This window comes from Lithobates pipiens, unplaced genomic scaffold (assembly GCF_037356315.1).
Source record: "Lithobates pipiens isolate NorthernLeopardFrog02 unplaced genomic scaffold, aLitPip1_a1.2 Scaffold_18, whole genome shotgun sequence".
Lineage (NCBI taxonomy): Eukaryota > Metazoa > Chordata > Amphibia > Anura > Ranidae > Lithobates > Lithobates pipiens.
The window spans coordinates 571,946,291-572,018,379 of record NW_027507758.1 but is presented as its reverse complement, the minus strand read 5'-3'; the positions used below and the strand labels follow the sequence as shown (position 1 = coordinate 572,018,379).

The window sequence follows — 72,089 nt, the reverse complement described above, 5'->3', positions numbered from 1 at the left end:
TGGTCATCCTTGAGGCTGGGTTCACACTATCACTGCATGTAGCACCCAGCAGGGGTCCGGTGCATCCTGGTTCACTGTTTTGGGTCTGATTTCAGCCCCGAATTTTTGGCTGAATTCGGACCTGAAATGGACCTAAAGACGCACAGGGCTCCTGTGCAAATTCGCACCAGAGCTGCATTAGGAAATATGTGAACCGGCTCCATAGAGAGTCGGTCGAAATCTCCTGCTATTGCCAATTTTGATGCGGAACCCACATCCAATTCGCAATGGTGTGAATCCAGCCTCAGATATTTCTACAACTTGATTGGATTCCACCTGTGGTAAATTCAATTGATTGGACATGATTTGGAAAGGCACACACCTGTCTATATAAATCCCACAGTTAACAGTACATGTTAGAGCACAAACCAAGCCATAAGGTCCAAGGAATTGACCTCCAAGACAGGACAAGATGAAATTTCTTTACCTCTAGGCATAAAGAGCGCTCTCTTGTCCTCTGTGTTGACTGTAAAATGAATAACTCAACAACAAGTACACTATATGGACCCCTTATACATTTGTACATGTTGATCATATCCCCCCTTACTCTCCTCTTCTCAAGAGAGAATAAATTCAGTTCCTCTAATCTATCCTCATAGCTGAGTTCCTCCATGTCTTTGTTTAGTTTGGTTGCCCTTCTCTGCACTTTCTCCAGTTCCCTGATATCCTTTCTGTGGACTGGTGTCCAAAACTGAACTGCATATTCCAGATAAGGTCTTACTAATGCTTTGTACATGGGCAAAATAATATCTCTCTCCCTGGAGTCCCATACCTCTCTTAATACAAGAAAGGACTTTGCTCTCTTTGGAAACCACAGCTTGACATTGCATGTTAATATTGAGCTTATGATCTACCAAAACCCCCAGATCCTTCTCCACTATGGATTCCCCCCCAGTTGTACTCCCCCTAGTATGTATCATGCATGCATATTCTTAGCCCCCCAAGTGCATAACTTTAAATTTATCAACATTTAAACCTCATCTGCCACATAGTCGCCCAATTAGACAGTGCATTACATAGTAAGGTTGAATAAAGACACCAGTCCATCCTGAGTGTCTACAATTGTCTCTATGCCTCTACATTGCTCCCTACCCTCAAGGAGCCCACAATCCAAGGTCCCCATTCTTATACTAGGGGCAATTTTGGACAGAAGCAAATAAACCTACTTGCATGTCTTTGGAGTGTGAGAAGAAACTGGAGTACCCGGAGGAAACCAACGCAGGCACAGGGAGAACATGCAAACTCCAGGCAGGTAGTGTTGTGGTGTGGTTGGGATTTGAACCAGTGACCCTTTGTACTGCTGGGTGAGAGTGCTACCCACTACACCACTATGCTGCCCAAAGGTGGGCTTGTAAGTTGGAGACATCCTGTAAGGACGTTATTCCACTGCATAGCTTGGTGTCATCTGCAAAGACAGAAATGGTACTTTGAATCCCAGACCCTGTATAATTTTTAAAGATATTAAAAAGTAAGGGTCCCAACACTGAACCTTGGGGTACACCACTGATAACCTTAGACCATTTGGGGTAAGAGTCATTAACCACTACTCTCTGAATTCTGTCTATTAGCAAGGTTTCTATCCATTTACAAATTGATCTTTCCAAGCCTGTAGACTTTACCTTACCCATGAGCCGTGTGTGTGTAACTGTATCGAAAGCTTTTGCAAAATCCAAGTATACCATGTCCACCGCCACCCCTCTGTCCAATGTTTTATTTACCTCCTCATAAAAAGAAATCAGATTTGTTTGACAACTTCTGTCTTTCATGAACCCATGCTGTTTGTTGCCTAACCTCCCTGGCGGTATGATTCAGTCTGGATTTAGGTGCTGAAAGTGGTACAATTATTTTGCATGGAAATTTGTCATTTTATATTTTAGTCCTGTAATTCTTAGGAATAACTCACTTAAATCTGTTCAAACCAGAGTCTAGCAGACATAACGGGTATGATAAAGTTTATAATATAATAAAGAATAATAAAAATGATTCAATAATGTAATCAAATCCTAAAACGCTGAAAAATTGACACTTTTTGGTTGCTATGGACAATCTCCAAATTCCAGGCAGAAAAAACAGTATTTATAATATAAAAGTGCATGCAGGGCACTGCACAGACCACTAGGGACAAAGGGGGTGTGTAATTTTTAATACAGTACTGTAATCTGTAAGATTACAGTGCTGTGTGTCTTTTGTGTGTTTTTACTTTTTTTTAATTTGCCGCCGATCTCCGCTCCCGTGCGCCGTAACGTCGCAGGGAACGGAGCTCGGCGGCATTCGGCACTGTGAATCGAGTGGAGGACAACTCGATCACACAGCGCGGAGGACATCGCTGGATCCAGGGGACAAGGTAAGTAACTCCCCCTGTGTCCTCCCCTGAATCCAGCGATGCGATCCCGAGTCTGGCTCGGGGTTACCGCTCCTGTCAGTAAAATCCCAACCCGAGCCAGACTCTGGATTACCACTAGGGGGGTTAAAATATTTTTTTCAAACAAGAACTCATCTATATGTGGTCTTTTATTAAACTCTCCAGTAGCTTCCCAACTATAGATGTTAAACTAAAAGGTCTATAGTTACTTGGTAAAGACTTTGTTCCCTTTTTAAATATAGGCACCACATTGGCCCTGCGTCAATCCAGTGGTACCATTCTAGTCATTAACGAGTCCCTAAAAATTTGATCCAATGGCTTTAAAATGACAGAGTTAAATTCTTTTAGGATCCATGATTGGATGCCATCTGGTCCAGGTGCTTTATCCACCTTTATTCTGTCTAAATATTTCTGGACCATTTCACTTTTGAGCCATTGTGGATCATTTGGGGCTGTGTTACTACCACCCCCAAAGCTCCCCATGCTCCTTTGTATACACAGAACTGAAGAAAGTATTTAATACATTTGCCTTCTCTTTGTCCCCCGTCACCCACTCCTAATTATTTTGTAAAGGGCCTACATGCTCAGACCTGACCTTTTTACTATTAATATACAGTATTTGGAGAATTTTTGGGGGTTTGTCCTACTATCTTTTGTACTGTGTTGTACATTTAGAATTTTGGCATCCTTGATTTCCTTTATACATATTCTGTTATATTCTTTGAAAAATTTAAACGCTGATAGTGTTCCTTAATTTTTATATTTTTTAAAAGCTCTTTTCTTATTATTTATATTCTTTTTAAATTTGGCCATGAGCCACATAGGTTTTATTTTTAGTCTTTTAAACGTATTGCCCATGGGAATATACTTTGCAGTGAGTTCATGTAGATGCATACTCCACTTTTAAGTACGCAATGGGGTTTATTTACCAAAGCTGGAAAGTTCAAAATCAGGCTGACTTCTGCATAGAAACCAATGAGCTTCCAGGTTTTATTACCAAAGCTTAATTGAATAAGCCGAGGTTAGAAGCTCATTGGTTTCTATGCAGAATTGCGCTTGATTTTGCACTTTACAGCTTTAGTAAATAGACCCCATTGTGTACTTAAAAGTGGGGTATGCCTGTACAACCTTTTTTTTTTTTTGTGAAGAATTCCCATTTCTGTTCTGTGTCCAACAATGCCAATAATCCCTTCCAGTCTAAGTCCTGGAGAGCAGCCCTCATCCTTGGAAAATCTGCTCTCTTAAAGTTAAGTGTTTTTATCTTTCCCCCTTTTTTTTTCTCTTTGCTTACAGCTAACATTAAATGAAATAATGTTATGGTCACTGCTACCCAGATGTTCCTTTAGCCCTGGTTCACACTGACTGTGGGGATAAAATCATTCAGCTGAACTCACACGATTTCATTCCCGCACGTCAGTTCTGATTTTGGGGGTGACTTCAGAGACATCTTTGTGGGTTTCTGCACAGATGTCAAGGGAAATTTCACCCTGAAATTGGCAAAAGTAGTACAGAAACTACAATTGGGAATCGGTGCGGCACCGCACCGATTCAGACGCTGCCATTGCTGGCAATTGCCGCCGATTTGTCATGCGATTTTTAAATGCCAAATTACATGTCAAATCACATCAATGTGAACCAGGACTTGTATGAACATTAGTAATAAGCTCTGCATTGTTTGAGATTACCAGTTCCAACAGAGCATCAGTCCTAGTTGGGGCCTCAATAAACTGGACAATAAAATTATCCTGTGATAGGTTTATAAATTTTTGCACTTTTAACTGTCCCAGCAGTGCCATTACTCCAGTCAATTTCTGGGTAGTTAAAACCCCCCATTATTATCACTGTCCCAGCTCTTGCAGCCCTTTCCATCTTTGCAAGGTGCTGAGTCTCCTCCCCCTCATTAACATTGGGTGATTTATAACAAACTCCAATGATTAACTTTGAACTAGGCACATCTATATGCAGTTCCACCCATAATGCTTCAGCAACATCACACTCTCCATCAATTTGGTCCTCATTCACATTTGCTTTTAGATCACTTCTCACATAGAGGCAGAAACTGTCACTTTTCCTTTTTACCCTGTCTCTCCAAAAGAGTGCATAGCCAGGAATATTAATAGACCAGTCATGTGAGGAATGAAGCCAAGATTCAGCAATACCGATTACATCATATTTTTCCTCATGCACCAGAGCTTCCGACTCACCTATTTTGCTTGGCAGACTTCTGGCATTGGTAAACAAACACTTTAATGCATTATTACATTTTGCATATCTTTTTTAGTAGTCCAAATAGCACTATAATTTCCAAAGGTTGTTTGCAACATGGGAACCTTCTTGTCACAACCCACCCCCAATCTATCCCCATTCCACCCTCCATTAATGTCTGACCTCCAAACTGACCTGTCCGTCCAATTGAATTCTCCCCCCTCAATCCTAATTTAAATACTCCTCCAACCTTCCCATAAACCTCTCCCCCTGCACAGCAGACCCCCTTCCATTCAGGTGCAAACCATCTTTAGCATATAGGTTGTATCCCAATAAAAAGCCAGCCCGGGGCTCTAGAGACCCAAACCCTTCCTTCTTACACCAAATATTAAGCCACGCACTCAGGTCTCTAATTTCCCCCTACCTTTCCTGTGTTGCGCATAACACAGACAATATTTCAAAGAATATCACTCCGGAGGTCCTTCCCTTCAACGTGCAGCCTAGTTATTTCAATTGATTCTTAAGGAACCTCCAACTTCCTTGTATTCTGTAATTGGACCAAGACAGCTGGGTCATGCCCAGCCCCTCCCCAGTAATTTATCATCCCGGTCCACCAAATACCGAACCCTAGCACCAGGGAGGCAAACAATTTGGTTGAGGTGATCCTGGTGACAAATTATTGTATCAGTCCTTCTGATTATAGAATCCCCTATTACCACCAACTGTTTAGGCCTACCTGCACTACCCTCGCCACCCCTACTAGATGGGCTGCTCTCCCGGCTGTTAGGGGTAGCAGTGACATCCAGGGCTGCCACCTCTGTGTTTGCCACTTCCACATCTTCACTCAACTTGGCAAATTTGTTTTGGTCCACAAACACAGGACTGACCTTCCTTTTCTGTGAGCCCCTACCACTCCCTCTAACTACATCAACCCATCTTCCTACCTGATAATCCTGACTTGCCCCTCCACCCTCCACATCAACCCTACTGACCACCTGCTCAGCGAGCAGGGGACCCCTTTCAAAGTTGCCAGACAGAAGCCATTCAGTAAAAGGCACATGACACCCCATCTGGAATTTGCCAAAAGGCACCTGAAGGTCTCTCAGACCACGAGAAAAACACAGAAAAGTTTCCCCAGGGGTTTTTTAGCAGCAGAGAGTTCGTATGAAAATAGTTGATGTAAAAAAATAATTTATTTGACAGACAATAGTAATTCCAAATGAACAATAATACATCATCCATATAGGTAATGCGACAAATACAAACATGGAACATCACTCATAGCAAAAGACTCTATGTACAAGCATGGTTTGCCAATTGTATTCGTAACATATGTATCCACATGAAAAACCCCGATGCATTTCGACCCTTGCGATTTCCGGTCTCTTCAGGGGGATTTATATTCTAGGGGAATGTCAAAATATCTAATTAAAGACTTTGGACAATATAAAAATATATATAAGTATAATATTTCAAATTAAGCAAAAATATGTCTCCATGCATATAGAGATATAGTTACCAATGGGTGTATGAGGACATGAGGACGTGTCGCATGAACCGGCATTGCAGGATTATAGCCATCCAGTGATCCCATCGCTGCCACATGTTCCCCTCGCGCCCTCTGGGTGGGTGCATAGTCCACTGAGCTTACAGGGGGCCATGTTATGGGACCCAGAGAGGATGGGGGGTAAAACACCTGCAGATGGACATGCAAAAAACTTTTTATAGGTCATCATTGAATGTTATAGGGAGTATATAGAAGTGCTAGGCAGTTATAGGCTAATTACTTGGTAATTAATGAATTCATATTGTAAAGGAATTAAACTAGTTATATATAACATGGCGTAGTTTCTTCATTAGTTATATTAATTGTAAGAGGGATTGGCTGACAGTGAGAAAAGGTGGGTGAGGGATAGGGTGTGGAGATGTGGTGGGTGAGGTGAAAAATGCATGATGTGAGGTGCACTGAGGATAGGGCAAAAGGGGTGTTAAAGTGAAAACAAAACCAAACAACTGAAAAAGAAAAACTGAAACACCAAATTTAAAAGTGTGAAAAGAATGATGCATGCGTGTATGTGTGTGTGAGAAAATAAAGAAATAGAAGACTGATGGAGTGCTTGGTAAGTGTAGCTTTTGGAATGATTATGACTGGGTAATCCTTGTACTTATGCAATACCCGTTCATTTAGTAACATTACTATTTAACCTACACAATATTGTTTCTTAGTAACATAATCCCAATCTTATTCCCTCACTTTATGCAGTTAGCATTCAGTGTCATATCTCTCATGCCTGGCACCTTGATCCTTCTCACTTTCACTATTCAATTGTCCACCTCTTTCTTTATTTTCTCACACACACATACACGCATGCATCATTCTTTTCACACTTTTAATTTTGTTGTTTCAGTTTTTCTTTTTCAGTTGTTTGGTTTTGTTTTCACTTTAACACCCCTTTTGCCCTATCCTCAGTGCACCTCACATCATGCATTTTTCACCTCACCCACCACATCTCCACACCCTATCCCTCACTCACCTTTTCTCACTGTCAGCCAATCCCTCTTACAATTAATATAACTAATGAAGAAACTCCGCCATGTTATATATAACTAGTTTAATTCCTTTACAATATGAATTAATTAATTACCAAGTAATTAGCCTATAACTGCCTAGCACTTCTATATACTCCCTCTAACATTCAATGATGACCTATAAAAAGTTTTTTGCATGTCCATCTGCAGGTGTTTTACCCCCCATCCTCTCTGGGTCCCATAACATGACCCCCTGTAAGCTCAGTGGACTATGCACCCACCCAGAGGGCGCGAGGGGAACATGTGGCAGCGATGGGATCACTGGATGGCTATAATCCTGCAATGCCGGTTCATGCGACACATCCTCATGTCCTCATACACCCATTGGTAACTATATCTCTATATGCATGGAGACATATTTTTGCTTAATTTGAAATATTATACTTATATATATTTTTATATTGTCCAAAGTCTTTAATTAGATATTTTGACATTCCCCTAGAATATAAATCCCCCTGAAGAGACCGGAAATCGCAAGGGTCGAAATGCATTGGGGTTTTTCATGTGGATACATATGTTACGAATACAATTGGCAAACCATGCTTGTACATAGAGTCTTTTGCTATGAGTGATGTTCCATGTTTGTATTTGTCGCACTACCTATATGGATGATGTATTATTGTTCATTTGGAATTACTATTGTCTGTCAAATAAATTATTTTTTTACATCAACTATTTTCATACCAACTCTCTGCTGCTAAAAAACCCCTGGGGAAACTTTTCTGTGTTTTTGTTGTATACTTATGGGTTATGCAGCTTTGGGGGGCTCCCTCATTGTGTTATTTTTCCTTTCTCAGACCACGAGAAACAAAATTATCTTGTCTGGTGAAACAAAGATTGAACTCTGTGGCCTGAATGGCAAGCATCATGTCTGAGGGAAACCAAGCACTGCTCATCACCTGGCCAATAGCATCTCCACAGTGAAGCATGGTGGTGGCTGCATGATGCTGTGGGGATGTTTTTCAGTGGCAGGAACTGGGAGACTTGTCTGAATCGAGGGAAAAATGAATGCAGCAAAATACAGAGACATTGTTGATAAAAAACTGCTCCAGATCACTCTGGACCTCATATATGGTGGCAAAGGTTCAGCTTCCAACAAGGCAACGACCCTAAGCACACAGCCAAGATAACAAAGGAGTGGTCCCCTGTGAATGTCCTTGAGTGGCCCAGCCAGAGTCCAGACTTGAACCCAATTAAACATCTCTGAAGAGATCTGAAAATGGCTGTGCACCAACGCTCCCCATCCAACCTGATGGGGCTTGAGAGGTCCTGCAAAGAAGAATGGGAGAAACTGCAAAAAATAGGTGTGCCAAGCTTGTAGCATCAAATTCCAAAAAGACTTGAGACTATAATTGGTGCCAAAGGTGCTTCAACAAAGTATTGCGCAAAGGCTGTGAATACTTATGTACATGGGATCTTTTTCCTTTTTATTTTTAATAAATTTGCAAGATTTTAAACAAACTTCTTTCATGTTGTCATTATGGGGTATTGTTTGTAGAATTTTGAAGAAAATAATGAATTTAATCCATTTTTGGATAAGGTTGTAACAGAACAAAATGTGGAAAAAATTAATCGCTGTGAATACTTTCCGGATGCATTGTAGAGAGGCCCAAAATCCAATGATTCATGGCTGGGACCTGCTGATTGGCTATGTCCAAACACAGGCCAGAATCCTGTGTTGACAAGAGATATCTTTAGTAAAAAGCAGCACACTGTACACAAATTAACACTGGTTAGGCACACTGTTAACCCCTTGATTGCCCTAGATGTTAACCCCTTCCCAGCCAGTGTCATTAGTACAGTGAAAGTGTGTAGTATTAGCACCGATCACTGTATTAGTGTTACTGGTGATGTTAGTGTGGCTGCCAATCTGACACTAACTATCGTAGTCCCATTACTACCTAGGCAAAAACAGGCATCAGTGAAAAGTTCGCCTCTGTATGGCTCCATACAGCAGCGAACTCGGATGTTTTTCACTGATGTCCATTTTTGCCAAATATCCTGTAAGTTGTGCTTTTAATGCACTTGATAACTCATATTAGCGGTATTTCACTATGAGCTTTTTCTCTATTTCCCCATCTATGGAGTGTGGCGCATTCTTTCTACTGTAAAGTACCCTCTTGGAAGAGTTTTTTGAGGAACCATCCTACATATCCTAAGATCAATAGATCACTGCTTTTTTGACCCCATTGTTTCTGGTGAGTGGGATCACCGAAGGGGGAGTCACCTCACATTTTGCAAAGTTTGGAGCACCATCGCACTTTTTTTCATATAAGCACTATGCACCTAATAGATTTGTGCATGTTATATTATATATAATTTTGTTTTATTTTGATTCTGTTTGACACAAACTCATTGATGTATATGGCACTAATCACCAAGACGTGTATTGAATAATACAGTATCTCACAAAAGTGAGTACACCCCTCACATGTTTGTAAATATTTTATTATATCTTTTCATGTGACAACACTGAAGAAATGACACTTTGCTACAATGTAAAGTAGTGAGTGTACAGCTTGTATAACAGTGTAAATTTGCTGCCCCCTCACAATAACTCAACACACAGCCATTAATGTCTAAACTGCTGGCAACAAAAGTGAGTACACCCCTAAGTGAAAATGTCCAAATTGGGACCAATTAGCCATGAGCTCTCACTCTCTCATACTGGTCACTGGAAGTTCAACATAACACCTCATGGCAAGGAACTCTCTGAGGATCTGAAAAAGAGAATTGTTGCTCTACATTAAGATGGCCTAGGCTATAAGATGATTGTCAAGACCCTAAAACGGAGCGGCAGCACGAAGGCCAAGACCATACAGCAGTTAAACAGGACAGGTTCCACTCAGAACAGACCGCGCCATGGTTGACCAAAGAAGTTGAATGCACATGCTCAGCGTCATATCCAGAGGTTGTATGAGTGCTGCCGTTATTGTTGCAGAGGGGCGGGGGGTCAGCCTGTCAGTATTCAGACCATACGCCGCAGACTGCATCAAATTGGTCTGTATGGCTGTCATCCCAGAAGGAAGCCTCTTCTAAAGATGATGTACAAGAAAGCCAACAAACAGTATATTGAAGACAAACAGACTAAGGACATGGATTACTGGAACCATATCCTGTGGTCTAATGAGACCAAGATAAACTTATTTGGTTCGGAGGGTGTCAAGTGTGTATTGTGGCAACCAGGTGAGGAGCACAAAGATAATTGTGTTTTGCCTACAGTAAAGCATGGTGGTGGAAGTGTCATGGTCTGGGGCTGCATGAGAGCTGCCGGCTACTGGGGAGCTACAGTTCATTGAGGGAACCATGAATGCCAACATGTACTGTGACATACTAAAGCAGAGCATGATCCCCTCCCTTCAGAGACTGGGCCGCAGGGCAGTATTCCAATATGATAATGACCCCAAAACACACCTCCAAGATGACCACTGCCTTACTAAAGAAGCTGAGGGTAAAGGCAATGGACTGGCCAAGAATGTCTCCAGACCTAAACCCTATTGCTCATCTGTGGGGCCTCCTCAAATGGAAGGTGGAAGAACGCAAGGTCTCTAACATCTACCAGCTCCGTGATGTCCTCATGGAGGAGTGGAAGAGAACTCCAGTGGTAACCTGTGGAGCTCTGGTGAACTCCATGCCCATGAGGGGTAAGGTAGCGCTGGAAAAGATAGAATAAAATATTTACAAAAATGGGAGGGGTGTACTCACTTTTGTGAGATACTGTATATGTTGCCAGCGTTGTTTCATATCTTGTATCACTATTAAGGTTATAGCACCTTTGCACAGCGGCTGCAGTATTGTGTACATTTCTATTTATTTAGTACTTTAGCGTTAGTTTTATTAACTGAAACTTTAGTCAGAAAATTAAGTCCTGCTAGATCACACATTATGCTGGCCCCTTTTGCAGGTATAGCTATGTAAAACATTACAAAAATGTGCCTATACGGTTTAAAATCCAGTAATACACTCTCACCCTGCTGTGCACATGCTCAATTGCTCTCCATTTTTAGGTACTGCTGAGTTTGTAGAGGCCAATCTTCTGACAGCCTTAATGTGGAATTAAACCCTCCTATCCTCTACAACCAAAGAGCTGCTTCTGTTTGATCTGCAACTGTCTGGAACACCCAAAGCCCCTAAAAGGAGAGCTCTTCAGATGTGTCTCCAAATAACCTTCATATATAGGGTGAAAGGGAGGGCATAAGAATATACCTGTCTGATCACACATGTGCCTCAATCCCATAAGACAAAGGAGGCCAAGATCATTGGCCAACTTTGGTCCCTGGCATTCTCCTTTCATTGTGCATGCGCCAAACGTATATGTGCACTGTGTGCTGATGTCACTCCTTCGCTCTGTACACCCAGAAGTGATGTCACCTCCGGACACACACCTGGAAGTGTACTTCACATTTCTCTGTGCAAAGAGCAATAGGCAAACCATAAAGACAGCGATCACATGGTACAGTGTATCTGAGAGACACAGTGTTCACAAGGTACAGCGCATCTGAGAGACACATCGATCACATGGTACAGGGAATCTAAGAGACACAGTGATCACAAGGTACAGGGGATCCGAGAGACACAGAGATCACAAGGTACAGGGGGTCTGAGAGACACAGCGATCACATGGTACAGGTGATCTGACACGGTGATCACAAGGTCATGGGGTCTGAGGGACACAGTGATCACATGGTACAGGGGATCTAAGAGACATAGTGGACACATGGTATAGGGGTCTTAGAGACACAGCGAACATATGGTACAGGGGATCTGAGAGACACAGTGATCACAAGGTACAGGGCATCTGAGAGACACAGCGATCACATGGTACAGGGCATCTGAGAGACACAGCGATCACATGGTACAGCGGATCTGAGAGACACAGCGATCACAAGGTACAAGGGGTCTGAGAGACACAGTGATCACAAGGTACAGGGGATCCAAGAGACACAGCGATCACAAGGTACAGGGGTTACGAGAGACACAGCGATCACATGGTACAGGGAATCCGAGAGACACATCGATCACAAAAGCTGAACATGAGCAGCTGGCGTTGGGGAGGGGGGGGCATGAGGGTACATCCCAGTTGAGAAGCAAAGCATCATGGCCACTGCATGTCTACACCCCCAGCCGCTGACTCTGCAGCTAAACGTGTGTAGCAAGGTCCCAGGCCTCCTTTGGTCTACTGAGAACCTCCAGGGCCAGGGATAGCTGCCATCCTTCTGTATATGGTGGGTTGTGAGATATAGTGGGTGCAAAGCAATTCGATTTATGGGCGCCAGACACTTCTTGAATGCAAAAGAGATTTTTATTTCTCTCAACTGAACTTTGGCAGAGAGGGTTAGGGCCAGGACACCCTTAGGTAGTTGCAAGATTAATTGGCAGGCTCCAAGACTTCAACAGGAGGACAGCCATGCAGGGAAAGACACCACATCTGCATGTGTAGGAATGGTGTCTCCTATGGCATCAGTCTTTAACAGTTCCTAACACAAAGGTAACAGTACCTTTACTTTCACTACAATCACTTCTTGTAGTTCTTCAGCCCACTGAGCTCCCAGTCTCTCTCACTAGACTAAATGATTCACTGTCAATGAATCCCTTGAGCTTGTGGTATCTTCCTCAAGTGTCACCCCTTCTTCTCTGCTAGGTCCCTAGCTTGGCACTCAAGATACATCTTAAGCTTCACCTCACTGGCCTGCTCAGTCCCTGATTTGACACACAAGGCTGCTCTGCAAGCGTCACCTCCGCTGGCTGGGTCCCTGGCTTGATATCCACTGAAGTTTCCAGATTCTTTACCATCCCCGGTTGGTGAGAATACTGCTCCGGTACTTGCTTCAGCTACTCACTGTGGTCCCCGGTACAAGGTGGATGGTCTCTTAGTGGCAACAGCTTCCCCTCTACCTCCAACCATGACAGGTTCTCCGGATGGCAGAACCGTCACTTCTGGTTGGACTGCAAGTCACAATCCCAACCCTGCGCTGCTCTCTTGCTTCTGGATAGGTCCCCAGACAGCCTAGCAGCACGATGTGCCCGGGATAGGCCCAAACTCCAGCCTAGCAGCCCAGGCAATACAACACACGTCCACCCAGACAGCCATCCAGGTGGCACAGCACCCCGATGACTTGACTCCACTCAAATATATAGTTTCTTCCAGCAGGCCAAGGGATTTAAGAAAATCCCTGCCTGTTGACTGGGATACCCCATATACCCATAATCTGACCTTGCGATGTCTTTCTCATATCTAATGCTTCCAGGTACCCGGCCACCTAGCAGGAAAAGAGAGAAGTGCAGCAATTACAAACTTAGAGTGAAATCAATTGATCCTCAACAATTAACCAAGACAGCTATACCTAGCAGGTAAATTTAGGAGCAACCCTGCCTAAACACCAGGGTACTACATGTGGACAGCAGTTGGGTGGCAATAAAAGCACAGGTCAGCCATTGCATTTTATCACCCCCCGACCTCACATGGAAGCAAGTCCTGAGAACTCTACTCTGGCCGTGTGAATGAGCAGTTTGTTCATGTGGCTGAAGCCGCCTGCTGAACTCACACGATTTCAAAAGTGCATTTCATTGCGACTTCGGGGGCGATTTGAAAGACATCTGTGTGGGTTCATGCACAAATGTCCATTGAAATCTCCCCCGAAGTCACCAAAGTAGTGCAGGAATTACTTTTGGAAATCGGTGCGGCGCTGCAAAGTTGGCGTTGCATTGATTCGGACAGTACAGTTTCCGGCAATAGGCTGTGATTTGACATATCATGTCAAATTGCCCTGATGTGAGCGGGGGTTAAGAGGACGCAGCGCCTGTACAAACACAGCTGAAGGTCCTAATTTGACCAGTGTGTGTGAGTGGCCCCGAATGCACACTGTTTGTGTTTAGAGCTGTCCAATTGCACCCAGGCGCCTGTCATGTTACAACCTGCGGCTGTGTTTGCGCAGCTGCTCTGCTTCATATCATAATTAGAATGACTGCACACAGCCCCAGGCAGCTCCAACAACATAAACAGACTGCTGTTAACACTGTACAGGCCACAGCTACCATGTGAATTAGTCCCCGAGACATTCACACACACAGCTTTATTTATTACCTCAATTCAGTTTTATCTTTTAGATTTTTAGCAGGCATGTTGTAATGCAATTTCTCCTTTTGGCCAAAAGATGGAGACAGAGAGATGCTGACTTGTCCTTCCAGAAAACTCAGAGACACAAAGCACACTGGGAAAAAGGGGAGTTTCAGGAAGTGATGAGGTAAATGAGCAGATGGAAGTGCTGAGGTGAGAGAAAAGAGAGAGACAGGTTTTCCACACAGCACTACAGAGAGAGTACTGACAGAAGATCTGAGGAGGGCCGTCTGAGGGGAGCGGTCTGATGTACCAGCATCTGAACTCCACCTAAGAGAGAGAGAGAGAGCCACACTGTCTACCAGCATCTGAGAGAGAGAGAGACGCTTCTCCTGAGACTGCTGCCAAGAGACTGAGGATAAAGGAGCCGGGAACAGTTTCACCCACACGGTCCTCCACCATTCAGCCCAGGTACCCTGCTCAGCAACTCAGCACCATCGAGCCCAACGAAAATAACCCACACAGCACTTTGGGGATCACAAGACCTATCCAGGTGTCCTGTTGGCCGTTGTCCCATCACCCTGCCAGTTCAGCTACCAGCCATCCTGATCAGCCGATGGGAGGTGATCCAGTGCCTTCCAACATTGCCAGAAACCTGAACCACCATTTGGGACTTCCGTTGTGTCATCACCCAGAGGATTGGTAAACGGGTGTAAACCCAACATCTTTCTTAGCACAGTACAGACACTGCATGCAGACACCTATTCCCCTTTCTACTGTCAGAGGATGCTTGTTTGGAGCTGCCACTTCTAGCCATTCTGATCTTACAAACCACTACCTAACGGGATTTCCTAAAAGATTACTGCCTCAGATTTTATTGATTAAATCTACTCTCTTTACAAAGGGCCCCAACGTTTGCTAGCAGAAGACGCTAGTGCCATTCAACTCAGGACCTGTAACGTTACAGAACTGTGCTTACTGTACATGTTAACCCATTTCTTATTTTTGTATTGTTACTTTCAGTGGCGATTGTGTCCCAGAAGGAGCTGAGAAGTTGATAGATCTTCTCTCCTCCCTCTCAGCGTCTGTGCTATGGGCATATAGATTACTGCCCTTTTCTAAATTTACAGTTGCTAAGTATTGAAGGTTGTCTTTTCTAATGTATTCATTCTTTACAGAAAGGTTTAACAGTGTTGTAAGCTTCAATATGCTTTAAAGCGTGATAATAGATTCAATTTGTTTATCACTACCAGGTGCGTGTCTGTTTTTGGTGATAATCCACAGCCAGGATAACAATATTTTCCACATGTGTCTTTAAATGTGTTTGCAGTAATCTAATTTAACCAGGTGTGTCAGAGGGGCTGAGGTCATTCTTGTGGTTAAGGTGGAGATCAGAGAACCCGAATTTACCAAGCAGCTCCTTCATAGGTGGCGCTACACGTGGGGGCTAGTCTGGGATTTCCTGTTTTGCTAGCAAACAAAGACAACACTCTTGAAAGCATCAAGATGGATCCTGTCAATATGAGCCCAGAAAGTTCAGGCCAAGCAGCCTTGTGGGAAGAAGCTACCTTACCAACACCTGTAGCCATGATTGGGCCGGAATTCATTACCGCCTTGGAAGAGTTTGTGGCAAAGTGTCAGAAGAGTAGTCCACTATACACTGGGTCCTAAAACCAAAAGCTGGGAACCTTTTCTGGAAAACAGCCAGTACCTGTCAAAGAAGAGAGTTTAGAGGAATGGCTGCCGTTAGCCATGCAAGCCTTAGATGAGTGGGACATCCCTAAGGCTCAGAAAAAGCAGAGAATCACAGAGAGTTTGAGGGGTCCATCCTCAGAAGCTATTCGCAACCTGAAACTTAGCAAACAGGACTGTACTGCTCATGACTACTTATATATCTTGCAGGACATGTTTGGGAGAACAGAAAAGGCCTTTGACATTGTGTACCAGTTTGAGCATACCTACCAAGATGAGGGGGAGAAACTGTCTGAATACATGAGGCCTCTTGACAAGATAATGCACCAGATACTGCTAAAGAAAGGTATAGATCCCAGGTCAGTTGACATAGTCCAGGCACAACAGGTTTGAAGGGGGGCTCAGCCCTTAGATCTTATTATGATCCAGTTGAAAACTCAAAGAGATGGTGACATTTTGAAGTACCCTGAATTAATCCGGATGGTGTGAGAAGAAGGAGCTCTGTTGGAGAGAAAAAAAAGAAACTTGAAGCCAGAATCTGTCACTGAGGTCAGAGTGATTAATGCAACTAGTGAAGAAACAGAGATAGAGCTCTTTAAATCCCAGGTGTCGCAAATGATGGAGATAATGATGCTGCTAGCAGCCAGGATCATCCACCAGCTAACAAGAATGCCTCAGAGCCCAAGCAGACTTCGAACCCTACAGTTGTTTCTGCAGAGAAGCCTATGAGTCAAGTAGTCTGTCTTAAATGCGGAGGAGTGGGTCATTACCATCACAACTGCACAAGTCCGCTAAAAGATGTCAGTTGGTTCCGAGAAGCCAGCAGGAAACCTCAGAGGGCCCTGGTGAAGAAGCCAAACGGGTGCTCACTTACAGGACTTAGCTCAAAAGGCAAAGACCCAGGGGGAAGTCACAGCGGAAGTCTAAACTGCCACAGTGAGGGCTGTCACTGCTGTTTCTGAACGACCAGACAATCTGCTCCCAACGACCTTAAGGGCCAGTCTCGGAGAGTCGGTGCATACCAGCCCTCTGAAGCCCAACAAAGTTGCCAGCAAAACCCAAAGCCCATTAAGAAGGGAGGCATGAATATGGACAAACTAACTACTCTACTTCGGGTAGATTTCCTGACAAACTAGTGGGACCTTCTCCCATTGTGTCAATTCAAGTAGAAGGCATCTATACAAAGGCCCTTCTGGACACGGGGGTGCCAGTTACGCTACTATATAGAGACTTTTACGACTAGCAATTCAAACACTTACCCCTGCAGAAATTGGAGGAACTGGAGATATGGGGTATTGGAACCCAAAAATTTCCCATATGATGGATACTTACCACTCAAGTTGACCTTTGACCCCTCTGTGACGGATCCAACAGAAACGTTTGATACCTTAGCCGTTGTATGCCCTCGCCCATCAGGAGCCAACAAGAGTTCTCTGATTATAGGAACGAACACTGACCTTGTCAGAAGGCTGCTCACTCCACTTGTATTGAAGTCTGATACCCCAACCAAAGGCATACACCCTATGCTGAGACAAGTGTATCAGCACCTAGTCGAAGAAAAGAGAGCCCCAGTTGAAGGAGTGGAGAAGATTTGGCGATAGGTCAGAAGTGAGAAGATACCACAACCTGGAGAGGTGATGTGTCTACAAGTGCCAGTCAAGCACAATTGGGAACAACCGGGCCCCTTTGTTGTCCGTGAAGCTGACTGTCAGGGAGAGGACACGGGAGTGGAGGTAATCCCAGAAGTCATATCTGAAAGGGAGTTGGGGAAAGGATAGAAGGACGGAATCTCCATAGAACAGTTTTACCCACAAAACACCACACCATCATATGAGTGGAAAGAAAAGGTTAAAGCCCAGCTCCTGAGATGGCAGAATATGTTCTCAAAAGATGACTTTGATGTGGGGTGTGTGAAAAGTGCCCTGCACGGAATTCGCCTTCAGGAAGACAAGCCATTCAGAGAAAGAGTCAGACGGATCCCTTTGGGGGACCAAGAAGATTTTCATGAGCAGCTGGCAGAATTGAAGAGATCAGGCATCATCAGGGAGTCTAGGAGCTCTTATGCCTCCCCCCATAGTGGTGAAGAAAAATTAGTCCCTCAGGCTGTGCATCCAAAATCGGACGCTCAACAGGAGGACCATTCCTGATCAGTACACCACTCCAAGGATAGAAGATGCCCTGCAGAGCTTATCGGGGGTAAAGGGTTCAGCGTGCTAGACCTGAAGGGTGGGTACTATCAAATCCCCATGCACCCTGGGGACACCCTGAGGACAGGGAAAAAACAGCTTTCATCAACCCAGTAGGGTTATTCGAGTTTGATAGGATGCCTCAAGGTCTGTCCGGTTCTCCAGCAATGTTCTAGAGACTGATGGAGAAGACAGTAGGGGACATGAACCTAATCAAAGTGTGGGTATATCTGGATGATATCATCGTCTTCGGCAAAACTCTTGAAGAAGAGCATCCGGAGAAGGTTCTGAGGAGACTCTATGAAGAGGGATTGAAGCTGTCCCATGTAAAATGTCAGTTTTACCAGCCTTCAGTTAATTACCTCAGCAATGTTGTCTTCACTGAAGAAATAGCTACTGACCCCCAGAAGCTGGAAGCTGTCACCTCTTAGCCAACGCCTGCCAATGCAACTGAGCTTAAGTCATTCCTGGGATTTTGCTCATACTACAGGAGATTCGTTGAGGGATTAGCGAGAATAGCCCTCGCCCTTACTGAGTTACTGAAGAACGAGGATGAGAATGACGACCCAGACCTAATGAAGTCGGTCAAACAACATGAAGGGCCCAGGAAGCCTTGGGAGTCAAGCCAAAAACAGTGGACTGACCTGTGTGAGCAAGCCTTTCGGCAGCTGAAGTGAAGTCTAACAACTGCTACTGTTCTGGCCTATGCCAATCCAGCCAAGCCATATGAGCTGCATATTGATGCCAGTCGAGATGGGCAGGGCGGGGTACTGTATCAGGAGCACGATGGACACCTGCGACCTGTTGCTTATGTGAGCCGAATTGTTGCACCTGCTGAGAAAAACTACCCTACTCACAAGTTGGAACTCTTGGCTCTGAAGTGGGCAGTGGTGGACAAGTTGAAAGACTACTTATATGGTGCAAACTTCATGTTCAGAACTGACAACAACCCACTCATGTACATACTCACCACAGTAAAACTGGATGCCACCGGGCAAGGGTGGTTGGCTGCCCTATCAGGTTTCGGCTTCAGCCAAAAATACCACCCAGGATGTGGGAACAGAGATGCTGATGCCCTGTCCAGGAGACCCTATGACTTTGGAATTTGCTCTGAAGAGTGGACTCAACTGACTCCAGAAGGGATACAAGCCTTGTGTGAGGGGGCAGAACATCAGGCCAGAGGAACAATTGGGGCAAAAGCCATCAGAGTCTCAGTGGCAGGTATCCCCAAATACTACTGTGATTTGTCCCAGGTCAGGAATAACAGCCTACCTAAGATTTCAGATAGAGACTTAAGAAAGGACCAGATAGCAGATCCCCTCTGTAGTTTAACACTGAAAGCTCTGGAGGGCCATAACTAGTACACAAGGAATGGGATCGACTGCAGTTATGCAATGGGGTGCTCTACCGAAGGGGCCCCTCAGTTGATCCTGAAGATAAGTGGCAGCTTATCTTGCCGAGAATGAATAGAGAGACAGTGCTGACTGCCTTACATGACAATCATGGCCACTTAGGACCTGAGAGGATATTCAAACTGGTGCGAGACCGGTTCTATTGGCCTGTATGCGGGCTGAAGTTGAGGGATATTGTCACTCCTGCATACGGTGTATACAGAGAAAGACTTTACCCCAGAGAGCTGCCCCAATGGACCATGTTCAAAGTCAAGGACCACTGGAATTGTTGTGTATTGAGTTTCTGTGTTTGGAGACTGACTCGAGTGGACAAGGAAATGTTCTGGTGGTAACCGACCACTTTACCTGGCATGCCCAGGCATTCCCAACTAAGGACAAGCAAGCATCTACTGTGGCCAAAATTCTGGTAGAGAAGTTCTTTGTCCACTACGGCCTACCTCAGCATATTCACTCTGACCAGGGGGGAGACTTTGAGAGTAGACTCATTAAAAGACTGTTAGACCTGTTAGGTGTTCAGAAGTCAAGAACCACCGCCTGCGACCCTCAAGGAGATCCCCAGCTAAAACGCTTTAATTGCACCTTCCTGGATATGCTTGGGACTCTTACGGGGAAAAAATAAAACAGCATTGGAGCAGGCACATTGCAGCTATTGTACACGCCTATAATAGCACTGAAAACGATGCCATGGTCTATTCACGCTATAGGCTGGTGTTTGGTAGGGAAGTTCGACTGCCGGGGGACTTAGCATTTGGCACCTCTTTAGATCACACCTCGATGGTGTCACACAGAGGATATGTGGACCACCTGAGGAAGAGTCCGAAGACAGCATATGAGAAAGCCCAGGCTGCCTCAGAAACCCAGGGCCAGCGAAACAAGTGAAACTTTGACCTAAAGATGAGAGTACATGATTTTCAGCCTGGTGACAGAGTGTTACTGAGGAACTTGGGCGTCCCTGGGAAACACAAACTGGCTGATCGGTGGAAGTCGCAGCCCTACATCATCTGCAAGCAGTTGCCAGAACTGTCAGTATATCAGATTTGCCCAGAAGGAAGTGCAGACCCACTAAAGATCTTACACCGGCATCATCTGCTACCTTTATCAGACTTTCTTATACCTCATCAACCAAATCAACAGCCTACTCAAACTATCCCTCAGGAATCACCTCCAGTAACCAGGTCCCTACCCTTGCAACCAAACATGAATGCAGTAGACAGAGAGGATGAAGAAATTGGCATGGATTGGCTGTGGCAGTCTACGCTGGCAGAGACTGGCACTCCTCTTTCTCCCAGAGAAGCAGATGTTGGAACCCTCAGACCTACAAAGACAACCCTTGGCAAGCCAAGGAGGCTTTCTGAGTTCCCCAACTGTAGAGGACAAAGAAGCTCCTCAACCTTCTGCAGCATCAGAGGAATAGGCTACTATACCCGGAAACACCTGAGCCCAAAGAGCAGAGAGGAAAGCGAACAATTCGCTCACCAAAAAGGCTGACATACGAAACTTTAGGCCAGGGATATGCAATTAGCGGACCTTCAGCTGTTGCAGAACTACAATTCCCATGAGGCATAGCAAGACTCCAGAGGCAGGGGCATGATGGGACTTGTAGTTTTGCAACAGCTGGAGGTCCGCTAATTGCATATCCCTGCTTTAGGCGAAAGTTCTAAAGAAGCGATCCTCACATCTCAGAGAATCCACAGCCTGCCAATCCTTCCCACTACAGGTTTAGTGGAGGGCGACTCCAACTCAACTCCTGGGCACATCTAGGTGGGCCACCCCAATATCGGTCGCTTGTGGGCAAGAAAACCTCACCTCTTATGACAAATGGTGGGAGGTTCCCTTGCCAGGTTCAAACGTGCATGCCAATTGCTTGTTTTCTTATGTGTACTAACCTGTTTTTGCCTCCCGTTGTATTTTTGAAAGCATGTAGCTGGTTGTGGATAGTGTATGATAGACTCTGTCCTTCCTTTGGGGACCAAAGGTTCTTTGGTGGGGGGGAGTATGTAGCAGGCATGTTGTGATGCAATTTCTTCTTTTGGCCACAAGATAGAGACCAGGAAACTCAAGAGACACAAAGCACACTGGGAAAAAAGAGAAGTTTAATGAAATGCTCAGGTAAATGAGGAGGGAAGTGCTGAGATGAGAGAAAAGAGACAGGTTTTCCACACAGCACTACAGAGAGACTTCTGACAGAAGATCTGAGGAGGGCTGAGGAGAGTGAGGCGCTGGATTTGTGATCAGGACCGGTATGAGGACGGGGCTCTGACCGCCCATCAGAATGTCAGAATAGCCCATACCAAATATTGAAAGAAAAAAAAAATATATATAAAAAAGTAAAGAATGAAGCGCCTAAAGGGAACGTTCATGATGTTTTTCTACAACAAAGGCTTGTCCTTTATTTGTGAATTCCAGGTGAAGGTCCCTTCAAGGGAAACTGCTCCAGAGACAACCATTGTTTTTCCTGGAAATACCAATTGCCTGGCTGTCATGTTGATCCTCAGGTGTTCAGACATGTCACACCGTCACTGAGTTTGCAAACCAGAGCCTCTCATTTCCTTGATTTGTATAATAGTTCCAGTTGTGGATGACAGCCAGGCAACCAGCATTTCCAGAAGGAACAATGACCAGTCCTTATTCCCATAGGATAATCACGTACTCGCTGGTGTTCATTTGTCGTCACTAAGCTGTTTCCCATAGCAACAACATTAACCAGCTTTGTATGGGGGATCCTAGTTGCTATGCAAGAACACTTGCCGTACACGAACACGTGGGACTACAGGGCCCATCATTCCCTCTACGTCCCATAACATAACAGGGAACGCCCCCTGAGCCTGTTCCCATGGTAAAAGCCTTCGGCACGGCCCATCTCATTTCACTACCGGCGTCATCGTTTTCTCTGCGCCAATCCCTGCTTAGCGCGAGGCGTCACCCCAGCAACAGATCACCGCTCATTGGTTGGAAGCTGCTGGTCCGACGGGCGTCTGTCCTATGGCAGCCGTCAGTCCACTATGGAGCTGAAAAGCCATTGGCCAGAACTGACAGATGGGGCGGGGCTAGAGACCGGCAGCTAGCGACTATAGCGGGACGTGTGTGGATGCTGTGACCGAGCAGAGCGCATCTATCTTTGGCCATGGATTTCTTGAGGTCACTCAGCCATCCGGAGGAGATCTACAACCTCATCAGGTTCAAAATGGGGGGCTGCCAGGTGGTGATGACCAAGATGGAGCAGGTAAGTGAACGCTGTATATATCATATATCCCCCTCTGATCTGCTCTGTGCTATCCTGTATACCTGTCATGTATATAGCCTCCTCTGATCTGTTCTGTGCTATCCTATATACCCGTCATGTGTATATCCCCATCTGATCTGCTCTGTTCTTTCCTGTAAATATGTCATGTATATATCCCCCTCTGATCTGCTCTGTGCTATCCTGTATACCTGTGATCTGTCCTGTGATATATACATGACAGGTATACAGGATATCCCCCTCTGATCTGACCTGTGCTATGCTGTATACCTACCATGGATATACCCCCCTCTGATCTGCTCTGTGCTATGCTGTATACCTACCATGGATATACCCCCCTCTGATCTGCTCTGTGCTATGCTGTATACCTACCATGGATATACACCCCTCTGATCTGCTCTGTGCTATGCTGTATACCTACCATGGATATACACCCCTCTGATCTGCTCTGTGCTATGCTGTATACCTACCATGGATATACACCCCTCTGATCTGCTCTGTGCTATGCTGTATACCTACCATGGATATACCCCCCTCTGATCTGCTCTGTGCTATGCTGTATACCTACCATGGATATACCCCCCTCTGATCTGCTCTGTGCTATGCTGTATACCTACTATATATTTACCCCCCTCTGATCTGCTCTGTGCTATGCTGTATACCTACCATGGATATACACCCCTCTGATCTGCTCTGTGCTATGCTGTATACCTACCATGGATATACCCCCCTCTGATCTGCTCTGTGCTATGCTGTATACCTACTATATATTTACCCCCCTCTGATCTGCTCTGTGCTATGCTGTATACCTACCATGGATATACCCCCCTCTGATCTGCTCTGTGCTATGCTGTATACCTACCATATATTTACCCCCCTCTGATCTGCTCTGTGCTATGCTGTATACCTACCATGGATATACCCCCCTCTGATCTGCTCTGTGCTATGCTGTATACCTACCATGGATATACCCCCCTCTGATCTGCTCTGTGCTATCCTGTATACCTGTCATGTATATAGCCTCCTCTGATCTGTCCTGTGCTATCCTATATACCCGTCATGTGTATATCCCCATCTGATCTGCTCTGCGCTATCATGTAAACATGTCATGTGTATATATCCCCCTCTGATCTGTCCTGTGCTATCCTGTATACCTGTCATGTACACCCCCCTCTGGTCTGTCCTGTGATATATACATGGCAGGTATACAGGATATCCCCCTCTGATCTGTCCCATGTTATGCTGTATACCTACCATGGATATATCCCCCTCTGATCTGCTCTGTGCTATCCTCTATACCTGTCATGTATCCCCCCCGATCTGCTTTGTGCCAACCTGTATACCTGTCATGTGTGTGTGTGTGTGTGTGTGTGTGTGTGTGTGTGTAATATGTTATATATATATATATATATCCCCCTCTGATCTGTCCTGTGATATCCTGTATACATCCCCCTCTGATCTGTCCTGTGATATATACATGACAGGTATATAGGATATCCTCCTCTGATTTGCTCTGTGCTATCCTGTATACCTGTCATGTATATCTCCCTCTGATCTGCGCTATCCTGTCATGTATTCCCCTCTTTGCTCTGCGCTATCCTGTAAACATGTCATGTGTATATATCCCCCTCTGATCTGTCCTGTGCTATCCTGTATACTTGTCATGTACATCCCCCTCTGGTCTGTCCTGTGATATATACATGACAGGTATGCAGGATATCCCCCTCTGATCTGTCCCGTGCTATGCTGTATACCTACCATGGATATATCCCCCTCTGATCTGCTCTGTGCTATCCTGTATACCTGTCATGTATCCCCCCCCCCCCCCGATCTGCTTTGTGCTATCCTGTATACCTGCCATGTATCTCCCCCCCCCCCCCCCCCGATCTGCTTTGTGCTATCCTGTATACCTGTCGTGTGTGTATATGTGTATGTATATGTGTATATGTATATGTATGTGTGTGTATATATATATATATATATATATATATATATATATATATATATATATATATATAATCTCCCCCTCTGATCTGTCCTGTGCTATCCTGTATACATCCCCCTCTGATCTGTCCTGTGATATATACATGACAGGTATATAGGATATCCCCCTCTGATTTGCTCTGTGCTATCCTGTATACCTGTCATGTATATCTCCCTCTGCTCTGTGCTATCCTGTATACCTGTCACGTATTCCCCTCTCTGCTCTGCGCTATACTGTATACCTGTTATGTATTCCCCTCTCTGCTCTGTGCTATCCTGTAAACATGTCATGTATATATCCCCCTCTGATCTGTCCTGTGCTATCCTGTATACCTGTCATGTATATCCCCCTCTGGTCTTCTCTGTGATATATACATGGCAGGTATACAGGATATCCCCCTTCTGATCTGTCCTGTGCTATACTGTATACCTACCATGGATATATTCCCCTCTGATCTGCTCTATGCTATCCTGTATACCTGTCATGTATCCCCCCCCCTCCTGATCTGCTTTGTGCTATCCTGTATACCTGTCATGTGTGTATATATATCCCCCTCTGATCTGTCCTGTGCTATCCTGTATACCTGTCATGTATTTATCCCCCTCTGATCTGATCTGTCCTGTAATATCCTGTATATATCCTCCTCTGATCTGTCCTGTAATATCCTGTATATATCCTCCTCTGATCTGTCCTGTGATATATACAGGATATCCCCCTCTGATCTGTTCTGTGCTATCCTGTATACCTGTCATGTATTCCCCTCTCTGCTCTGCGCTATCCTGTAAACATGTCATGTATATATCCCCCTCTGGTCTGTCCTGTGCTATCCTGTATACCCGCCATGTATATATCCCCCTCTGATCCGCTCTGTGCTATCTTGTATACCCGCCATGTATATATCCCCCTCTGATCCGCTCTGTGCTATCCTGTATACCCGCCATGTATATATCCCCCTCTGATCCGCTCTGTGCTATCCTGTATACCTGTCATGTATATATCCCCCTCTGATCCGCTCTGTGCTATCCTGTATACCTGTCATGTATATATCCCCCTCTGATCTGCCCTTTGCTATCCTGTATATCTGTCATGTATATATCCCCCTCTGATCCGCTCTGTGCTATCCTGTATATCTGTCATGTATATATCCCCCTCTGATCTGCCCTTTGCTATCCTGTATATCTGTCATGTATATATATCTCCCTCTGATCTGTCCTGTGATATATACATGACAGGTATACAGGATATCCTCCTCTGATCTGTCCTGTGATATCCTGTATACCTGCCATGTTGGTGTCAATGCCCCCAGCTAAGCCCCTCCCCTGATGTCAGCATTGAGCTCTGGTGATTGGTCGCTGGGCACTATGTAGCAGGCAGAGCTGGGAAGGTTATATGGAAGTAGTGGGGGAGGGGTGACACATTTAACCTTGTTATGGGCAATGCTGGTTCCAGGGTGGTGACTCCTCACCATCCAATCACGGACTCCCATGGGCTGCCCTACAGGTGACAGATGCCGCCAAGTAGCTCTTTGATGGGCTCTGCCCTAAAGCAGAATTCTCAGAGAGGTGTTTGAGCGGATCTGTCACATTTGATCAGTGAAGAGTGGTGCCCCCTTTTATGTGCGACACAAAATCGCAGCGCGATTTCACACAGGATCACCAAACGCTGAATGCAAAAACTGGAGCCGCAAATCGGACGCAGAATCCAAAACCACGGGACGGCAATCAATCACCAATTTTCAGGGTCTTCTTTGAAATGCGTAGACGCAGGACGCTCTTATTTTCAATGGCACTCCAAACACGGCGCAGTTTTGCCAGGATTGTTGTCCAGCAAATTGCGGCAAAATCGCATAAATAAAATTGCAGGACGCGTGCCACACCCAACAGAAATTGTTCTTTTGGGCGATTTTGTTTAGCCTGGGTTTCCACGATTGTGACCTGAAAGTCCTGCGATTTTGATGCAACTTGAAGCAATGCCTGTGTATTCTTGAGATCTATGGACCTCGAGTCGCATCAAAGTCAGACCAAAGTAGTGCAGGAACTACTTTGAAGTCGCTGAGACTTGAAGTTGCACAGATCTGAACGGTACGCATTGGAAATCATGGGGATTGACTTGTCATGCGACTTTGCAGTCCGAAGTTGCATGGCGCATCACACTAGTGGAGAAGTTGCCTTACGCAACTTTGCCGCCATTTGTCCTTTGGGTGACAGGCGTCCTGCGATTTGGGTTGCACGATTTTGAGCCGATTTGTCTTTTGGGCGCCCTGCGATTTTTGTTTGCGCAATTGCCTCCGTTTCCACTAGTGCAACTGTAATGCGACTTTGGACAGAAAGTCGCATGACAAGTCACAGCCCATCGATTTCAATGGCACCCGTTTCAAACTATGCAACTTAAAGTTGCAGCGATTTTGAAAAAGGTTCCTGCTCTACTTTGATGCAACTTTCATCCAGAGACTAAAGTAGGATCAAAGCTGCACTCAAAGTCGCATCAAAGTCACACGCTAAATCGCACAACTTGAGGGTTGCAATAGCGGAAATGTAGCCTTATGCCGTGATTTGTCTTTTGGGCGACAGGCGTCCCGCCATTTTTGTTTGCGGGATTTTACTGCGATTCGTCTTTTGGTTGACAGGCTATTTTGTTTGCGCGATTTTTTCTTTTGGCGACAGGCGTCCCGCTATTTTGTTTGCGCACTTTTGCGCAGATTTGTCTTTTGGCAAAATGCATCCTGCGATTTTGTTTGCATGATTTTGCGGCGATTTGTCTTTTGGGCGACAGGCATTCCTGGGATTTTTATTTGCGCGATTTTACCGCAATTTGTCTTTTGGGTGACAGGTGATATTTGCGCGATTTTGTGGTGATTTGTCTTTTGGGCGACAGGTGACCCCCGCCATTTTGTTTGCGCAATTTTGCCTCAATTTGTCTTTTGGGTGACAGGCGACCCCCGCCATTTTGTTTGCGTGATTTTGCAGCGATTGGTCTTTTGGGCGACAGGCGTCCTGCGATTTTTGTTTGCGCGATTTTACCGCAATTTGTCTTTTTGGTGACAGGCTTTTTTGTTTGCGCGATTTTTCTTTTGGCGACATGCATCCTGCGATTTTGTTTGCGTGCTTTTGTGGCGATTTGTCTTTTGGGCGACAGGCGTCCCGTTATTTTTATTTGTGCGATTTTACTGCGATTTTGTCTTTTGGGTGACTGCCGATTTTGTTTGCGCGATTTCTCTTTCGGCAACATGCATCCTGCAATTTTGTTTGCCAGATTTTGCAGCGATTTTGTTTTTTGGGCGGCAGTTTTAACGCCCCCCCCCCCCCCCCCGAACGGTGACGTACTGCTTTTTATGGTTGTAAACAACGCATGTCACTTTCGGCGAGCGTTGCCTCCACCAAACGCAGCTAATGCATGTCTATGGGGCTAACCAGCAATTGCATGCAAAGCACATGTTGTGGCTTTGAATGGGTTAAATCAGGTGGCAACCTAGCGCCTCTGAAAAGCGATCCAGGCATGGGTCGCTTTTCAGAGGCGGCAACATTCCTCGCCACAGATCTGTCAAGCTGTCAAGCAGGTTTTCAGACTTTCTGTAGGAACGCTCAAAACAAACTTCTACTGGTGTCTGTAGAACAAGGACTCTTCAAACCACGGCTCTACAGCTGTTGTGGAACTACACATCCCATGAGGCATTGCAAAACTCTGACATTCTCTGACATGACTCGGCATGATGGGAATTGTAGTTCCTGAACAAGTTTGAAGACTCCTGCATAGAACAAAGCAGCTGTTGTGTGTGGTGTGTGTGTGTGTAAGAAAAGGGTTAATATGGGGAGATGTGTGACTCCGCCCACAGAACATGAAAACATTGTGAAGGGGGTGGGGCCCTGTGGGTGTGTTGTGAAGCCCCCCCCCCTCTTCTCATGCACACTCACCTTCCCCTGTCGGGGGGCGCCACTCCTGACTCTGTCTCCGGAGGAGACCGTCCTCCACCACGGTTGGCCCATGGCCAGCGTCAACTGCAAGGTGGCCGCCTCTCTGTTCAAGAGGACGCTGTGCCTGTCCCCGGCTCAGAAGCCCGGGGGGCAGAGGTCTCTACTGACTGTCAGCAGGCTGCAGGAGAGGGGGCTGAGGGAAGGCCGCACCGTCCACAAATGCTTTGCCCCCCACAATGCCCCCCTCTGCAGGTTTCATGCCGTCTCTTTGCCCCAACAGGACAACATGAGCCCCAGTCTGAAGACCTGCTACAAGTACCTGAACGAGACCAGCCGCAGCTTCGCAGCCGTCATCCAGGCCCTGGACGGGGAGCTCCGGTGAGTGCCACTAGAACCCCCTCCACCCGTTTGTCCTGGGACACCCTCCGTATTGGAAAGTGCGAAAAAAAACACCCAGGTGGGTGGGGCAACCCTGCACTGGAAGGGGTTAAATGCTTGTTTTTATCCAGAGGAACATTTAGGAGGCACACACCCCTCCCCCTCCCATCAAAGCTGGAACCGTCTAGTGTTACTAGGACCAAAGGCTGGATAAAGTAATATGACCCCCCTGTCAGTTTATTTATCTTTATTTATTTTATTGTTTTGCTATAGTTATCCCATCGGGGAGATTTCCCTTCACTTCCTGTCTCAAAGCCACAACAGGATGTGAGAGGAAATCCCTCCAGAGTGAGGAAATGCCCTGCTTGTCCCCGGAATTGGTGTCTCAGGTCGAAGGAAATCCCTCCAAAGTGAGGGAACCCCGTGCTTGTCGTCTGATCTAGTGTCCCCATTCGGGAGATTTCCCTTCACTTCCTGTCCCATAGCTGGAAAAGGATGTGTGAGGAAATCCCTGCTTGTCACCAGAATGTGTCTCAAGTTATAGGAAATCCTTGCTTGTCATCTGAGCTAGTGACCCCCATTAGGTAGATTTCTCTTCACTTCCTGTCCCATAGCGACACCAGGATGTGAGAGGAAATCTCTCCAAAGTGACGGGATCTTTGGTCGTCACTAAAATTAGTGTCTCTATTTGGGAGACTTCCCTTCCCATAGCTTAAACAGGATAGGAGAGGAAGTCCCTCCAGAGTGAGGAAATCCCTGCTTGGCACCAGAATTAGTGTCTCAGGTCATAGGAAATCCCCAGGTTGTCACCTGAACTAGTGCCCCCTTTAGGGAGATTTCCCTTCACTTCCTGTCTCGAAGCCACAGCAGGATATGAACGGAAGCCCCTGCTTGTCACCAGAATTAGTGTCTCAGGTCGAAGGAAATCCCTCCGTGGGGGGACCCCGTGCTTGTCATCTGAACTAGTGTCCCCATTGGGGAGATTTGCCTTTACTTCCTGTCCCATAGCTAGAAAAGCGAGAGGAAATCCCTCCAAAGTGAGGAAATCCCTGCTTGTCACCAGAATTAGTGTCTCAAGTCATAGGTACTAGTGTCCCCATTGGGGAGATTTCCCTTCACTTCCTGTCCCATAGCGATAACAGGATGTGAGAGGAAGTCCCTCCAGAGTGAGGAAATCCCTGCTTGTCACCAGAATTAGTGTCTCAAGTCATAGGAAACCCCCAGATTCTAACCTGAACTAGTTTCCCCATCGGGGAGATTTCCCTTCACTTCCCGTTTCAAAGCCACAACAGGATGTGAGAGGAAATCCCTGCTTGTCACCAGAATTGGTGTCTCAAGTCGAAGGAAATCCCTCCAAAGTAAGGGAACCCCTTGCTTGCCTGAACTAGTGTCCCCATTGGAGAGATTTCTCTTCACTTCCTGTCCAATAACGACAACAGGGTGTTAAGATCCCTCCAAAGTGAGGAAATCCCTGCTTGTCACCAGGTTTAGTGTCTCATGCCATAGGAAATCCTTGCTTGTCATCTGAACTAGTGTCCCCATTAGGGAGATTTCCTCTCACTTCCTGTCCCATAGCGACACCAGGATGTGAGAGGAAATCTCTCCAAAGTGACGGGATCTTTGGTCGTCACCAAAATTAGTGTCTCCATTTGGGAGACTTCCCTTCCCATAGCTTAAACAGGATGTGAGTGGAAGTCCCTCCAGAGTGAGGAATTTTCTGCTTGTCACCAGAATTGGTTTCCCTAGTCATATGAAACCCCCAGGTTGTCACCTGAACTAATGTCTCCAGCAGGGAGATTTCCCTTCACTTCCTGTCTCAAAGCCACAACAGGATGTGAGAGGAAATCCCTGCTTGTCACCAGAATTGGTGTCTCATGTGGAAGGAAATCCCTCCAAAGTGAGGGAACCCCTTGCTTGTCTATTGGGGAGATTTCCCTTCACTTCCTGTCCTATAGCTAGAAAAGGACGTCAGAGGAAATCCCTGCTTGTCACCAGAATTGGTGTCTCATGTGGAAGGAAATCCCTCCAAAGTGAGGGAACCCCTTGCTTGTCTATTGGGGAGATTTCCCTTCACTTCCTGTCCTATAGCTAGAAAAGGACGTCAGAGGAAATCCCTGCTTGTCACCAGAATTGGTGTCCCCCTTAGGGATGTTCCCCTTTCATTTCCTGTGCCATAGCCACAACATGAGGGAAGAAGAAATCCCTTCAAGGTGAGGGAATGCCTGGTTGTCACCAGAATTGGTGTCCCCATTGGGGAGATTTCCCTTCACTTCCTGTCCCAAAGCCACAATAGGACATGGGAGGCAATTGCATTAAAGTGGTGGAATCTTTGGTTGTCACCAGAATTAGTGTCTCCATTGGGGATATTCCAATTCGACTTCCTGTCCCAAAACCAAAACAGGAAGTAAGAGGAGATCTCTCCAAAAAGTGAAGGAATCTTTGGTTGTCACCAGAACTGGTGAAATGGAGTTGAAGGGGAAAAGATCAGCTTACAGAGACTTGAATTCCATACTTTAGAGGTACACAGCCCCGCCCCCTCTCTCCTATTGAAGTTGGAACCATATAGCTTACATTACAACTAAAAGCAAAACTTTTTCCTTATTTTAGGTAAGTGGTGGTTATAACCAGGGTGGATTTGATTTAAATCATTAGTAAAAAGACTTGGTTTAAAGCAACTCAATTTAAATCATAGTTTTTAAAGAGCAACTGTCTTCTCTGTCCCCCCGTGGCTCCTCCTCTGACCCGCTATTGACTCACCGACAATCCCATTCACTTTAATGGGACGGCTGGTGATGTGGCAGTGACACAACAAGGTGAGGGACGTGGTGGCAGCAGGTGAGTGGATGCCTGCTAACGGGCGCTGCCATGATGGATCTGAAATGACAGGTGCTCTTTAAAAGTAAGGACTTATTCTTGCTGGTAGTTGGAATCTTTAATATTTGTGTACAAAATGAAGGTTTCCTATTAAGAATAATAAGCTGTCAGGTTATTAAAACAGCAATATCAGAAGGGATTCAATCATACAGTTTGTAGTGTACATAGATTTGCAAAACAATGGGATGAAGGAATATTCCTGAACTTTGTTTTATCTCATGCTTGCTGTATAAAATGTGTGAATGCATCAATGCAGCGCATGGTATCTCAGCCTGCAGAGCTTGGATTAATTAAATGAGTTTACCAAAAAAAATGTAAATATTGCAGAATATACAGCCTCATGCTATATAACCAAGTTATATATATAAAAAAAAAAAATTATATATTATATTATATTATATTATATTATATTATATTTATTTATTTATTTTTTTGGATTATATTCAACTCTTTAATTGATATGAGTTCATTGTTGCCCATTATTGGCACCTTTTAGCACAAGAAAAGCTGAATAAGAATGCATCCCTTCTCTATGTATGTCTCCACACTGGTCCGTTGCTCTTCTGTTGTGGGGTAAAAATCCTGCTTGCTGCATTTTTTGGTCAATTAAAAAAAAAAAAAAAAAAAAAAAAAAAAACCTTACCTCCCTCACTGAAATGCATTGAAAACATAGCGAGAGCGCATTAATAACTCACCCGCGTTTGTTTTTGATGCATTTTTTCAGTCGCATGAAACGCACTATTTTTGCCTACCAAAATTTCTATGCATCTCTTCCAAATACCACATAACTGGAGGTCACACCTAAACAACACTTTCACTCTGTAGCCAATCAGGCAGGTTCTTGCAGTATATAGATTGTACAAGAAAATTGTATAATGTGTGCTCAGTGTGCATGGGACCTCTATCATCAAGTATTTTCCTTGCTGTGTGGTAACCCCTTCATGCTGACCCTACGCAAATTTTCATTCATGGCTTGAAGGGGTTATACCGGGATAATTCCTGAGCGAAACGTCCCCTACCCCCCTCCCGCCTCTCTTCCCGGGACTCCTATCCCACTGGGAGACCCCTGCCACCAGCTGGCGCGTCTGCCGTCTAGGCGGGTCTGGCTCTTTACGGGTGTCCGATGTATAATCCCAGAAGCGACGTGACTTCCGAGACTTCTGGTTTACTCGGCTGCCAATGGCGCAGATTAAAAAATAAATAAATAAATAATTAAAGTATTCAGGATCGTTAATTTTGGTGATCTGAATACTTTTAAGTGCAAAGGAGGGATTTAGGGCCTTTTAGACCCCCGATCCCTCCATAAAGAGAACCTGTCACCTCCTATTACTGTCACAAGGGATGTTTACATTTCTTCTTAAGTGATCAGAATTTTTTTTTTTTTTTTTTTTAAAGGGACCCTGTAAAAATAAGGGATTTTTTTTTTTAAAGCACCCCCGATTCCGTATACTCGTGCAGCAAAGAAAATGCATACGCAAGTTGCACCTGCAAATGTAAATGGTGTTCAAATCACACATTTGAGGTATCGCCGCGATCATTAGAGTGACAGCAACAATTTTAGCAAAAGATCTTCTCTGTAACTCTAACCTTTTTTTTTTTTTTTTTTTTTTTTTTTTTTTTTTTTTTTTAAAGCGTTGCCTATGGAGATTGTTAGGTACTGTAGTTTGTCGCCATTCCACGAGTGTGCGCAATTTCAAAGCATAACATGTTTGGTATCTATTTACTCGGCGTAACATCATCTTTCACATTATACAAAAAAATTGGGCTAACTTTACTGATATATATATATATATATATATATATATATATATATATATATATATATATATATATATATATATATATATATATATATATATATATAATATATTTATTTATTTTTTCCGCAAGAAATTTTATTTGAACGATTGCTGCGCAAATACCGTGTGACAAAAAATATTGCGACAATTGCCATTTTCTTCTCTAGGGTCTAAAAAAAATATATAAAAAAAAAAAAGGAAAAAATAAATAAATAAATAAAATAAGTGTGTGTGTATGTATATAATAAAAATAAACACATACAAATGTCAGAAATAGGCTTAGGCATGAAAGGTTAACTGAAAAAGGTTAACTCTAAGGATGGAGTAGATGACCGTCATCTGTGATCACCCAGACTTGGAGACCCCCCTGCCAGAACGCACAATCAGGTCATTGATTTTACAGTTCCCTGCTGTAGATACAAAAATCTGCCTGCCCAGAAGTGATATTTCAATGTTTGGCAGGTGTTAAAGGGTTAAACCTTCTGTATTATATACACAGTAGTAAGAGATGATTACGGTATTTGGCTGTCAATGTTGCAATGATGAGGATGTCTCTGAGTCACTAACCACAATTGTATTTTTGTTCTTTTCCAACCCCTGTGCACACAATGATCAGTAGCAGTTGGTGTGTAGTAAAGTGACATATCTGGGGAGGGGTGATATTTTGGTGTGTCATTTTACATCATATCTCGCCTGTGCTGGGCTGATGATTTGTGTGCGGCTCCTCCCATAGCACGCCGCATGTTTACTCTCTGCACGCCGATGGTGACATTGGGATCAGAGTCGTTGTGATCCTCCGGTCATTGGATGTGTGATATCCTGACCCTTGGATGGGGTGCAGGCTGACAGTGACATGGGGGGGGGGGGGGGATTTTGGTGCAGCTGTGCATACAAACCAATCGGCTTCCAGATTTAAGCCCTGGTTCACGTTGATGCTACTTTGACATCGTGCGACTTCACTTGATTTCAGTCGCTACTTGGCTGACATCTGTGCCACTTCATGCACAGATGTCTATGCAATACGCACCTGAAATTGCAAAAAATAGTGCAGGAACCTTTTTATCAAATTGATGTGGCACTGCAAAGTCAGAGTCGCACCGATTTGAATGGTTCTATTGCCAACGATAGGGTGTGACTTGTCATGCGCTTTTGGAACTGTCAAATTGAATGATGAGTCACACCGGTGTGAACGGGGCTTATTGTCAAAGTTTAATTGAAGCTGAAGTTAGAGGCTGAGTTAGGGCTCCTTCACATGGACGTGTCTGTGGACGGAGCCCGCTCTGCTCAGCGGGTGAACGCTCCGTCGATCCCCACTGAGCAGGCAGATGACAGGTCCATCTCTGCACACTGTGGACCTGTCAGAGCGCCGCTCTCCCCTATGGGGGATCAGATGAGGACGGACCGCAGAGTCCGTGGTCACCCGATCCGATCCACAGATGGATGGAAAAGTAGTTTTTTTCCTCCGTCACACTTTTTCGAATTGGAGCGGGTTGGATGTCAGCGGACATGTCACCGCTCACATCTGACGCTCCATAGACCTCTATGGAGCGTCCGTTCAGGTCCGCCTAAAAAACTGATATGCAGACCTGAACGGACAGTCCGTGTGAAAGACGCCTAACTGTTTTCCTCCAGTCATTAGATATGATCACCTGATCCCTGTATAAATCTCCTTAGATGGGGTGCACAGCGGAATGAAGGCAGTCACATGGCTGAGGCTCGCTTCACACTATTGCAAATTGGATGCTTTTTTTCTCCACATCCAATTCGCATGTCAGGAGACGGACTGTTTTTAGCCAGCTCCTAATGAATTGGTCAATATTCGATCAGTGGGTGGTACTGGCCTGACATCCTTTGATCAAAAAATCAGGTGGAAAATTCTTGGAAGTGCTGTGGCTGCTCAGCAGTGCAGTAAAGAGCACATTTCGGCTGTACCGTACAATGCTCAGCAGTGCAGTAAAGCAGGGGTCCTCAACCACAAGACCGTGGCCCACTACCGGGCCGTGGGTGTGGTCGGGGGCGAGCAGCATGGGAGAGCCAGGTGGGCAGGCGGATGGGTGGATGAGTGAATTGGGTGGACATGCAGAGATGACATCATCTCTCTCCACCTGCCCCACATCACCGCTCTTCCGCCCTCACAGAGCGGGCCTCTATAATGTTGGAGATGCGGGATCAGAGAGGTGACATCATCTCTCACCGCCTATCCCACATCACCACTCTCCTGCCCTCACTTGTGGAACAGACCACTGCACAGAGGCCTGCCACTGGACCAGTGCTGCCACCCGTTCACTGAGTAGCCACTGGCAGGTGACAATCCACATCTAGTGGCAGGTGATGTGACATCTGGTGGCGGACGACATGGCAAGTGACAAGCTGCATCTGGTGGCAGGCGATGTGGCGGACGACATGGCAAGTGACAAGCTGCATCTGGTAGCAGGCGAGGTGACACGCTGCATCTGGTGGCAGGCGGTGTGGCAAGTGACAAGCTGCATCTGGTGATGGTGGCAAATTACACGCTTAGGGCTCTCACTGATTCTGCATTATGGTGAGTTGAACTATTTCATTTCAATCACCCCGACACCATACCAACCATGGTACTGGGATGATTGAAGCACTAACACCAGCCATTGCCCTGACAAATTGCCCACTAAAAATTGCTTATTCCCCACCCCCCCCCCCCCCCAACTTGCTGGCACACTGGGAGGCTGGGGTGGTGCCATGTGCAACAGTATAGCTCCTGCTGCCCAACCCACAGTTCACTGGCACTTATAGTGTGGCCCCAGGCTATTTTCTTTAGTAAGGTGTTTACTTTCCAAGGGAAGGAACAATTTCTTTAGACTCACTTCTGGTAGTTAGTTTCTCCCCAGTCTCCAACAACCCCTGCAGTATAGCCGCAGTGTCTGAGCATCTCCTGGGGTGTGGCCACAGTCTGGGGGGGATTAAAAAATTGCACACATATACTTTAGTAGACTTTCTCCTTTTTTCCCCTGACTTGCATTACACTTTTGTAAGCAAAAAGGGGAGAAATGTGAGATTGGGCGCAGTCCTGTGGATTTTATGCAGTGGAAAAGTTCTTGGCTGGTAACGTGCCAGTGTTCTCTCCCTTTTTTTTTTTTTTTTTTTTTTTTTTTTTAATCTGATTATGGACATTCTTGATCCCGTATTAGTATTTGGAAAACCTATTTTAACCCTAAATTTAAGAGAAAAACTGGTTTCTTTTATGTAAACAAAAACTTTGGATAGTGGGGAAAACCAACAGCACCACATCCCAGAAATATATGAATACAAAACACAAAAGGGCGCCCATTCATAGTGCAGTTGTCATTAAGTGTTACATGTATTGTAAAGGTACATTTAAAAATAAATAAATAAATAAACATGTTCTACTTACCTGCTCTGTGCAACGTGTTTGCACAGAGCAGCACTCATCCAACCCCTTCTGGGGTCTCCCCATCGGTGCTTCTGGCTCCTTCCCCTGCTGAGTGCCCCTAATGGCATGCAACTTTCTATGAGGCTTCTCATGCAGGCTCACTCCTGAGCTGTGCTGTGTGTGTCCATCGACAGTGCAGATCGGCCCCGCCCCCTGCTCCCTCACTGACTGTGCTTGACAGCAGCACGAGCCAATGGCTCCCACTGCTACCTCTGAGTCCAGTGAGCAGCGTTGCTGCACTCATGCAAAGCACTGGACTGAGATGGGGCACAGATAAGTATTGGGGGGAGGGCTAAGGGTGTGAACTGTACACAGGTGTGTTTTTTTTTTTTTATAGTTTTATGCATTAAGTTAAAAAAAATAAAAAAATAAAAACCCACCTTTACAACCACTTTAAGTGGACATATGATTATAAGGCAATGCAAAATAGGGGTGTCCAGGTGGCTGTCACCTTTCTGCTACTGCCTCCCTACAGTTCTCACCAGTGCTCATTTCATAGTCCCATAACAGCCAGCCGCCCGGTCCTTTCCTCTTCAGCCCCTGGAATCTGGATGGACACTTCTGCCTGTAGTCACCTCAATATAATAAAATACAAGAGGATTAAAAGAGCAGGAGCAAGAGTAGGGGATAGCTGGACCAGTGGAAGTAGTGAGTTCCAGAGGATGGGAGAGGCTCTGGAGAAATCCTGGAGACGAGCATGGGAGGAGGAGATGAGAGGACTTGACAGTAGGAGGTCTTGAGAAAAGCGGAGAGGATGGTTTGGGGGATATTTGGAGACGATTGGTGATGTACCTCGGGGCAGAATTGTGAATGGCTTTGTATGCTGGGGTTAGTATTTAGAATTTAGTTGGCAAAAAATTACATTACCCTCCCTTACTTATATGCAAAATGGGACGGGGTTTGCTTTTAGTTGTGCTTAAGCCTAGGTTCACACTAACAGCGGGAATTCAATTTTACGAGTTCAGCTGAACTTGCACAATTTCATTCCCGCATGTCAGTCCTGACTTGGGGGGGGCGGCGACGATTTCAGAGACGTCTGCGGGTTTCTGCACAGATGTCTATTAAAATCACAACCCCAAAGTAGTACAGAAACAATTTTTGGGAATCGGTGCGACGTCGCACTGATTAGGACTGTGCCATTGCTGGAAATAGCCACCAATTTGGGATGCGATTGGACATGTCAAATCGTGTGCCAATTTGGTGGCTATTTGAAATGTCAAATCGCATGCCAAATTGCTAAAATGTGAATCAAGGCTTAAAGCGGAGGTCCACCCTAAAGTGGACCTTCCGCTCATCGGAACCCTCCCCCCCCCTCCGGCGCCACAATTGGCACCTTTCAGGGGGGAGGGGGGTGCAGGTACCTGTACAGTACAGGTATCTGCACCCACTTCCGGGATAGCTCTCTGCGGAAAGGGGCGTAGATTACGCCCCTTTCCGAAAGTCCCCCCCGCTGCCTGCTGGGAAACACACAGATTCCAGAGGCAGCGGGTCCATCCTTATTGCGCAGTGCGACTCGCGCATGCGCAGTAGGGAACCAGGAAATGAAGCCGAAAGGCTCCACTTCCTGATTCCCATACCCAAGATGGCGGCGGCAGCACCCGAGAGACGATCGAGAGATCGGCTTTGGGTGCCGACATCGCGGGCGTGCTGGACAGGTAAGTGTCACTATTTTAAAAGTCAGCAGCTGCAGTATTTGTAGCTGCTGGCTTTTAAAAAAAAAAAAAACGCGGAGTCCCGGCGGACTCCCGCTTTAAGCTGTATGGTTCCAACTTTGATAGGAGAGAGGAGGATAGGCTGTATACCTGTGGAATTTAAGTCTCTGTAAGCTGATCTTTTTCCATACATTTCATTCTTCACCCATTGCATAACAAAGCCGGGTAAAGCTGCTTCCATTGTTGAAGCTTGCCAAATCCTCAGAGGGAATATTTGTTTAAAAAAAAAAAAAAAAAAAAAAAATCTGCAGCGGTGAAAATAAACCGGCAGCTGAAGATCAAGCATAATTCAAGTGTTAATTGGTCCCTCAGCTGTGCAAGTTGGTTCTTACCCTACAGGACACAGTAGTGATGGGGCTGGTAGATCAAACCACTGAGTGCAGCAGGGGACCAGGAATCTGACACTCCTGGAAGTGTCACATTTTATAGGATCTTCTGCTAATGGTTTTTATACATTAATACAGAGATCTGGGAGAGAGGGGCAGCAGGGAGTATTAATGTCTTCTTCTTGCTCGGGAACTATAATGATTCTGGGTCAATTTCTTAACAAAATACATGAAGTGTCCTAAAATATTTATTACAATATCGGAGATATAAACAATCGAAAATATGCATGAATGATGAATATAGCAATATTCAAAGTGTTGGGTGCTCCAAAAATATAAATGGTGCCCTGTGCCACACTCCTCTCTTGTGACCCCACTTACCAAAAAACCAAGGACCCTCAGCTTTGCAGTCTGGGGTCATAAACCCAGTGATCAATATTGATTTGATATGTGGCGGATAGATTTTCAACAAGCCTCCCCACCAATTTGTTCTTGAGGACATTCAGAGCGGGTCATCCATATTAAATGGGAGAAAAATGGACTGATAATGAAGTACTGTTGAGATAATGTGAATTTGCACAATCTAGGTGCAACTTGCAGAATATCCGAATAGACAGGCTTCAGTGCAAACATCCGGGTGCACCGCTGGTCGACGTGCGTTCCACGGAGGGTGGAAATTATGTCAGCGGCTTACAAAACCGGAAGTATGTCAACACGTTTCGCCCCCTCCTCCAGGGCGTCGTCAAGGACATCACTTTTAGTTTCAAATGGTCACATTTTATATCCGAGGACCAAGTTCCTCCTCTCGCATCAGAAAAAATAAAAAATAAACAATTCAAAAGGTTCTTTAATACAAATAGTACATATTATTATAATAGTATTTAAAACATGGTTATTACATTATTCATTATTAAATTATTCTAAATAAAAATAAATGTGAAAATAAATATAAAACATATATGTATCCAGAAAATGTATCAAAAAAATACCAGTGTACCAGAAATTCTACCAGATGGACAGAAAGCAAACAATTCAGATCCAATTCTATGTTTTAAGCCAAAAGGACTCATAGTGCCGAGCCTATGGATCCATTGGGTTTCATTCTGCGAAATAGCCTTTTTCTGATTGGATTCTCTCCAATGCTCCTCTACCCAGATGTCTATTGAAGTCGCACCCAGAAGTTGCCAAAAGTAGTACAGAAACGACTTTTTAGTTGAAGGCTTCTGAATGATCTCCGAAGCCTCCAACTAAAGCCATTGACACAAGCATGCCGATATGGACCCTTAGCCTGCATGCATTGTTCTAGTGATGATTTGCATTGGTTGCACACATTGAGTGTCTGCTTTCTGTTCTCCACAGGCATGCAGTCTGCATTTTCTATCTGGTTCTACGAGCTCTGGACACTGTGGAGGATGACATGACCATAGGCCTGGAGACCAAGATCCCCATGCTGCACAACTTCCACACCTTCCTCTACGAGTCTGACTGGAGGTTCGTGGACAGCAAAGAGAAGGATCGCCAGGTGCTTGAGGACTTCCCAACAGTGAGTCATTGTTCTGTATTCAATAATTATACGTGTGTGTTTGTGTATGTATATACAATGCATCCGGAAAGTATCCTTGATGAAAACCTGCTCCAGAGCGCCCTGGACCCCAGACTGGAATGAAGGTTCATCTTCCAACAGGACAATGACCCTAAGCACACAGCCAAGTTAACAAAGGAGTGGCTATGGGACAACTGTGTGAATGTCCTTGAGAAATGTGGCCCGAGCCCAGACTTGAATATCTCTGGAGAGATCTGAAAATGACTGTGCACCGACACTCCCCATCCAACCTGATGGAGCTTGAGAGGTCCCGCAAAGAAGAATGGGAGAAACTTCCACAAAAAATATAGGCGTGCCAAGCTTGTAGCATCACACTCCAAAAGACTTGAGGCTGTAACCAAAGTATTGAGCAAAGGCTGTGAATACTTATGTACATGGGGATTTTTTCCTTTTTTTTTTTATTTTTTTTTTATATAAATTTGCAAAAGGTTTCAAACAAACTTCTTTCACATTGTCATTACGGAGTATTGTTTGTAGAATTTTGAGGAAAAGAATGAATTTAATTCATTTTGGAATAAGGATGTAACATAACAAAATGTGGAAAAAGCGATGCACTGTATATGTTTACAGTACCTCAAAATAGTACACCCCTCACATTTTTGTAAATATTTTATTATACCTTTTCATGGGATGACACATTGCTACAATGTAAAGTAGTGAGTGTACAGCTTGTATAACAGTGTGAATTTGCTGTCCCCTCTAACTCAATACCCAGCCATTATATAAATATATATATATATATATATATATATATATATATATATATATATATATATATATATATATATATATATATATATTTTTTAAGTCAGCAGCTACAAATACTACTGGACACCTACCTGTCCAGGGCGCCGTGATGTCGGCACCCAAAGCCGATCTATCCCTTGGCTGTCGGGTACTTCTCTTCAGTAAGAGAATCAGGAAGTGAAGCCTTGCGGCTTTACTTCCTGGTTCCCTACTGCGCATGCACAACTCGCGCTGTGCTATCCCACTGGTGCCTGTTGTCTTCTGGGAACCTGTGTGTCTCCCAGAAGACTGGGGGGGGGACTGAGAAAGCGCCCTGAAGTGGTGTGGATATGCGTGGGTGGCTCGGGTATCTATGCCCGGAAGTGGGAGCAAAATACCTGTATTAGACAGGTATTTTCTCCCCTCCGAAAGGTTCCAAATGTGATACTGGAGGGGGACCGGAAAAGTGGAAGTTCCATTTTTGGGTGGAACTCTTCTATAATGTCTAAACCGCTGGCAACAAAAGTGAGTACAACCCTAAGTGAAAATGTCCGGTGTCATGTTGACTCATTAGTGTTACAAGGTCTCAGGTGTGAATGGGGAGCAGGTGTGTTAAATTTGGTGTTATGGCTCTCACTCTCTCATACTGGTCACTGGAGGTTCAACATGGCACCTCATGGCAAAGAACTCTCTGAGGATCTCAAAAAAAGAATTTGTTGCTCTACATAAAGATGGTCTAGGCTATAAGAAGATTGCCAAGACCCTGAAACTGAGCTGCAGGATGGTGGCCAAGACCATACAGCGGTTTAGCAAGACAGGTTCCACTCAGAACAGGCCTTGCCATGGTCGACCAAAGAAGTTGAGTGCACGCGCTCAGCATCATATCCAGAGGTTGACTTTGGTAGGGATGCACCGAAATTTCGGCCGCCGAAACATATCGGCCGAAAATGGCCGTTTCGGCAGAAAGCCGAAAGATAATTTTCGCCGAAAATGGGGCGGGGCCTGCTGGGCTGGGCCCCGCTCCTGTGCCGCCCATCACGGGGGTGTCATTTCGTCTTTACTCTCTCCTCCTCCCCTCCCTCCTCACCCATGCTGCAGGCAGCCCGTGGGGTCTTAGTGTAAAGTCCCCCTCTCCTCAGTGGTGGCTGCATATGGCTCCTCAGCCGATGTGTAAATCGGCTGTGCAGGAGCTCGGCCACGCCGTTTACTGTGAAAGCAAGGTAGAGATGTCTAGCAGTGTGTGTTGTGCTCTGTGCCTCTCCCTAGAGTGCAGTACCCAGCATGGAGATTAAGGTACAGGAGCTGCAGCTGCCAACTTTTAAAAAGACTTATATATATTATACACAGTGCCTTGTGAAAGTATTCGGCCCCCTTGAACTTTTCAACCTTTTGCCACATTTCAGGCTTCAAACATAAAGATATAACATTTTTTTTTTTTTTGTGAAGAATCACCAACAAGTGGGACACAATTGTGAAGTGGAACAAAATCTATTGGATATTTTAAACTTTTTTAGCAAATAAAAAAACTGAAAAGTGGTGCGTGCAAAATTATTCGGCCCCTTTACTTTCAGTGCAGCAAACTCACTCCAGAAGTTCAGCGAGGATCTCTGAATGATCCAATGTTGTCCTGAATGACTGATGGTGATAAATAGAATCCACCTGTGTGTAATCAAGTCTCTGTATAAATGCACCTGCTCTGTGATAGTCTCAGGGTTCTGTTGAAAGCGCAGAGAGCATCATGAAGACCAAGGAACACACCAGGCAGGTCCGTAATACTGTTGTGGAGAAGTTTAAAGCCGGATTTGGATACAAAAAGATTTCCCAAGCTTTAAACATCCCAAGGAGCACTGTGCAAGCGATCATTTTGAAATGGAAGGAGTATCAGACCACCGCAAATCTACCAAGACCTGGCCGTCCCTCTAAACTTTCAGCTCAGACAAGGAGAAGACTGATCAGAGATGCAGCCAAGAGGCCCATGATCACTCTGGATGAACTGCAGAGAACTACAGCTGAGGTGGGAGAGTCTGTCCATAGGACAACAATCAGTCGTACACTGCACAAATCTGGCCTTTATGGAAGAGTGGCAAGAAGAAAGCCATTTCTCAAAGCTATTCATAAAAAGTCTCGTCTAAAGTTTGCCACAAGCCACCTGGGAGACACACCAAACATGTGGAAGAAGGTGCTCTGGTCAGATGAAACCAAAATCAAACTTTTTGCCCACAATGCAAAACGATATGTTTGGCGTAAAAGCAACACAGCTCATCACCCTCAACACACCATCCCCACTGTCAAACATGGTGGTGGCAGCATCATGGTTTGGGCCTGCTTTTCTTCAGCAGGGACAGGGAAGATGGTTAAAATTGAGGGGAAGATGGATGCAGCCAAATACAGGACCATTCTGGATGAAAACCTGTTGGCGTCTGCAAAAGACCTGAAACTGGGACGGAGATTTATCTTCCAACAAAACAATGATCCCAAACATACAGCAAAATCTACAAAGGAATGGTTCACAAATAAACGTATCCAGGTGTTAGAATGGCCAAGTCAAAGTCCAGACCTGAATCCAATCGAGAATCTGTGGAAAGAGCTGAAAACTGCTGTTCACAAACGCTCTCCATCAAACCTCACTGAGCTCGAGCTGTTTTGCAAGGAAGAATGGGCAAGAATTTCAGTCTCTCGATGTGCAAAACTGATAGAGACATACCCCAAGCGACTTGCAGCTGTAATCGCAGCAAAAGGTGGCTCTACAAAGTATTAACGCAAGGGGGCCGAATTATTTTGCACGCCCCACTTTTCATTTTTTTTATTAGTTAAAAAAGTTTAAAAAATCCAATAGATTTCGTTCCACTTCACAATTGTGTCCCACTTGTTGGTGATTCTTCACAAAAAATAAACATTTTATATCTTTGTTTTGAAGCCTGAAATGTGGCAAAAGGTTAAAAAGTTCAAGGGGGCCGAATACTTTCACAAGGCACTATGTGTGTGTGTGTATATGTGTGTGTAATATAAATATATATATATATATATATATATATATATATATATATAATATAGTGTGTGTGTGTGTGTATATATGTGTGTAATATAAATATAAATATATATATATAATATATTGTGTGTGTGTGTGTTTTTATATGCACTGGTAAGCTGCTGGGCACAGTGAGGCTGCATATGATGGGCACTGGCGAGGCTGCATTGATCTCCTGTACCATGCCCACAGTCTCTGACCATCTCCTGTATAAAAATATATTTTTTTAAATTTCGGGATCAAGGAAAATTTATTTTCGGTATCGGCACCAAAAAACCCATTCGGTGCATCCCTAGTCTTTGGGAAATGGATGTATGAGTGCTGCCAGCATTGCTGCAGAGGTTGAAGGGGTGGGGGGGGGGTCAGCCTGTCAGTGGTCAGTCCATACGCTGCACAATACATCAAATTGGTCTGCTATACACTCACTACTTTTGATTGTAGCAAAGTGTCATTTCTTCAGTGTTGTCACATGAAAAGATGTATGTATGTATCTATGCAGTTCCGGTACCTCCAGCACTGAATTTATGTAATGGCAATGTGCTGGGGGGTCGTTTTACGCTGGCTGTTGAGGGATCTAATGTCACCAGAGGGGATCTATTTTTTGCATAGGTCTATTGTTGGTGGGAAGAATCTACTGTTGAGGGAGAGGTCTACTGATGCTGACTGCTGGAGGGTCTGTTGCAAGGGTGATTCAGATGGGGTGTGTGTGTGTGTGTGTGCGTGTTTCTACTACACTGCCACCATTGTGGTGTCCTTACCATCCACCGAGCTACTGTCATTGGCGTGTTTTGGCATTACCCAAATTTCTACCCTCATCTCCTTCCACTCTAGTGCATGTCCCAGGATGATTATTTTTTTTCCCCTTTCACCAGGCTTGTAGAGAGAGCTCTTGCAAAAACAACTGCTGGGAGTTCAGTTTATATTTTACGTAGTCATGTCCCCAGAACTACATCTCTCAAGAGACCTTTCCCTAAACGCAGTGTGTGGGCAAGCAGAAAAAAGATAAAAAGTGGGGAAATGTGTATTAGTTTCAGAGATGCCCTGACATAGACTTTAACCTTGGATCGTAACTTCCTCCATCACCTTTTGCTATAATACTGCCGTAAAGTCGCAGGTGTCCCTTTCTGCTTTCCCTGTGTCTCTAGTTTTTATTATGGAGAAATGTTCCTGATTTTCTGGTGGCACTAAGCTGCTGTGTTCTCTTCCCGCTGTCAGATCTCCTTGGAGTTCAGGAACCTGGCTGTGGTCTACCAGGAGGTGATTGCTGATATCTGTCACAAGATGGGTGTAGGGATGGCGGAGTTCCTGGAGAAGCATGTGGAGTCTTTACTGGAATGGGACAAGGTAAGGTTTGACATCTCTGATAATAAACAGCATCTGTTCACCTCTACTTCACTACACCCTAATTTCTCCATCATCATACGAGATCTGCCTACACTAGACCCCATCTTCTCCATCACTATATGAGATCGACCTAAACTACACCCCATCTTCTCCATCACTATACGAGATCTGCCTACACTACACCCCGTCTTCTCCTTCACTATATATACGAGATCTGCCTACACTACACCCCGTCTTCTCCTTCACTATATACGAGATCTGCCTACACTACACCCCGTCTTCTCCGTCACTATATACGAGATCTGCCTACACTACACCCCGTCTTCTCCGTCACTATATACGAGATCTGCCTACACTACACCCCGTCTTCTCCGTCACTATATACGAGATCTGCCTACACTACACCCCGTCTTCTCCGTCACTATATACGAGATCTGCCTACACTACACCCCGTCTTCTCCGTCACTATATACGAGATCTGCCTACACTACACCCCGTCTTCTCCGTCACTATATACAAGATCTGCCTACACTACACCCAGTCTTCTCCGTCACTATATACGAGATCTGCCTACACTACACCCCGTCTTCTCCATCACTATATACAAGATCTGCCTACACTACACCCCGTCTTCTCCGTCACTATATACGAGATCTGCCTACACTACACCCCGTCTTCTCCATCACTATATACAAGATCTGCCTACACTACACCCCGTCTTCTCCGTCACTATATACGAGATCTGCCTACACTACACCCCGTCTTCTCCGTCACTATATACAAGATCTGCCTACACTACACCCCGTCTTCTCCATCACTATATATGAGTTCAGCCTGATGCTTCTTTTTTTGGATCAGCACTGCTGCGATGGACTGGTTGCCATTGCCAATCAAAATGCTAGTTGTTTGATTTGATACTTATCCTCTGGCTTCAATACTTCGAAAGTTATTTTCATAGAACAAGTATACAGGTCAGGAAAGTCACAAGTCCCTTTACAGCATTGTAAACTACTGTACTATGTTTTTAGAATTTATGAGCTCAAATTGCTGCAACCTTTAAATAATCACATTTTATTAGAGAATCATTCTTTACATTTAGATTTTTGGAAGGTGATGGCAAATCAAAAGGAAAAAGGATTTTGCTCCTGAGGTTTGAATAGATAATATTTCCTATTGCGTTTTATGTAGAGGGATAAGAAGACGGGGGAAGTCAACTGTTGGCTCACACTTTTCTCAAGATTATTTCCAAACATCCTTTTCTCTCATCTCCTCAATTATACTCCCTTTTTAAAAAAAAAAAAATTTTTGTCAGTAAATGTAAAGTGTTAACCCCAATGACACTGCGTTTTACAGACCCCTGTAATGCCATAAGCAAAACTGAGCATCTATAATTTGAAAGAATTGAAATTCAGTGAATGAAAGGTGTGAGCCAGGGACCACAAGGTTAGTGGAAAAAAGAGCTAGATAATGCTGGATGTCTTTCAGCCAGGAAATAAGTGGGCTCTTTGTGACTTTCTTCAGGTTCTGATGTACAATGTGAGATGCTCACAGTGTGCAGTGAAATCAGAGAAAGCTATTTAAGTACAGCAGAGAAGCCTGTGCAACTATGCAAGGCTGGTGTTCCTGTCTATGTCATGAAAAACATCTTACGGCAGGCAGCCATGTAAATCGCCTCCAGGTATTTGATCTGCAGATCCAAGGTTATATTTTATACTTCACTGACAACGGTTGCAGATTTTAAAGTGTTTTTTTTTTTCTCCCTCACAGTACTGTCACTATGTAGCCGGTTTGGTGGGGATTGGCCTGTCCCGTCTGTTCTCTGCGTCTGAGCTGGAGGACCCCATTGTAGGAGAGGACACAAGGCTCTCCAACTCCATGGGCCTGTTCCTGCAGAAGACTAACATCATCCGTGATTACCTGGAGGATCAGTTAGAAGGCCGAGAGTTCTGGCCCAAAGAGGCAAGTACAGCCAGCTCCTCTCCTATCTGAAATACCCATTGTGGGAGGGGAAGGCTCATTTAATGTGACCGATTTCAAGCAGAACTAAACTGGCCCTCACTCCAGTGCTGGGGTGTCCCAGAGATCCCTCACTGGCCATTGATGTCTTCTGGGTTCTTAATCTTTGGACATTTTGATTGACCAGGCCGAGATGATGTCATGTTGATTTATCTCTGCAGATATAGAAATTGTACAGTGTGCTATGCCCAGCTTAGTGTTCAGTACAGACAGGCAAGTCAGAATTTGTAACCCCTTCCTGCCCATCCTGGTGTCCTTTTTAAAACGTTCTGAATGCCCAGGGTGGCATCACGTGATTGGGAGCTGGTCCCACTGGCTACCGATCCTTAGTGGAGATCAAGAACTGTGTTTGTTTGCCTTTCCTCACTTTGCACTGGGAGCGGACAATGAGCATGCTCTCAGCACAGTAGGCAGAAGACCTTCCAGTAGCCAGTATTTCATATCTGTCATTCTGCCTATACCAGGTGTGGAGTAAATATGGGAAGAAGCTGTCGGACCTTGCCAAGCCGGAAAATATTGTGCCAGCCGTACAGTGTCTGAATGAGCTCATTACCAATGCTCTTCAACATGTGCCCGATGTTTTGCTGTACCTTTCCAGACTGCACAACCAAAGTGTGTTCAACTTCTGCGCAATCCCTCAGGTGAGTGAGACAATCTGACAGTGAATGGTAGATGTAAAGTGCAATGTATTTTTGGTGATGCTTTAAGATCATATTGTATTGTTTTAAATGAAAGGAAAACCATACTGGTTTTGGTTAGCTTTATTCTTAAATGGGAAATAAATTCTAACTGTTTTGTCAAAAAAAAAAAAAAAAAAAAAGCAGGCAGAGGCCAAAGAACTGGTCACCAGTATTGCATGTGGTCTCCCTGCAGCTGATCTCTCCACATTGCTGTCTTAAGCAGCCCATAGATGAATCGATTTTCTTTCCTTCCACCAAATGTGGAAGGAAAGCAAATCAATTGATTCTGTCCTGCAGCTCTATTGTGCCTCCTGCAGTGCTATTGTGTTCTGCTGGTGCTGTAACCACCAGCAGTAATCTCAGGTAAAAAAAATCTAACAGGCTGGTTGTACCCAAGTCGAATCGATTGAATCAACTTTGGTACAGTCAACCTGCCCATAGATGGATCAAATCCCTTCCAGTCCCTGATAAACAGGCTGAATTTCAATCCACGTGGCCAGCTTTACCATGGCTTGTTCTGCACTCTCTCTGTGTGGCAGCCATCTTGGTAGAGGCAGTGCTTTGCTTGCTTATGTCACAGCCTCCAGCAAGGAGAACAGTGAGCAGCACAGAAGTGACATCACCAGTTCTCCTGAGACTAGCAATCAGAGACAATAGTGTCTTTAGATCTCACACTGGGAACTAGGGCCAGCCTTTCTCAAACTTTATACCATGGAGGAAGGCTTCAAATAATCAGTTCTCAGGCAGATGATTATATCCAGAGCTCATGGTATATTAATTAGCCATACCACATTGGTGGTCAGTGAGAGAAAGGCTTCCTTGCACTGGTGGTCAGTGGAGAGAATACCCTATTTCACTAGTGGTGAGTGAGAAAAATGCCTATTACAATGGTGGTCCATGAAAAAACTTCCCATTTCATTAATGGTCAGTATAAGACCCCCATACATTTGGGAGACAATGGGAAAAATACTTTTTTTACATTGGTGGTAAGTGGAATAGACAGTGAATCTGATCATTGGGTGTCGGTGGTTAGTTGCTTGAGAAACAAGGAGAATCTCCTAGTCCAATTTTTGTTTTGTTCTGAGTGGTGTTCAAAGGACCCATAGCAACCACTGGGGGAACCCTGGTTGAGTAAGACTGACTTAGGCATAGGAAGTATCCTGTTATTTTTCAGAAAAAATGCAAAATTTATCAAGGAGCTGCTTAGGCAAAATTACCCTTTTCTAGATGTTCCCTATACCAGTGGCCATCAACTAAGTCCTCAGGGCCCACTAACAGGCCAGGTTTGCAAGATGACTGAAATACATCACAGGCGATATCATTTGCCGCTCAGCGATTGCAGTATTCTAGTCTGCATCTCCCCAAGGTAATACATAAAACCTGGCCTGTTAGTGGGCCCTGAGGACAGGGTTGATGCCTACTGCCCTATACCATAACAAACGTTTTGCGTTGCAAATCCTGGTGCGTGTGTGTGTTTGTTTTTTTGCTTGTATTTTTTTAAAGACCCTTTTACCGAATTATTATTTATTATTATTATTATTATTATTATTATTATTATTATTATTATTATTATTATTTTTTTATTTATTTTTTTAAATAAATTGTTATATGCATGGAGTCTACAGAGGCGGGAAGGAGGGAGATGCGTGTGTGTGTGTGTGTGGTAAGGTATAGATACTAGGCTCACACACAGCACACTTAAGACTGCTATTCCCCTCACCTCTCAGGATTTGGGGAGAAGGGGGCTGCATGAGCTAAAGGGGTACCTGACCACACGGGGTAGGTAGTAGGGCTACCAAGGCAGTCACCATTGCAACTGCAGGACACCTTATACAAAAGAGTGGGGTTCAACCGTCACCCTTCACAGTGGGCAGTGTCTTACAGGACCTTGAGGGACTCAACTCTTCTTTGTGAGGTCCACTGCCCTGGACCTGTATAGCACCCTGATGGAATTTCCTTGTCAGTTATTACTGCACAGGGTTCTGTACATGCAGGTTCCAGTGCTGATCAGTTGCATTACAGGCAATCTCCACATCTTGTCCATTCTTCGTCCAGTGCATGGTCTGAGTACCATCCTCCAAAATGCTTTTAGCTGTAGGAATGGATCCGGATAGCAGCAATCTCCTAATACCTGCTGAAACTATTGAGAAATCTGGTAACATTGTGCAGAGGCTTGTATCACCTTCAGACACTGGTGAAAAAATTTAGATATTCCCTGTATGGAAGGCGTTGTATAGATTAGGACTTCCTCTCTCTCTTTTTTTTTTTTTTTTTACCAGTATCCAATCACCTGTAGGTGGTGCATAACCCCTATAAGTAAGGAATTATTATTTTATTAGTATTATACAGGATTTTTATAGTTCCAACAGTGTGAACAGCGCTTTACAACACGAGGGCAGACAGTACAGTTACAAAACAATGCAATACAGGAGAAATCAGGATTATACGGTGGCTCTGTGTCCCGTGATGTACGATAAAGAAATCAAATTTTTCAGCAACACAGTTATGGTTAGCCTGGTAAAGCCCACTATTTCTAAGTAAACAGTACTTGTGCATAAAAGTGTCTGAAGGAACAGTGTTCTTTCGAATGCAGCAAATAAGACTCATCCTCCCATACTGCACTGGAAACGTGAAGAAACGGGTGTAAAAGAAAACAGAAAATGTGATCCTTTTAAACCTGCATGAATGAGGCATGTTACTTTAGTTTATGAGTCTGTTAATAAGCTGCTGTATTTATTCTCTAATTGGGATTGCCTGTGTATATCTGTGAGTGTTCTAATAGTTTTTGTGTGTGTAGGTGATGGCTATCGCCACACTGGCCGCCTGTTATAACAACCAGCAGGTGTTTAAAGGAGTGGTGAAGATCCGGAAGGGCCAGGCTGTGACTATGATGATGGACGCCACAAATATCCAGGCTGTAAGGGCCATCATGTATCAGTATGTGGAGGAGGTACGGATATTTTATCTTCCACCCTGTCTGCACATGTTGTCCTGTATAAAAATGATAAAAGTGGCTTTGGTACAAAACATTGCAGTATAAAGCAAAGCACGGTCTTCCCTGGCTACTGTTGGGATGGTGGCAGGATCTGAGAATGGAATCTTCTCACTTATGACAGGCCAGCAGGTGCAGGGCTTCCTTAAAATGGTTGTAGCATGTAGGTGGAGCTGGGAACCAGCTTTGCAGTTGGAACCCTCAAGAGGTAAGCTGAAGGTTTAGGGTGGATTCACAGTTTTACATTCCTGTGCATTGCACCATGTTTTAGTGCTTGCAATGTAATGCTTTAGAGCAGGGATATGCATTTAATGGACTTGCAAAACTACAAGTCCCATCATGGCTCTGCCTCTGGGTGTCATGCTTGTGGCTGTCAGTCTTGCTATGCCTCATGGGACTTGTAGTTCTGCAACAGCTGGAGGTCCCCTAATTGCATATCACTGCTTTAGAGCTTAACCGGCGCACACCAATGTACGTCGACAGAATGGCACGGACAGGCAAATTGGCGTACAGGTACGTCCCTTTAAATTTTGCGCCCTGCCATCGCGTGCACGCCGCCGGCCGGGACATCCATGAGTTGGGTCGCGGGTCCCGCGGACTCTATCGCTGTAGGGATACCCATGATCGTCTCACGGGGAGGAAGAATGGGGATATGCTAGTGTAAACAAGCATCTCCCCGGTCTGCCTAGTGACAGTGTCATTGATCTCTCCTCCTTGTGATCGGGAGCAGAGATCAGTGATGTCACATGTTGCCACCCCCCCCCCCCCCAGTTAGAGACACGCCCCAGGACACACTTAACCTGCTCCCTAATGGTTAACCCTTTCACTGGCAGTGTCATTTACACAGGAATCGGTGCATTTGTATAGCACTGATTGCTGTATAAATGACAATGGTCCCAAAATGTGTCAAAAATGTCCGAAGTGTCCGCCATAATGTCGCAGTCACGATTAAAATAGCAGATCGCCACCATTACTAGTAAAAAAAATAAAAAAATAAAAATTAATTAATAAAAATGCCATAAAACTATCCCCTATTTTGTAAACGCTATAACTTTTGCACAAACCCAGGAGTTTTCTTTTCTTTTTACCTTCATGCATATTATGCATGAAGGTAAAAAAAAAAACTTGAGCCCTTTAAAACACTTTAACATCAGGTAGATATAAATAAAAAAAGAACAGCTAAAGAAGTGGTGCATCTGCATTTGTCTTTGTCATTCTCCTGTAATTGCCTGTACAACATGCATAGCAGAGGGTGCCAATCAAACAGTGTTGCAGATTTGTTAGTATAACAATGGAAGCTCGCTGACAGGAGGAGATAGCAGATTGATGACTCGTCAGTACGCTGCTGCTCCTTCATTGTACAACCAGTAAGCTGGGAATATGATCTTCAGCAAGCTTTACTTTTTGACTGCTGTGGAGGTTCCAGACCTTGCTATGCAGTGTAGCAGTGGTATCTGGATCACAGGACTAGCTGAACAAATATTTTTGGCAGGTAAAAGTCAACATACAGTATTTATACTGTGTGCAGGCTGCATGCTTGGAGTTTATCTTTACGCATCATCTTTTAGTTTCACATGTTTTTGATTGGTGGTTAGTCATATTTTTTATTCCTGGTTTAATGTGATATTTATATTTTTTCCTCCTTTTAGATCTACCAAAAGATTCCAATGACAGACCCATCTTCTGGGCGGACACACAACATTGTGGCTACTGTCAGGAAGTTGAGTTTGTCCAGTGGCTCTCTGGTGTCCCGGCATGGCTTTTCCCCCATATATCTGTCCTGCGCCATGTTACTGGCAGCCCTCAGTTGGCAGTACCTGAGCACCGTGCAGGCCTCAGAGGAGGTCCATACTGGCCAGTGACCCGGGACAATTTTGCTTATAATGTACCCATCTCCGGTCAGTTCTCCATGGTAGAATTCTCTTCTGCATCTCGGAGGATTATGGGACTGGAGCCCTTCTGATGACACCTAATTCAGCTGAGATCCTTGCACTCAAAGCACATTTATCAAGCCTCGCTTGACTCGAACTGGCTTCTCATCTCCATGACTTTTAATCCCAAGGGAGACACTGAAACTGGATTTATTCCACGACTCATAGTTTTATCAGATTGTTCTTATAAAAGTATTAGCGATTGGACTATGGTGCAGGTCTGGATGGTACTGAAAGGAGCACTGTGGACCGGTATCTAAGCTATCCCAACATGGCTGCTGGCTGGAGAATAAGTGGACTGTAATATAACCAATGAGGTGGACTTTTGTTATCCCATAAGGTTTTCTGATTGGGCTTTCATGTTCTTGACATCAGCATTAAAGACCCCACAAGTCTTTGAGCGTAGACAGGCTTAAGTACGTCAGAACTAAGAAGTCTAAAATATAATAATTATAAAGGGAATGTATTAAGATAGAAGTATAAAAGCTAATGTTGTTGGGCTGTCATCCTTCTTTTTTTCTTTACTACTTAGAGAGGCATGTGCCCATAAAAAGTATGGGGGTGGGAAGACCCAAATTCACTGTCTAGACTTCTGTGTGGCCTTTCACTCAGCAACCAGTAAAGTTTGGGTCATGGATAACAGAATTTTGTTTTGCACCCAAAAAAAACTCCCATGAAGTCACAGAATTGGCTAGTCAGATGGGTTTCATAGTCTTATATTCACCTCCAAACATTTGTGCAAGGTGTCTAAATATGACTGTGTAGTCCAATAGGCACCAGAGTGACCACAATGCTAAAATGCTTTCTGTAAGCTAAAAGATATGGTCAGACACGTGCCCTCTCTTCCTCACAATACTAGTCTGTGCAGGGACACTTGAGATGAGGGCTATGTCCGTCATACTGCAAGGCCCGTACAGGAGGGGAGGTCAGGAGGTGCATGTCCATTATCAGAAAACGACCTTCCAGGTAATGTTGATCACAAATCGTGAGATGGTGGTACACAGAACTATAAAGTGAAAATAGGTGTTAACATTGGGCAGCACCAATATCGATCCCTTCACAGACAACTTTTAAGTAGGGCTAATCCTTTTAGCTTAGCTTGGCCAGCCTGCATCTGTGCAGCCCTGGTGGAAGGTCAAGCCCCAGCACAGTGTGCAGTCGCAGTTTAATAGCTGATTAAAATACAGCAGTCCTGTAGGCTGTCGAGAAGTAGAAAAACAAAATATTTTAGACTGTGAGGTCAACAGTCTCAAGTGATCCTATTGGTTGGAAATCACAATCTACGATTACAGTGATACAAATTGAGCCTTTTATATTAAAGGATGCCTTCAAATTCCATGATAAATCTATATTGTCATGCACACTGCTCAGTATAAAAAGTAAGGGCATCTAGAGTCAATGTAAAAGTTCAAATTTTAAATGGTTTTTCTGTACTTTTCTCTGAACTTTTATGAAATGCGTTTCTTTTCTGTTTCATTTTTGTTTTGGTGCAATTTCACTGAGGGGATAAGATTGTAGTCTGGGGGAACTTTTCTCAACTTTTTGATCGATGTGCGCTATACCTGAATAATGGAGAATGTAAGTATTTGATATTAAGAAAGTCTTCTTCCCATAGAGGCAGGCAGTAAACTTCTTATAATAGGTTGTATTTTAGGAGCAGAAGTTCCTCCTGTTGGTTGTTGCCCATTAAAGGACAATGGGAGCCATAATGCTCACTTGATATTTTAAAGGTGCGACTCTCAGGACCTTCATTCTATTACTTGTTTTGCTACCTAGTGATTGGTTATCTGGAACAAGATGGCAGCCAGTAAACACAGAATGAGGTTGATGGCTCCAGAACCTGTTGATGGCTCCAGAACCTGAATGTAAGTTGGCAATGGCAGCTCCATTGCTCTTATCTCACTTGTTACAACTACAGGCAACGAGTGAACTCCATTAATGACCTACCAATGAAATATAGGAATCTAAACTGAAGGTCCATCCAATTTAGGTTGGTTATGTTCTCAGTTTCGTGTAATTCCAATCCAGTTTGGTTTTTGGATGCTACTTGTGCTTCTGGGTGGATCCCCCTGCTGAGGTCACCTGGTTCTGCATGGTGCAACTTACCTTTCCGTCTTGTAGGAAGATTACATTAGGGGCGGGACTAGGTAAAGCTGGCCTGTCACGTCTTGGCAGATGGTGTTGCCACTAGAGTTTTGCCATACAAGTAGCTCTTAGGTTAGTAGGGTGGCATCTTGAAATACATCTATGCTTGGACAAAATACAGGACCCCCTGCATTGTGTGTAGGTCTTTCAAGGCTTATTTTACAAAATGTAGTGCACTTTATAGGGACAACGCTACAAACCTTTTCATTGGCCAACTATTTGGGGGTTGGTGGACTGGCTCAGGGCCACCTCCATTTATCCACATTTTTCTGGGGACTTTAGTGAAGAGCGGTCCCGGCGGGAGTTTTCAGTTCCACATCAGCTACCATGGCTGTTGGGGACCAGCAAAAGAGTGACACCCTCTGATATGGCCCCGTGAGAGGAGGCAGAGACAGACTACTGCAGGGAAAATCTCACCACTGGAGCCACTACCAGATATAAGAAGCAGCAGATTGAGTCAGGCCATCAGTGTCCACAAAAAAATGAAATTGGGTTGGATTGAATTGGCCTTCAAAATGCAACAGAATAAAGATTTGGTGTCCCCAACAGATTTTTGGGTAAGAGCCCTCTAAACCCCATGTTTGTGTTTGACATTGGCAAGGAGGTTAGGATATATAAAGTTATTTTTCTGCATTTCTCTTTTGTAATAATAATAATAAAAAAAAAAGAAACTTCAGTGACACCAACTGGAGGATATTAGATGATTCAGAAAATCTCAATTCCCGATGCTCCATTGATTAAACCATCATCCCATACTGGATAAAGAAATTCTTTTAATAAGGCAATTAAAAGATAAGTGATAAAGCCTGGTATCTCATAGCAACCAATCAAATTTGGATCTTTTAAATAGTTTAAAGATCTTTGAATGAGATGATTGCTGATTGGTTGCTTTAAATGACTTCACCTTCCACGCTACTTCTTGCCTTTTTAGTAATGTCTCCTGTGGACAGGGAATGATGGCACTGGTTTGATAGGTGGCTCTGCCGCCACCTGTCTACACACAGGTGTCATTGCAGTGCTACAAGTGTCTGCACATTTGGGAGTGTTGGGAATGATCTGTATTGTGACATTGTTATACAATGCATTTTAATTTTTATTAAATAAAATGTCAGTTCAAATTTATGTTGTTAATGCCTCGTTTATTTATTTTCATTAAATGGGTTAAATTAGATTAGTTCTTCATAGAAACCAAAGTTCACCATTTATACAGTTTGTGCAGTTTTAACTTTCTTCATTCTGTTAAACCTCATATATATTTTAATAAATATACATACATACATACATACATACTATAATATATATATATATATATATATATATATATATATATATATATATATATATATAAAAAAATTGTATGTATGTATTTTTTTTATACTGCTGATAGCATTGATCAGCAACTTATAATGGGACGGCAATAGTGTGGTGGGCAATCTGACCCTAACAGATGCTCTGGGGGAACTGACATCACCAGTGACAATAATACAGTGATTAATATTATACACTGTACTAATGACACTGGCTGGGAAGGGGTTAACATCTAGGCCGATCAAGGGGTTAAATGTGTAACTAGCTCTGTGGATTGTGTAAAGTGTGCTGCTTTTACTTATAGATCTCTAAGTTTCTCATTCTTGCTTTGCAGGGATGAGAAACAAAGATTTGTTCTCTCTGTACAGAGTTGCATCGAAATTTTGGCGGCCATAAGAGAAAAAGGTGGCAATAATGGCGCCCAAAACGCACGCCATTTTGCCACGATTTTACCACAATTTTTTCTGTTCTTATGGTGTTTTTCATAGGTCATATGACTCGATCGCATTAAAAACTTTACATGGGTGTGTTATTGATGCGTCCTTGCTGCGTGTTAAATGCATCGGGGAAAGGTGTGTGTGTGTGTGTGTGTGTGTGTGTGTGTGTGTGTGTGTGTGTGTGTGTGTGTTTTTTTTTTTTTTTTTTTCCTGAACAAAAATGCAACAAGCAAGATTTTTGACACCACAATGGAAGCGCAATCGACCAGTGTGAAGACATACATAGAATTTAAATATGTATTTTCTTGAGCTTTTCTTGCGCTAAAGGTGCCAATAATGGCCGACAATAAATTCATATTAATTTACGTTCATGATATTCATTTAAAAATTTGAATATAATACAATTTTATATATAAAAAAAATATATGTTTTTGTCAAAGGTCATTTTCTGTTTCGGTTTCCTATTTGACTGCAAAAGTGGAAATATGCTTTACTTCCCGACCGCCACTGCAGATGTACTGTGGCATTTTGGCATATTGTACGTCATTTCGTGCAATAGACACTTGAGGCGCGCATGTGCGCTGATTGGCTCCCCCTCTGTCCAATCGGCAGGTCCGTCCCCAGAGGGGCAGAACCGAGATCTGCCTATGTAAACAAGGCAGATTGCCATTCTGACAGGGCAGAAGATGGATATATTGTGTTCCTGCTAAGCAGGAACACCGATCTCTGTTTTCACCCAGTCAGACCATCCCCCACAAAGTTGGCAAGTACCCCCAGGGACACACTTAACCCTATTTGATCATCCCTGATGTTAACACCTTCCCTGCCAGTGTCAGTACAGTAACAGTGCATATATTTTTTGGCACTGATCACTATTATACACGATTTATATAGCGTCAACAGTTTACGCAACGCTTTACAATGTATAAGGGGGACAATACAGTACAATACAAAAAGTACAGGAGGGCCATGCTCGTAGAGCTTACATTCTAAAGGGAGGGGGTTTTGGTACAAAAGGTAATGGCTGCAGAGAATGATTTGATGGGGGGGTGGCTCGGGGACAGTTGTTAGGTGGGTGTGGGGATAGGCTTCCCTGAATAAAATGAGTTTTCATTTATTTCACTATATTTATTTCATATATTATAATATATTATTATATTATAAATATTTATTTCACTATAATAATGTCACTGGTTCCCAAAAAAGTGTCAAAAGTGTCAGGTGTCTAATTTGTCCACCGCAATGTCGCAGTCCCGTTTAAAAATCTCTGATCGCCGCCATTATTAGCAAAAAACAAAACAAAAAAGCCATGAAAGTATCGAATAGTTTATAGATGCTATAATGTTTGTACAAACCAATCAATATACGCTTATTGGGATTTTTTTTTTTTTTTTTACTAAAAGTATGTAGCAGAATACAATAATAATAATATTATTGTAATAATATTGGCCTAAATTGATGAAGACATTTTAGATTTTTATAATTTTTATTGGATATGTTTTATAGCAGAAAGTAAAAAATATTGTTTTTCTTTTCAAAATTGTCTTTGTATTGTTTTTTTTTTTTTTTTTTTGTTCATAGCACAAAAAAATTAAAACAGCAGAGATGATCAAATGCCACCAAAAGAAAGCTCTATTTGTGGGGGAAAAAAATGATTTGGGTACAGCATCGCATGACCGCGCAATTGTCAGTTAAAGTAACCGAGTGCCAAATTGCAAAAAATGGCCTGGTCAGGAAGGGGGGTAAAACCTTCCGGGACTGAAGTGGTTAAGTCAACAATAAAAGCCCTCCTATTCTGTCAGTACAGACTTCCTATGCTATTGTCTGGTCCTTGCAGGTCACTGTGCCTTTAGGGAGCGGTGGGTTAGGCTTCGAGCATCGGGCTGCATGGTATTCTGTGCAATGCTTTGCTCTGCTGCCCCATCACCACATCTACACACCATTATAGAAGATATTCTTCATAGTGTTTGTGTTGTCATACAATCTGCTATGTCTTTCCAAATGCAGCGTATGCAATATTTCACCTGCTTTTATTTTGTATTCTTCTGTACAAGTGATTGGAGCTGCAGGCAAGTGCATTGGAAATGCTTCCCTAACACCTCTCATCCAAGTCTTTTTGACCTGAAAGCGTTCTACACATGAATTACTGCTGAATCCAACACCCACTTACATTGATCCTTAAGATTAATGTACTTATCCTTATTAGCACCCCCTCCCCCAGCACATATACCACAACCTCAATTCCCTTCAGTGGATAGACTATCCGGTGGCTTGTGAATTTTAAAGCTCTTAGGGGCCCGTTCATACCAGGCTGGTCACCTGCGGGTGTGCTAAATATGCTATTGTGTTAGGGCAGGCCATTCATTTAAATAGGCTGCCCAGTGTACCACAACAGACCAAAAATCAGGCATGCAGCATTCTGCAGTGTGTGTGTGTATATATATATATATATATATATATATATATATATATATATATATATATATATATATATATATATATACATACAGTATATAATATATTAAATGAATTAATACACATTCACCATTTCAAAGGGTTTTTTGACTGGTCACAGGTCCTCTTCTCTGTCACCAGTGGTTGGCAGTGCTTACTGCTGCACTACTAAACAACATACAGTATCTCACAAAAGTGAGTACACCCCTCACATTTTTGTAAATATTTTATTATATCTTTTCGTGTGACAACACTGAAGAAATGACACTTTGCTACAATGTAAAGTAGTGAGTGTACAGCTTGTATAATAGTCTCAATTTGCTGCCCTTCAAAATAACTCGACACACAGCCATTAATGTCTAAACCGCTGGTAACAAAAGTGAGTACACTCCTAAGTGAAAATGTCCAAATTGGGCCCAAAGTGTCAATGTTTTGTGTGGCCACCATTATTTTCCAGCACTGCCTCAACCCTCTTTGGCATGGAGTTCCCCAGAGCTTTACAGGTTGTCACTGCTTCTTCCACTCCTCCATGATGACATCATGGAGCTGGTGCTGGTGGATGTTAGAGACCTTGGCGCTCCTGCACCTTCCATTTGAGGATGCCCCACAGATGCTCAATAGGGTTTAGGTCTGGAGACATGCTTGGCCAGTCCATCATGTTTACCCTCAGCTTGTTTAGCAAGGCGGTGGTCGTCTTGGAGATGTGTTTGGGGTCATTATGTTGAAATACTGCCCTGCAGCCCAGTCTCTGAAGGGAGAAGATTAAAGTATTGAAATTGCTTGTGTTACAGTATGTATGTAACCCGCCCATCAATATTGGTCTACCTGCCCTTATTAGCTCTGCCCATCATTGTAAAACTGCGCCCTGACCATCATGCGGCCTCTTCTGTATGCATCCGCCCCTACACCCACCCCTTGCAGAGTTGTACGATCATCTGGAGTGTGTGGCACAATGTAGTGTTAATTGCGCAGGTGCCGTGTATAGCTCATGAACAGCTGTTCATTTTCAGAGACTTTTGGCTTTTCCTTTGTCCTCCGTACTGCGCAAGCGCTGCACCTGCACAGTACAGAGCGGACACTATCCGACGGGGGACCTTTCTTGACAAGAAACCGGCAGCACTCATGCAACCCCAGACCATGACACTCCTGCCACCATGCTTGACTGTAGGCAAAAGTGCTGGAAAATAATGGTGGCCACACAAAATATTGACACTTTTATCCCAATTTGGACATTTTCACTTAAGGGTGTACTCACTTTTGTTACCAGCAGTTTAGACATTAATGGCTGTGTGTTGAGTTATTTTGAGGGGGCAGCAAATTTACACTGTTATACAAGCTGTACACTCACTACTTTACATTGTAACAAAGTGTAATTTCTTTAGTTTTGTCACATGAAAAGATAATAAAATATTTACAAAAATGTGAGAGGTGTACTCACTGTTGTGAGATACTGTATGTAATGACATGTGATTGCTATTTAACATAGTACTACAATAAGCCCATGCTTTCAGGATGCTGCATCCCCAGGGAACAAGTTCATGATTGCCTAGAGAGGAAGTGGGTTTGAATAAAGCTGGCTGTCATTGAACCTGTGAGTACACGTGTGCGTACCTGTGTATTGTTGGGCATTCGTGTCAGGAAGCTAGTTTTTATTTTATTTGGACAGGGTATAATCCTCAATCCCCATTAAATTAGTGCATACGATGCCCAGCGGGTGTGGAGATGTGACTTGGTGTACATCTTGCAGCATGTATGTGTTCCTTGATCATCCGGTCTAGGGCGAATACTTCTGTGCAAAATGTAAGCACATTGTTTCCCTGGAAGCCCAGGTTCTGAATCTGGGGAAGCAACTGTCAACACTGAGAAGACTCTCCATACTAGAGAGTTGGGATCGTACCAGGCAGGTGTCGGCAGGGGCCAGCACAGAGGCGGGTGGAAATAAAGAGGGGCACGCACCAGAGCAGAGTAAATGGGTGACAGTCAGGAAGGGGGAAGTGCCAGGGAGGCCGATCCAGGGCTGGCACACTCTAACAAGTAAGCCTTGTTGAGTGACATTGGTGAAACCAGTCAGGGACCAACACTGCTGAAGCTGAGTGACACCCCTAGCTGCCAGGGCAATAACTCCTCCAGTGATGGTAGGAGTAAAGCCAAGGGAAAGGAAAAGGAAAGACAGATTCTGGTGGTAGGGGACTCAATTCTTAGAAGACCAGAGAGGGCAATCTGTCACAAAGACCTGAAGTGACGAACTGTATGTTGTCTACCGGGTGCTTGGGTTCGGCACATCACGGATCTGGTGGACAGATTACTGGGAGGGGCTGGGGAAGACCCAGCTGTCATGGAGCACATAGGCACCAATATCAAAGTTAGAGGAAGATGGAGTGTCCTATAAAAACGATTTTAGGGACTTAGGAGCTAAATTGAGGAAAAGCACCTCCAAGGTAGTATTCTCAGAAATACTACAGGTATCTCGAGCCATGACAGAAAGGGACATTAGGGAAGTAAACCAGTGGCTGAGGAGCTGGTGTAGAAAGGAGGGGTTTGGGCTCCTTTAGAACTGGGTAGACTTCTTAAGCCCCGTACACACTATCAGATTGTCTGCTGAGTTTTTCCTTCAGATTTACCAAAACCATGTAGTAGAAGGGCCTGCCTGATTGCATACACATTGAAACTCCTAAGGTTTGACCTCATATTATATGGTTTTGGTAAATCTGAAGTAAAAACTCACCAGACAATCTGATAGTGTGTACGGGGCTTAAAGTGGTTTGGTACCTAAAAATGAAAGTTCATGTTATTAAAATCAACAGATAGCATACTTACCTAAACGAACCCTGAAAAAAAAAAATATTATTTACTTACCTTTTATTTGTGATGTTTCAGCTGACTTCCGGGTTGTCCTCCCGTGGGAGTAGGCGTGGCTATCGTCCTCGCAATGGTCCCTGGGAAATTTCCCAAGAATCCATGGGGGACAATGAAAGTTTTTCTTTCCTTGTCACTGCTCTCACTGAGCATGTGCAAGATGGAGCGGAGCATGCTGGGAGCTAGACGTCATCATATACCAGGAAGTAAATGCCTGTGGGCTTCAGACGCCCACAGTTAAAATGGAAAACGCCAGAGCAGGTTTTTATAAGTCATCCTGAGGAAAAGATTCGTCGCGCCGGGGGTCAAATAAACGCCGGACGTGGATGCCAATCGAAGGTAGCACTCGCCCACCAGTGAGACAGGTAAGAAAAAAATAAAAAAAGAGTGGAATCCTGCTTTAAGTCTGTTACCAGCTCTATAGAAGGGACTGACTGCACCTAAATGGGGAAGGTGCAGATTGGCTTGGAGTGAAGATGACTGATAAGTTATAGGGGCTTTTAAACTAGACAACAAGGACGGGGGGGGGGGGGGGGGGGGATCCAGAGGTAGAGATAGTCGGCGCGGAACAAATTCTAGAGGTTAGTATTCTGAGCATTAGTGGTAGGTTTACTAAAGCATCTAAACCCAAGGTAAGTACAGTGACAAGTCCTATTTGCACCCTCAGACCACCCAAGGAGATAGTATGCGTCTACTCTAAACTACGTGGCATGTTCACCAATGCCAGGAGTCTAGCAGACAACATGGTGAGAACTAGAGCTACTGTTGTACGAGGAGGATTTTGATTTTGTAGGAATTTCAGAGACTTGGTTCAACAGCTCTCATGATTGACTAGAAACCATTGAAGGGTATTCTCTATATCGCAGGGATAGAGAGGGTAAAAAAGGGGGAGGGGAATGCCTGCATATCAAAAAACGTACAAGTGAATGTGAGACAACATCACTAATGGAGCAAGGGAGGAGGTGGAATCTTTATGGGTAGAGCTACAAAAGGAGGAAACTATGGGGAAAGTAATACTGGGCGTATGCTATAGGCCCCTTAACCAGAGGCAGGAGGAGGCGGACCTCCTATCACAATTTGGATTAGAGGCAAAGATGGGAAGTGTCATTATAATGGGGGATTTTAATTACCAGAAATAGACCGGGCAGAGGGCTGCACATTCATCTAAAGCTTGCCATTTCGTAAATGTCTAGCAGGACAATTTCATGGGTCAGATGGTAAATGCACTAACGAGAAACAAAGTGTTACTAGACCTACTGATTACCAACAATACAGACCTGATAAAGGATGTGGAAATGCTTGCCAATTTAGGAAATGGCAATCACAGGCCATTTAGTTTTAGTATAAATCACACAAATTGGAAACATAAGGGGAATACAAAGACACTTGATTTCAAAAGAGCCAACTTCCCTAAACTACAAACCTTGCTAGAAAGCATAAATTGGGATACAATCTTAGGAACAAAGAACACATGGGTGAGGGTTTGCTTTAAGAGCATATTAAGGGTATTAGCCAGTGCATCCCAATGGGAAATAAATTTAAAAGTGCTGGGTGGCTTAACTCCAAAATAAAAATGCATATAAAAGCAAAGGAGAAGGCCATCAAAAAATACAAGGTTGAGGTATCATCATCAGCATTCTAACTTTACAAGAAGGCAACAGGAAATGTAAGGTTAAGATAGAACACGAAAGGCACATAGAGGAGAAGAGTAAAAAAAAAATCCCAAGAAATTCTTTAACCACTTGCCGCCCGCCCTATTACAAATTGACGGCGGCAAAGTGGTTTCATAATCCTAACCGGACGTCATATGACGTGATTAGGATTATGAGCCGCTGCGCGCCCCCGGGGGCGCGCATCGCGGCGATCGTTGCGGGGTGTCAGTCTGACACCCGGCAACTACGATCTCGGTAAAGAGTCTCCGACGGAGACTCTTTACCATGTGATCAGCCGTGTCCAATCACGGCTGATCACAGTGTAAATGGGAAGAGCCGGTGATCGGCTTTCCCTCACTCGCGTCTGTCAGACGCGAGTAGAGGAGAGCCGATCGGCTGCTCCTCTGACAGGGGGGTCTGTGCTGATAGATTATCAGCACAGCCCCCCCGAGGATGCCCACACTGGACCACCAGGGACACCACTAGACCACCAGGGAAAAGGTAATAAAAATCCATAATCCTCCCTAGACCACCAGGGTGCCAGTCAGCACAATGGGTGCCAATCAGTGCCCATAATGGATGCCAATCAGTGGCCACAATGGGCATCACTGATTGGCATGCATTATTGTTTGGCACTGATTGGCATCCATTACTATAACACCGATGCCGCCTATGAGTGCCCACCTGTGCCGCCTATGAGTGCCCACCTGTGCCGCCTGAGTGCCCACCTGTGCCGCCTGAGTGCCCACCTGTGCCGCCTATGAGTGCCCACCTGTGCCGCCTATCCATGCCCACCTGTGCCGCCTATCTATGCCCACCTGTGCCGCCTATCCATGCCCACCTGTGCCGCCTATCCATGCCCACCTGTGCCGCCTATCCATGCCCATCCGTGCCGCCCATCCGTGCCAGCTATCAGTGTCCGTCCGTGTCGCCCATCCGTGTCGCCCATCAGTGCCGCCTATCAGTGCCACTTCATTGGTGCCACATTGGTGCCCATCAGTGCCACCTTATCAGTGCCCATCAGTGTAGCCCCATCAGTGCCCATCAGTGAAGGAGAAAACGTACTTATTTACAAAGTTTTGAAACTGAAACAAAAAAAAACATTTTTTTTTTCAAAATTTTCGGTATTTTTTTATTTGTAGCGCAAAAAATAAAAACCGCAGAGGTGATCAAATACCACCAAAAGAAAGCTCTATTTGTGGGAAAAAAATGATAAAAATTTCATTTGGGTACAGTGTAGCATGACCGCGCAATTGTCATTCAAAGTGTGACAGCGCTGAAAGCTCAAAATTGGTCTGGGCAGGAAGGTGTTTAAGTGCCCTGTATTGAAGTGGTTAAGTACATAAACACTAAGAAAGGGAGGTCAGATCATATTGGCCCCATAAAGAATGATGAAGGGAATCTCCTTTAGATTCTTTAGAACTATAGTTCTATATTCTTTAGAACTATAGTTATTATAGGTAGCGCCTGGGCCCCTCAATATATAACTTTATAGTAACTACAGCTCACGGCCTCTCTTTTGGGGGGTGTGAGGTATAGGGACGGCAGCACCTCATTTAGTTTCTTACGTGTTTAGTTTTTTTTACATTCCTGGAAATTACAGAGCAGTTAGCCGAGCATCAATAGTATGCAAGCTCTTAGCCCTTGTACACACGGTCGGAGATTCCGTCGGAATGTTTCCTATCGGACCGTTTTGTCGGATATTCCGACTGTGTGTGGTCTGCATCAGACTGTTTCCGTCGGAATATCCGACGGACCAACTTTTCCAACTTGCCGGTAAAATTTTCCAACAAAATGCTCCTATCGGACATACTCCGATCATGTGTAGCCTACACCGATGGACAAAGTGCCAGGAATGCTCAGATCAAATTCCTAGGCCAAAGCTATTGGCTACTAGCCTGAACGTAGTCCCGTCGTAATGAAATAACGTCATCACGTTATGTACAATCGGATTTTCCGACAACTTAGTCCGACCGTGTGTATGCAACATCACTTCCGGACCTCTTCCGGAATTAATCCGTCGGAATAACTCAGACGGATCTGGTTGTCGGAATCTCCGACCGTGTGTACAAGGGCTAAGAGGGGATGATAAGGGACTATATACAACATTTTAGTAATGAAAACGGTATAGGCCAGGGATATGCAATTAGCAGACCTCCAGCTGTTGCAAAACTACAAGTCCCATCATGCCTCTGCCTCTGGGTGTCATGCTTGTGGCTGTCAGGGTCTTGCTATGCCTCATGGGACTTGTAGTTCTGCAACAGCTGGAGGTCCGCTAATTGCATATCCCTGGTATAGGCAGCAATCGGCATGGGTTCAGGAAGAATCGTTCTTGCCAAACCAATCTATTAACCTTCTATGAGGAGGTGAGCTGCCATCTAGATAAGGGAAGGCCTGTAGACGTGGTGAATCTGGATTTTGCAAAGGTATTTGATACAGTTCCCCATAAACATTTACTGTACAAACTAAGGTCCATTGCCATGGATTGAAAAACTGGCTACAAGCATGAGTTCAGAGGGTTGTGATAAATAGGGAGTACTCGGATTGGGCCAGTGTGGGAAGTGGGGACCCCAGGGTTCTGTCCTGGGACCAATCCTATTTAGTTTATTCATAAACAACCTGGAGGATGGGGTAAGCAGCTCAATCTCTGTATTTGCGGACGATGTTAAGTTAAGCAGGGCAATAACTTCTCCGCAGGATGTGGAAACCTTTCAAGAAGATTTGAACAAATTAATGGGGTGGGCAACTACATGGCAAATGAGGTTTAAAGTAGAAAAATGTAAAATAATGCATTTGGGTGGCAAAAATATGAATGCAATATATACACTGGGGGGAGAACCTCTGGTGGAATCTAGGATGGAAAAGGACCTGGGGGTCCTGGTGGATGATAGGCTCAGCAATGGCATGTAATGCCAAGCTGCTGCAAGCAAAGCAAACAGAATATTGACATGCATTAACCACTTGACCACTGGGCACTTAAACCCCCTTAATAACCAGACTAATTTTCAGCTTTTGGTGTGCTCACATTTTGAATGACAATTACTCAGTGTTGTAGTCATACAACACTGTACCTATTTGAAATTTGTGTCCTTTTTTCACACAATTAGAGCTTTCTTTTGGTGGTATTTAATCACTGATGGGCTTTTTATTTTTTGCACTATAAAAGAAAAAAGACAGATTCTGTAAAAAATGAATTTTTCTTAGTAATTTTTATTCATATATTTTGGCCAAAATTACATATCTTTGGTAAAAATAACAAAAATATGTGTATATTATTTGGTCTTTGTGAAAGTTATAGAGTCCACAATCTATGGTGCCAATCTCTGAAAATTGATCACACCTGAAGTACTGACGGCCTATCTCGTTTATTGAGACCCTAACAACCAAGGAAAGTATAAATACCTCCCAAATGACCCCTTTTTGGAAAGTAGACATTCCAAGGTATTTAGTAAGAGGCATGGTGAGTTTTTTGAAGTTGTAATTTTTTCCCACAATTGTTTGCAAAATCAAGATTTTCTTTTATTTTTTTGCCTTTTTCACAAAAATGTTTATATTAGCAGGTTATTTCTCACACACAGCATATGCATACCACAAATTACACCCCAAAACACATTCTACTACTGCTCCTGAGTATGGCAATACCATATGTGTGAGACTTTTATATAGTGTGGCCACATACAGAGGCCCAACATGCATGGAGCACCTTCAGGCGTTCTGGAGCCTAAATTACACATATAATTTCTTGACTACCAATTACATTTTTGAAGGCCCTGCAGAACCAGGACAATGGAAACGCCCCAAAAATTACCCCATTTTGGAAAGAAAACAACCCAATTTATAATCTATGAGGCATATCGAGTCTTTTGAACATGCCATTTTTTTCTACAAGTTTTTGGAACATGTGTAAAGAAAATGAAAACGCTTTTTTTTACGCAACGTTGTCCATTTACACAATATTTCTAACACATAACATGTACATACCAAAAATTACACCCCAAAATAGATTTTCCTACTCCTCCTGAGTATGGCGATACATTTGTGAGACTTTTCCACAGTGTGTCCACATACAGAGGACCAACATGCAGAGAGAACCAGCAGGTGTTCTAGGGACATAAGTTTAAAATCTAATTTGACTACCTATTACACGTTTGTGAGGCACTGTAGTGGCATGGATGAGCATGAATGGGGATGGCTGAGCATGAATGAGTATGGCTGAGTATAGATGGGATGGCTGGGTATGACTGAGCACGATTGAGTATGGCTGGGTATGGCTGAGTATGGCTGGGTATGACTGAGTAAGATTGAGTATGGCTGGGTATGACTGAGTACAATTGAGTATGGCTGGGTATGACTGAGTACGATTGAGTATGGCTGGGTATGGCTGAGTACGATTGAGTATGGCTGAGTACGGCTGGGTATGACTGAGTACGATTGAGTATGGCTGGGTATGACTGAGTACGATTGAGTATGGCTGGGTATGGCTGAGTACGATTGAGTATGGCTGAGTACGGCTGGGTATGACTGAGTACGATTGAGTATGGCTGGGTATGGCTGAATACGGCTGAGTATGGCTGGGTATGACTGAGTATGGCTGGGTATGACTGAGTACGATTGAGTATGGCTGGGTATGGCTGAGTACGTTTGAGTATGGCTGGGTATGGCTGAGTACGTTTGAGTATGGCTGGGTATGGCTGAATACGATTGAGTATGGCTGGGTATGGCTGAGTACGATTGGGTATGGCTGAGTACGATTGAGTATGGCTGAGCACGGCTGGGTATGGCTGAGTACGATTGAGTATGGCTGGGTATGGCTGAGTACGATTGAGTATGGCTGGGTATGGCTGAGTACGATTGAGTATGGCTGGGTATGGCTGAGTACGATTGGGTATGGCTGAGTACGATTGAGTATGGCTGGGTATGGCTGAGTACGGCTGGGTATGGCTGAGTACGATTGAGTACGGCTGGGTATGGCTGAGTACGATTGAGTATGGCGGGGTATGACTGAGTACGTTTGAGTATGGCTGGGTATGGCTGAGTACAAATGGATATGGCTGAGTACGATTGAGTATGGCTGGGTATGGCTGAGTACGACTGGGTATGACTGAGTACGATTGAGTACGGCTGAGTATGGCTGGCTACGGCTGAGTATGGCTGGGTACAGCTAATTATGAATGGGGGTGAATGGGATGGCTGAGGATGGATGGATGGATGAGTATGCTGAGTATGGATGGGTGAGTATGGATGGATGGGTGAGTATGGATGGAGATGGATGAGTATGCAGAGTATGGATGGGTATGCAGAGTAGGGATGGATGGGTATGCAGAGCATGCAGAGTATGCAGAGTATGGCTGGGTATGCAGAGTATGGCTGGGTATGCAGAATGTGGATGGGTATGCAGAGTATGGATGGGTATGCAGAGTATGGCTGGGTATGCAGAGTGTGGATGGGTATGCAGAGTATGGATGGGTATGCAGAGTAGGGCTGGGTATGCAGAGTATGTAAGGGTATGCAGAGTATACAGAGTATGGATGGGTATGCAGAGTTTGGCTGGGTATGCAGAGTATGGAAGGGTATGCAGAGTATGGATGGGTATGCAGAGTATACAGAGTATGGCTGGGTATGCAGAGTGTGGATGGGTATGCAGAGTGTGGATGGGTATGCAGAGTGTGGATGGGTATGCAGAGTATGGCTGGGTATGCAGAGTATGGATGTGTATGCAGAGTATGGCTGGGTATGCAGAGTATGGCTGGGTATGCAGAGTATGGCTGGGTATGCAGAGTATGGCTGGGTATGCAGAGTATGGCTGGGTATGCAGAGTATGGATGGGTGAGCATGAATGGATCTGTCACTGAGCAGCGCTGTGGGCACTACACGTGCAGCCCAAAGTGCTGCTGCCACCGATCTCTCCCCTCTTCGCTCACACTGGATGAAGAGGGGAGGGAGGAACCGGAAATCACGTTGGTTTGTTTACATGTGATCGCTCCGTCATTTGACAGAGCGATCACGTGGTAAATGGCCACAATCGGCGGCCGTTCAGCGTGATCCGTGATGTGCCGGGTCCTCTGGACCCGGCGGTCACGGAAGTTTTTGGGTGCGCGCCCCAGGGGGCGCGCGAGAGCGGAATCCTGGGAGGACGTCATAGTATGCCCTCCCAGAGTTAAGCAACCGCCCTGTAGCCATCATTCGGCTATGGGACAGTTGCTAAATGGTTAAAAGGTGGATCAACTCCAGAGATAAAACAATAATTCTCCAACTCTACAAGACTCTGGTCTGGCCGCACCGGGAATATGCCATCCAGTTCCGGGCACCAGTCCTCAGGAAGGATGTGCTGGTACTGGAGAGAGTCCAGAGAAGGGCAACAAAGCTAATAAAGGAAATGGTAGACCTTAGTTATGAGGACATTTTTACGAGCACTTTTTACGAGCACTGAACTTATTCTCTCTGGAGAAGAGACGCTTGAGAGGAGATATGATTTCAATGTACAAATACCGTACTGTAGACCCCACAATAGGAATAAAACATTTCAGCGAAAGGGAATTTAAAAATTGACTAAAATTAGAAGAGAAACGGTTTAACCTTAAACTACATAGAACAGGGGTCTCAAACTGGTGGCCCTCCAGCTGTTGCGAAACTACAAGTCCCATGAGGCATTGCAAGGCTGACAGTTACAAGCCTGACTCCCACAGGCAGAGGCATGATGGGACTTGAGACCCCTGACGTAGAGGGTTCTTTACTGTAATACCACGTACACACGACCGGACTTTCCTTCAGAATAAACTCTGACGGTCTTTGCGACTGGGTTTTCCGCTGATTTTACAACTGAACGAACTTGCCTACACACAATCACACCAAAGTTCATTTGTTTCGAATGCAATGATGTACGACGGGAGTAGAAAAGGAAGTTCAATAGCCAGTAACCAATAGCTGCCCTTGCGTTGTATTTGGTCCGTCTGACTAGCATACAGACAAACGGTTTTTCCGATAGGAAATTATTCAGTCGGAAACATTTAAAACATGTTCTATTTCTAGGTCCATCAGACTTTTTGAAAAACATTTTTTGCTGAAGCCCACACACGATCGGAATATCCGATGAAATGATTCTGTCGGATCTTTTCTGTCGGAAAGTCCGGTCGTGTGTACGCGGCATTAGAGTGGTAAAGATGTGTAATTCTCTTCCACAGGCAGTTGTTTCAGCAGGGAGCATCGATAATTTCAAAAAACGATTAGATAGGCACCGAACGACCATAACATACAGGGATATACAATGTAATACTAACATAAAAGCACACACACAGGTTGGACTTGTGTCTTTTTTCAATCTCACCTTCTATGTAACTATGCAACCTGGAAGACTGGTTACCTCTAGTGGTGGAAAGGGATTACTGCGGAGGAGAGCTCTGGGTAATTTATGGCAGGGGTATTGAATTAAAATGCACCGAGGTCTGGTCAGTAAAATTTTTCTTCCAGCAGAGGTCCAAATATCATGTCGGTACCCATGGCACTTTTTTTGTGTGCGCCAAACCACATGTTGCTGCTGCATCATACAGCTAGGTGCAGCACAATAAAGACTTCTTTCACTGTGTTTCTTGCAGGTAGTGCAACTCATTAAAATGGGCTGACCTACCTACTACGTGTGCACCTAATGCGCATGCACAGATCTGAACCTGTTCTTACATCAGAATCCTCAGTCTCCACTTCAAATCACACCCCTCCACCCTCTGCC

The 72,089-nt window shown here is 44.4% G+C and overlaps 1 protein-coding gene across 2 annotated transcripts; it reads left to right on the top strand.

The window, feature by feature from the left end:
* Positions 1-22,597: 22,597 nt before the first annotated feature.
* LOC143989033 (squalene synthase-like) lies at positions 22,598-56,781 on the top strand. Of its 2 annotated transcripts, XM_077489034.1 has the most exons (8): positions 22,598-22,765; positions 28,959-29,056; positions 40,554-40,737; positions 45,767-45,895; positions 47,663-47,854; positions 48,376-48,552; positions 51,389-51,541; positions 53,233-56,781. In XM_077489034.1, the coding sequence occupies exons 1-8, from the start codon at positions 22,667-22,669 to the stop codon at positions 53,443-53,445; spliced, it is 1,245 nt and encodes a 414-aa protein (XP_077345160.1). In that variant the 5' UTR covers positions 22,598-22,666; the 3' UTR covers positions 53,446-56,781. The 2 variants fall into 2 exon arrangements, with proteins under 2 accessions (XP_077345160.1, XP_077345159.1); XM_077489033.1 differs by lacking the exon at positions 22,598-22,765 and having other exon boundaries at positions 28,665-29,056.
* The last annotated feature ends 15,308 nt before the right edge of the window (positions 56,782-72,089 follow it).

Excerpts from the sequence above, each read along its gene's own strand:
- LOC143989033 (XM_077489033.1), top strand. The coding sequence starts at position 28,749 with ATGGCCAGCGTCAACTGCAAGGTGGCCGCCTCTCTGTTCAAGAGGACG. Across the intron at positions 48,553-51,388 it reads ACTTCTGCGCAATCCCTCAG|GTGATGGCTATCGCCACACT; the intron begins GTGAGTGAGACA and ends TTGTGTGTGTAG. Across the intron at positions 51,542-53,232 it reads TGTATCAGTATGTGGAGGAG|ATCTACCAAAAGATTCCAAT; the intron begins GTACGGATATTT and ends TCCTCCTTTTAG.